General features: G+C 32.6%; 6 protein-coding genes and 1 pseudogene across 8 annotated transcripts; 2 read left to right on the forward strand and 5 right to left on the reverse strand.

Annotated features, from left to right (window-relative positions):
- Nucleotides 1–1,027: 1,027 nt before the first annotated feature.
- LOC122581718 (SEC23-interacting protein-like) lies at nt 1,028–6,113 on the reverse strand. 2 transcript variants are annotated; one of them, XM_043753983.1, is made up of 7 exons: nt 5,786–6,113; nt 3,949–4,013; nt 3,594–3,841; nt 2,714–2,785; nt 2,568–2,630; nt 1,968–2,046; nt 1,028–1,327 (listed from the first exon to the last, which is right to left on the reverse strand). In XM_043753983.1, exons 1-6 carry the CDS (start codon nt 5,878–5,880, stop codon nt 2,002–2,004), a joined length of 588 nt encoding a protein of 195 aa, XP_043609918.1. In that variant the 5' UTR covers nt 5,881–6,113; the 3' UTR covers nt 1,028–1,327; nt 1,968–2,001. The 2 variants fall into 2 exon arrangements, with proteins under 2 accessions (XP_043609918.1, XP_043609917.1); XM_043753982.1 differs by lacking the exon at nt 1,028–1,327 and having other exon boundaries at nt 1,809–2,046.
- A 2,623-nt stretch (nt 6,114–8,736) lies between these two features.
- On the forward strand, nt 8,737–11,631 carry LOC122583892. Its single transcript, XM_043756265.1, has 4 exons — nt 8,737–9,064; nt 10,605–10,694; nt 10,782–10,889; nt 11,323–11,631. Exons 1-4 carry the CDS (start codon nt 8,770–8,772, stop codon nt 11,457–11,459), a joined length of 630 nt encoding a protein of 209 aa, XP_043612200.1. The 5' UTR covers nt 8,737–8,769; the 3' UTR covers nt 11,460–11,631.
- A 12,171-nt stretch (nt 11,632–23,802) lies between these two features.
- On the forward strand, nt 23,803–27,378 carry LOC122581432 (protein XRI1-like). Of its 2 annotated transcripts, XM_043753661.1 has the most exons (10): nt 23,803–23,952; nt 24,312–24,353; nt 24,925–24,971; nt 25,074–25,193; nt 25,281–25,429; nt 25,771–25,834; nt 25,917–26,028; nt 26,109–26,149; nt 26,234–26,314; nt 26,811–27,378. In XM_043753661.1, exons 2-10 carry the CDS (start codon nt 24,328–24,330, stop codon nt 27,074–27,076), a joined length of 906 nt encoding a protein of 301 aa, XP_043609596.1. In that variant the 5' UTR covers nt 23,803–23,952; nt 24,312–24,327; the 3' UTR covers nt 27,077–27,378. The 2 variants fall into 2 exon arrangements, with proteins under 2 accessions (XP_043609596.1, XP_043609595.1); XM_043753660.1 differs by lacking the exons at nt 23,803–23,952; nt 24,312–24,353 and having other exon boundaries at nt 24,529–24,971.
- A 2,410-nt stretch (nt 27,379–29,788) lies between these two features.
- Nucleotides 29,789–30,505, reverse strand: LOC122583084 (zinc-binding protein A33-like). Its single transcript, XM_043755523.1, has one exon. The coding sequence runs from the start codon at nt 30,488–30,490 to the stop codon at nt 29,789–29,791; it is 702 nt and encodes a 233-aa protein (XP_043611458.1). The 5' UTR covers nt 30,491–30,505.
- A 993-nt stretch (nt 30,506–31,498) lies between these two features.
- On the reverse strand, nt 31,499–33,538 carry LOC122583085 (annotated as a pseudogene).
- Nucleotides 33,539–35,324: 1,786 nt separating this feature from the next.
- LOC122583086 (ent-copalyl diphosphate synthase 1-like) lies at nt 35,325–39,770 on the reverse strand. Its single transcript, XM_043755525.1, has 12 exons — nt 39,728–39,770; nt 39,295–39,684; nt 38,945–39,125; nt 38,640–38,854; nt 38,084–38,204; nt 37,226–37,338; nt 36,886–37,112; nt 36,632–36,747; nt 36,450–36,548; nt 36,038–36,383; nt 35,759–35,941; nt 35,325–35,674 (listed from the first exon to the last, which is right to left on the reverse strand). Exons 1-12 carry the CDS (start codon nt 39,768–39,770, stop codon nt 35,471–35,473), a joined length of 2,238 nt encoding a protein of 745 aa, XP_043611460.1. The 3' UTR covers nt 35,325–35,470.
- Nucleotides 39,771–47,213: 7,443 nt separating this feature from the next.
- LOC122582464 lies at nt 47,214–52,112 on the reverse strand. The gene is made up of 4 exons (XM_043754858.1): nt 51,482–52,112; nt 48,609–49,295; nt 48,295–48,496; nt 47,214–48,006 (listed from the first exon to the last, which is right to left on the reverse strand). Exons 1-4 carry the CDS (start codon nt 51,950–51,952, stop codon nt 47,354–47,356), a joined length of 2,013 nt encoding a protein of 670 aa, XP_043610793.1. The 5' UTR covers nt 51,953–52,112; the 3' UTR covers nt 47,214–47,353.
- Nucleotides 52,113–53,798: the final 1,686 nt, after the last annotated feature.

Raw genomic sequence — 53,798 nt, forward strand, 5'->3', positions numbered from 1 at the left:
TTTCCATAAGATTGACCAAAAATTATAATTAAAAAAAATAAATTATTATTTCAAAGGATATATGTCTAATCGCGGACCCTGTTAAGACAACGTATACTAGACATCTCATACACAAAGTTTCAAACGAAATTCACTTTAAAAAAAAAAAAACCCCAACCATGCATAATTAACCCCGCATAATTATGCGAACATCTTTAAACCACATTATTTTAGATATGTTTGATTTAAAAGTTGTCACAAACAACTATATTTAATCAAATCTTTGATATTTAACTAACTATGCATCAACGTATTTGCTATCTTAGGATAGGACAGTTAGGCCCTTCCCAATGAGCTCTTCCATAGCTCTTCGTGAGCTCTTCCTAGTTGGCAGCAAACTCATCAAGGTCTTCATCGTTGCACGCTATTGACCGGACGAAAAGTGTAGACGAGAAAAGAGAAGAGAGAGGTGGGATCAGTTAAGGTTTTTAGGTGTTTTTTTGAGAGAGAAAAATTGAGGAAAAGGTGAAAAAGAGGTGTTATTGATAGTGAGTAAAGAAGAAATGTTTTAAGAGAGAAAAACTGATGTAATAATGAGAAAAAGATGAGAATGGAACTAAGGTTGAGAAAGACCTTATAGAGTTATTGTCGTCTTTGTTGAAATTTAAGCATCTAAATCAGTCGTTAGAGACAACTTTTAAATTTGTTAATAGAAGAATTTAAATAGATAATGTGAACTCGAATAAATACATTGATGTACTTTGATGAATAATAGATAATGGTCCAGTCTAGTTGATTTTTTTTTTTCTTCTTTAAATATTTATGCCAACTTTTAGACTTGAACCCGGGATGAATCATTTCAGTGATAGCAGCACCAGCCAACTGCTCAGTTTGGAGTTGATCTCTTTGAGGAAAAAAAATGTTGCAATTTTCATATCACATTCCCAAAATACAACCTTTGATAATTGGACCAATTCATGTGGTTTATGGAATTGAATCATTGAAATTCCAAGTATTGATTTGACTCGAAGTCATTACTAATGATGAGTGACAAAAAACACTAGTTAGCGCATATCATCTCATAGGAAAACCTACTACATAGTAATATCAACACAATATTAATTTGAAAGACCCATACATAATAAGCTATCTGTTTAACTTTTCCAAACATTTGAAACAGGAAAAGTGGCAGATGGAAGAAAATTTTTAATCCAATATTCTCTAAGACAGGCTCGAGATCAGACACTTCAATTGGCTTAGTTGTAATTTGAGCGGGGGAAATTAAGGATAATCCACATTCAGGTACCTTTGATGGGTCGATGCTTGGATACAGCTGCTGGATTAACTCCTTCATAACATTGTTCAAGTATGTTAATACATACGAGTACTAACTGAAGTATAAAGTAAACACTACTAGATAAGATTCATCCCAGACAACATTTCATGCGGTAATCAATTGATGGTGCAAACATATATAAGCTTTTATTGATTATTCAAGTTTGTTCTAGTCGAGGCTTTATCTAGTTTGAGTTCAAATACCAAGTTAAACTTTTGAGTTATAAACAAATTATGTTTAAAGGTTTTGAGCTTACAAGGATTTGAAGTGTTCAGTCGAGCACTTCTTCCGTCTTAAATCTAACTTAAGTTCATTTGTTAAATCAAGCTTAACAACTGAATATGGTTTCTTAAGAATACTTTTATAGCTAATTGAAATCACTAAGGCCAAGCTCAAGCCTGTATGATGAACACTCATCAAACTATAGAATTGAGTTCAAGCTTGTAGCTTGTGACAGCAAGTTTGCAGCTCCATTCTTAACGAATAAACAAGATGAAGCCATAAAAGGATATAAACTTGAAGTAGTCAAACACAATAACCACTAGGAAAGCAGATTTCTAAACAAAGCCTACCGAGGTTGTGGATTAACATGAATAAAAAACTTTATAGCAGCAAATTCAGTATCGTTACACAGCTCAGAATAGACTTTTACCAGTTCAAAATGTGAACATGCTTGTTTATGCAGCTCACACCTTCGATTCCAATGCCAAAAGAATCTTCTTTCTCGGACCCTACAGAAAAGTCCTTTAAACAGTTAGAGAAAGAAACGACAGAGAGATACAATTGATGATTCAACACCTAAGAGCATCATATGGCTTCAATTCAGTAAAATGATCCATGAATATCCTATTCTCGAATAACTTGCACCTAAGAAAGCCTATTGTGCTCACTAGGTATTATAACAGTAAAAAATGCAACAAAATATCAAATTTAAACAAGCTTCAGATAGAACAATTCGCTCGGCCCTGAATACAAACTAGACACCTAAAAATGTCCCTTTCAACCCACACACAGATGACTTGTCACCCACCTGCCCAGTGCCCACCCATAAACCTCCTAGTTTCGTGAAACTTTGAGTGCTCTATGTGCTGATGTACTATGTTTTGTTCTCCATTTTGTTATTTTGTACCTTTACTAACATCATCTATTAATACTTATACAGTACTATAGCATGCAGAATGAATGAATAAGAAGTTTGAGGTAAATGCTGCAGTAGTGGAACCGCCAGGAGTCATGTAAAATGTAAACTAACCATTGGGATTCCTATAGCCTTCAGATCATCATCAGTCATGTGTAGAAGTGCAGTCATATCAACCTGAGAGAGAAAATGTGTAACAGCTCAATACAAGTTATAAACGCCAAAGTAGAGAGGAAATGATTATGCAAGGTGTCTCATACTTCCTCTGCTTGAAATGTAATCGAATACTTCTCAAGACCCAGTGCCTGTAAGAAACTGTCCACTGTTTCAGTCTGCATAGAAGACATAATGTTAAAAAAAGACCGACGTTGTAGCAAAAAAAAAAAAAAAACTATATACTAAAAAATGGGTAGATAATAGGAAGAATAGAATAATAGATAGTCCCGAGTCGGGTCTTGTTTCGGTTTCAAGAAGCTAAACTCTCAACAAGAAGTATAGATGAGGGCTAAAATCTAAGTGGCTATATTTAAACCATATATTATATTTTTAAACAGGTCAAAAATATAAAAATAGCTAAAAACGAAACAGGTCAAAATAGTAGCCAAACGGAAAACGGTTCAAAGGCTTCAGAGAGTATAACAGGCCAAAAGTCGCTTAAAACTTTTTTTAACACATAGAACATCATAAATACATGGGAAAAATCTATAGTTTGTGAAAACATATATTTGAAACTCTACTTTATAAATACAATTATACCATTTGGTAAAAAGTGTTTCATATCAACCCAGCCTGACATAACCCGTGCCAAAAGTTTTCAATTTGACATACCCATTCTTCACCTCTTAACTAAACGATTATCTCAACCCAAATGAAGGTTTGAGCCAACGGCAATCTGGTAAAAAAGCACCGCTATAATGTCATGAACTTTACCAAGTTGCACTATTACCATGTATAGAGCAAAGATAACATTTAAAAACAAATAACACTTAATTGTACATATCTATTAGTGTAAGTGTCAGAGAAACAAAAAGAGCTTTTATAGTACTAGAATCCACTCAATCAGAAACAGAGTTCAGCAATTTCAATGAAAATTGAAAAGTAGAGACTTTTTTATAAAATGAGAAGTAGCCGGTAGCTTACCTTTCTTTTCTTAGAAACAGTGCTATTAACTTTTTTAGTCTCTACTACATGAGGTTCAGCTACAGCACTTCTCCTAGCAGGTTTACTGTTCTCTGCTACTGGCTTTGGCTTTGCTGGAGCAGATACTTCTGGCTGCGAATGGGATATACCGGATAGCTTTTCACGGAGATCTCTTACACCTCCTGACAAAGATCCAATACTCTTCTTCTGGAGTTTCAAACGTAGATCACGGGCACCAACTCTGCGATCTAAGAAAGTGCAAAAGACATACCAAGTACATTTACCACGGAGGTGAGCATTCAATTATGCTTTACAAAAATGAATGTAAATTCAAGCATAATAATCTGACTCATACTTGATACTTGTGGATCAGGTTTTTCATAAAGATCGTGTTCCCATTTGTCATCACCTTGCCTTTGCCTGCAGCAAGAAAGTAACGGGTTCACATAAAATAAACTTTTAAGCACTAATCTCCACTTACAGTAACAAATAGTGAAGCTCACATAACAAGGGTGTAATCATTTGAACCACCAACTGACCAAAGTCATATGCATATATAAATGTGATGATAGCAAATTGTAAGAATTAGCTCTAACTTCTAAATCTATTAAACAGCTGAGACTCACGGAGATAACAGTGGCTGAGAAACTTATAAAGGTTACATATGTATACAAGTAAACATAGTTGTCAAAAGCGAGCGCTTCATGCGCCTAGGGACAAAAAGCAGTTGAGGCCCGACAATGTTGGTGGTTCAGTTGACGGGATTATGGGAAAGGAAACCAACTTCAAGAGAACAAAAGAAAGGAAACTGGTCTTAAGGGATATAGAAACCTATAAAAGAAAGAAAACCGGTTTTAAGAAATATAGAAACCTATTTTTTTTATCTGGTTTCGTATGGGGGAGGTTTCTACGTGAAAACCGGTCTCCATAGGGGATTTCTATTATATTTAGGGCTATAGAAACCTGTCTATATCCTCTATCTGAAAACCAGTTTCCGTAGGGGCTGCTTATCGTTTTTTCAGTAGTGTATGTATGTTTTCTTCTACTGTATTTTATATTTTTCTTCAACATAAACTACCTTCTTAAACTGAATTCTTTTCAATTTTGAATAATTTAATTTGAAGTTTTTTGTTTTCAAATTCTGAACAATTTGTTTGAACTTTTATATAACACCCAAAATCATGAAAGTACAAGTAGTGTAGCGGAGAACTATACTATATCATATATGAGACAGGCCCCATATATGTAAGCATTAGCACAATATCTATCTCAAACAAGTAAAAGATTGCAGCAACTCAAAGGATTCTAAGTCAATCTACACCAACATTTTAGTTACAGAAAATGAACTGTTTTAAAGTACAAAGATTATGCCAACCAAAACCCACAAGGCCTTCATCCACGTTGGGCGATGCTAGAAATAACATTCATAAGTTTGTCGTCTGCTAGTGTCAAACGGAAGCACGAGCAGCGGAGTAGCCTACTTAAATTATACAAATGTAGATGAAAGAAAATGTTTGTACTTTGTTACTCTATTATAATCATGTTTTCTAAACCAACCTAGTTTCTAACAACATACTATTAAGACCCACTTTCATCGAAAGAGCATTACGTCATGCACTTAGAAAGCCATACCTTTCTTTAAGGGCTCAAGTTCCACAAATCCAGCTCATTCTACATTTCTACAGCTCTCACTACAAACCTAGCTCAACAATAATTAACCATTCACGCTCACTCTTACTCTTTCCAAAGCCCACTATCCGCCTCTAAATCTAACCAAACACGTAGTCAGGTACATCCATGAAATGCTTCATCCACCCTACTAACACAATACCATTACAAAAAGTCGTCTCGTACTCTCGCCTAATCACCTCTATACACGGTTTATGTCAGACACGCTTATACAGGTCGGCATATATTAATCATCGCCCTGACGGAAAAAACGCCAAAATATCAATTGGGGGTGTTTGGAAATTAGCTAATTTTCCGGGCTTAACTTATCGACTTATTAAAGTTTCAAAAGGCGAATGCTTTTATTTCCCCAGCTTACGAACTTATCGACTTGAGCTTAAATAACTAATAAACCCTATAAAAAAAATTTCAAAAAAAAAAAAAAACGAAATACCTAATTATACTAGAAGGGAATAACACTCAGAAATGCAAATAAAGAATATATAGAAAATAAAAAGAAATACCTTTTTCCGGTGAGTTGTCGACGGCGGCCGGAAGAATCTACTCCGCCGTTAAGACGGTCTTTAATAGAATTCGTATCCACACGATCTGCATACATAATTATATATGTGTGTGTTTTTATGATAAAACCCTAACCCTAATTCCCCCTTTTTCTTCTTTTTTTTTAGTTTTTAATAATGTTATGAGAGTGAGTAAAATTAAGGTTGAAATTTGGGGGAAAAGAGTAAAGAGTTTGGGGATCCGAATAAATAAAGGGAGTTTTATTCGGGTAGAAGTGTTTGATGTGTTTCAGTTCGGGTTTCCTGCCCTCTTTGTTTATAGGTTTAGGGCGATTTTATTTTGTTAGTATTAAGTATCTCAATAAATAATGTCATCTCACCCAAGTCTCTATGTAAGACTTCAAGTCTCTCTATAGTTTTTCGTCAAACAAGGTATTGAAGGTGAGGTAGACTTTCTAATGCGAATTTAAATAATGTAAGTTTGATCTCTTGTTACAAACAATTCATTTACATCTTTCAAAAAAATATTAATTAACAGTTATTTTTATTTATTAAATTTAAAAAAAACATAAAATTTGACTAATGTATTAAATTCTTAAATATTAGATATATTAAGTAAAAAAGAACTAACCTTTACTTTAAGGGGAAGCAGCTTGGGTTGGGTCCGAATCAAATTAAACCAAGTTAAGTTATATGTTTGCCCGTTTGAGCTAAACTTGAGTTTAGTATCTTTGGCATACTAAAGTCAAAGCTTAAAATTTAACTACAATCTCTTTTGGGGAAAGGTTGGATGCAGCAAGCTGCATCATGCGGTTGATATTTTTACCATGAAAATCATGGGGCATTTTTGTAATAGATCAATCATTTAATTGTATGTGTGTGTGATTGCAGCCATGGAAGCTGTAGTCAACAACATATTCGATTTCCCCATCTCTTTTATTACTTAGTAACAAATAAATAGATAATTTTCACTTTACTCTCTCTCTCTTTCTCTCTCTCTCTCTATATATATAACACTTGATAATATTTATGAATTGTATTCTTTATGTTTTATTGAAACCAATGTAGAATTAAGGATTAGCAAAAACCAAACAAGAAAAACCAAAAATTAAAAAGGAGAAAATGAAATGTCAAAATTTGAAAACTTAACAAAACCAAAAATGAACATATAGGTTTGGGTTTCAGTTTCATATACCAATAAGCGAAACAAAATTATACCGAATCAAACCATATATAGCTCAACTTATTTTATATTTACATCCTTTTATATTTAAATCTATTAAATATTTATAAGTTATTAATTGAATAAAATCCAAATTTAATACATATGCCAAAGCCTATAAATAATCCGAGTGGTTGAGTCCCGTTACAATGGGTAAAGAGTCCCGTTACAATGGGTAAAAAGTTTAGTTATGTTCTTCAAAGAAAAAACAAATTCTTACAATATTAAAATTAAATAAATAACTAATGACTTTAATGTTTTTTAAACAGTAAATAACGAGTCAATGTAAGATGGTGTTTATTTAAAAACTTGAGTAAATTACACTTTTTGTCTCTGAAATTGGCATGTTTTGCACTTTTCATCCCTAAAGTGAAAAAATTACAATTTTGACCTTAAAGTTGACAGATTTTTGCAATTGACGTCCTTCGCCAAACGGCGTTAAGTTTTAGTCGTTAATGTTAGCACGTGAGGGACTGAAAGTGCAAAAAGTGACATATTCAGGAATGAAAAATAAATTTTACTTTTCTGTTGTCATGATCTTCATCTTCTCCGGCTAACTTTCACCGGACTACTCAACAACTCGCTAGAAAATCGCCGGAAAACTTAAAATGCCGATATCTCACTCGTTTCTTCGAATTAGACCACAAAACTACCACCAAACTTCTCAAAGTTAATTTTCGCACGAATCTTAACCAAATTTTTTTGAGAGGATTCATTTTTCATTGTGCATTAATGAATCAACTTTAGCTTGAGTATGGTCAGGTCAAGTTTTTTAGCTCGAGGTTTAGTTTGGTGCATCTCTCGGTCGAAGTGTTTGTCTTGTAGGTGGTTTTGTAACTTTGTGTTGATAACAACACAAACAGGGGTGGTATTGTATTTATCTCCATACTAAATACTACATGTTAAAGATAATTGAAGATGAGATGTGAATTTATGATCTATTTTATGTTTGTTTCAGTCAATAATTCTTATGTTTTGAACAGTTAGTATATAGTATTTAGCTTATATGAAACAGAGTGTCAACCATTTTTTTTTCAAACGGCAAAAGAGTGTCAACCATTTAATTGCTTCTTATAAAATTATATACAAAATCTAGCAATCAATGAAAATAAACCCTCTCAAAAAAATTTCGTTAAGATTCGTACGGAAATTAATTTTGAGAAGTTTGGTGGTGGTTTCGTGGTCTAATTCAAAGAAACGGGTGAGATATCGGCATTTTAATTTTTCATGTGAATTTTTCGGCGAGTTGTCGAGTTTTCCAACGAAAGTTAGCCGGAGAAGATGAAGATGATGACTACAGAAAAGTAAGTTTCATTTTTCGTCCCTGAACATGTCACTTTGTGCACTTTCAGTCTCTCACGTGTTTTGCATGTGAGGACATTAACGGCTAAAACTTAACACCGTTTTGCGAAGAATGTCAATTGCAAAAATCTGTCAACTTTAAGGTCAAAATTGTAATTTTTTCACTTTAGGGATGAAAGATGCAAAACGTGCCAACTTCAATAACGAAAAGTGTAATTTACTCTAAAAACTTAATAAATAAGACGTGAGTTAAATAAAAAAAACTTAATCCACTAAATAATTAAAAATATTTGTTTTTTTTAAGTTAATAAACAAAAAATAACTGCATATTAATAAATTCTAACGATTAAAAAAAAAAAAACAGGCCCAAGACTTATTACCCCTATATAAACAACCAACCTTCAATTCTTTTCAAGACCGTTCCAGAACACCTTCGAAGTCTCAAAAACAGAACCAAAAAACCATGTCCGGCACCAAAACACTAAAACTATACTGTCCATCCTTATCAAAGGCAGTTCAGCTGGTGGCGCGTGATGATCAGAAACTTGACCTGGGGGCCATAGCAAGAACTTTCGGGCTGGACCCAAATACATTGAAGCTAAACGGTCACTTTATAAGTAGAGGTGTTGATCTTATTGCGAATTCAGTAACATGGAAATCTTTGATCTCTTTCTTTTCATCACGTGGTCTTTCTACTGGAACTAGTGGCTCTGGTGCTCTTGTTGTTGATGGAAAGTTATCGAAACCCGGTTCGAAAAGTAAGCTTTCATTATTTAAATTTGAGTTTGTAGTTGATAGTTTTTATAAGTTAGAACTTAGAAGCTTTATATTACTCGTATTATTTTGTTTGCAAATTTATTTTATTTTAAAGCTTAGGAAAAAGTTGTACTTTCATATATCAAAAGCCCACCCATTTTATGACAAGTGTACAACTATTTAATGCACTTTAACGAAACTCTTACGGCTTTGTTTAGCAATAAATGTTTATTGCTCTAAAGTTTATTGTCTAGAAATAAATGTCTCTATTAAGACATTTAGTTTCCAAAACAATCTTATTTTCGTAAAAAACATAACATAACATACTATCAAGACGGATAAGAACGTGGTTTTGGTAACAATTGGCTCAACATGGACACAAATTGAAGTGTTAATTACACAGTCTAGAAAAGTACGATGGCCCGAAAAGAACAAAAAAAAAAGTCAATGATCCGAAAGGGACAAAAAAAACATACAACATTAACAACAATACCTAGTGTCACTAGGAGTGACAATTTCTAACATGACCTACAACACAATATGAATACAGCACGACATGGATATAATGGGGTTGGGCTAAACGGGTTGTGTCATAAATGGGTCAACACAACTAACACATTTTATATATGGGCTGGGTTTAGGTTGACTTTCGAAACCCATTTACATTTTACAACCCACCAATCCGTTTAAACGTTTCGAAAACGGTAACAATCTAAGGTTTTCTTATATTTCTCCTCCAACCTTTAATGTGTAGCTTCAAGATTTTTTTGTTTGTTTGTAGTCATGATATTTACCATGCGCATTCAAAATACTGAGACTTTCTAGTTAAATTTTATATCATGTAACTTACTTGATATGGGTTGTAACCTTTTTACGGGTGGTTAGGGTTTGACGGATTGTTAAATGGGTTGAGTTTGGGTTGAGATATATAAACACCCCCCCCCCCAAAATTTGTCTACGTGCAACCCGTCAACCCAAACTCGACATGACGACATAATTATCGCCCCTACTGGTGTGTAGGATATGAGGGGTGTGTGATGTAGACAATTGTATCCCTATTCAGAGTTTAGAGACTGCTTTTAGAAAGACATCCAACTATGAATATGCATAATATGAATAGTTTTATACCTTCATAGATCAAGTTTAACGTTCTTGTTTTGCTAACGTAGGAGTATATGATAAACTAAAGTAGGCAGGCAAAATCAGTGAGAGCTTAAGAAAGGTGTTACTGAGGTGCTTATATTATGTTCAAAACTAAAAGTAAGGGAGGTGATATACTTATAGATACACCAAGTTGTTAGTATATACACCAAAGAATCACTATGTTATTGGGTTATGCCATGGAAAAAAGTAATTATTAGGTCCTTGGGTTTGAGATACTAGACTCTCATCTAGCTTTCAAGTAATGATTGAGGTGCTGTATGATGTTTCTTATCCAATTCGAGAAATTAAGATTTACATGTCCACTAGACTTAACGAATTGATGAGTACAGTAATAAGGGTCACGATGCAGTTTTCTTAATTTATTTTGTGATTTTCCAGGAGCACACAATTCAGTAAATAGGATTCCAGAAGACAGACCTCAGCTTGAGGAGTCAAATTTGAGCAAGAAAACGAAATTTAAAGATTGTGGTAGCATACTTGATTCATACATCTCTTTCTCATTTTCTGTTGATATCTTAGATTAGTTTAACCGAGGCTATATGGTTATAATTGTAGATGCTGATAGGGGAAGTGGTGTGCGCTTCAAAAGTATTCCCTTTAGATTGAAGAGAAAGCAGGAAGATGAGATCTCTTCTATGAAAAGGTTGAAACTTGACGAACCAGGTATAGTCCTGATCCTGAAGCATTCCTAGATAATATTTATTTAACCCCTTTTACTTATGAAGTGGTTGATTTATGTCCAAAACCTTGGTAATAATGGAAACGGTGTAATTAACTTGTCAAACATGACCCAAGATGTATTTCTAATGTATGCGCCTCCTTAAACTACTTTATTTAGTATTAGAAATAATATAGTAATGGCATTCTGTAATCACACTTACCAAACTTATTACTTATATAACTTAAATATAAAACTAAGCTTGTAGTGGTTCTGATCGACCTGAATCTCATTTCCCCCTGTACCATAAGTTACTCGATTTGACCTGTTATTCAACCCTTCTGACCCGTATATCTGACCACCTCCAAGTGTTCAAAATTAGGTATCTTGCTGTTTGTTGGTTTGTTTCCTAAGGCCTTTGTTGATACTGATGTTCAGATATACAAGTAAGAGAACATGCCGGTTCTGAAACCCTCTCCAAAATACGATTCAGATGCAATTTTCTCGGTGTAAATATGAAGCGAATGAGAGAGGACGAGATTGATCTACCTGCTTCTTGCAAGAAATGCAGATAGCATCATGACATAAACTGTAAGTAGATGACATTGAAACTAGGGAACCTGCTATTTTCTGCCCACGTTGGCAATTTTTAGAACTTGTGCTATGTGTTGTTGTAGTTGTACCATATATACTGAATACTTGCACTCTGTTCTGATATATCCATTTCTCCTTGGGCAAGCCACTTTTTATCAACTCTTTCTGATTTTTCAGCCATAGCTTAATTTCACTTTTAGTGAGACGTTTATAATGTAATTAACAGTAAGCAATATACACAAATGTGTTAGTCCTGTATTAGAGTACTAGAGATAGAATAGTCCACTAGTCTTAATCATCGTTAACGTGAGATTAAACTGTTTCCAGTCCTCCTGGTGTAACACACTGATGGTTTTAAACCGACTTTGTAGAGATGTTTGGTAATTAGACCAGCTTGAGTTAAGGACACTTCTATGCCGTTTGTGGCAACGGAGAATCTCTACATCTCACCTCCACCATACCCTTTGGCAGGGATTGGTTAATGTTGTTGTTGTTGTTGTTCCGTTCTTTCCTATGATATAGACTGGATGGTAAATTGTTTTTTGTCCAATTCGTCTTGTGTTGCTTGAGACTTGGTTTAAAGACTGGATATCTAAAGATGGTTACTGAATTTTAACATATCTGAAGCATATATTATGAGCCTCTTTAGAATGCACTCATGATGTCCCGCACACCTGTGATGAGGTAATGAGTGAAAGAAAAGGATTCGACTAAAAAGGAAACAGTTAGTTTAATGGAATGGAAGTCATCTAAAGCGCATTGAAAGGTATAAAAGCCTCATAGACCGTTTCATCAGAATATTATTGTAACGATATCATATGAAGTTTAAACATCATGGTTAAAATTTGAATTTGGCAGATTACTAGTTAGCTCAATCTGTGTTGATCTGCACTTAGTTTGGCCTGTTACAGTATTACCTAACCCATGTCACAATTACATTTTGTGTTTCACATTTTTTTTTCACTACTTTGGCGTACGTAAGACTACAAGTCTATTTCTGATCATGTTTTCTAGCAAGTCAAAATCTGATTAGAATTGCTTCCATCCTCAACTGATCAGACCGAAAGAGCATCCTTTTCATGCTTAGCTTGCCATTCGCCGTCTTTGATTGGATGGAATTTATGATGTATTTATTGAAGCTTAACTGCTTATATGGATTGTGATTTACATCTAATAGAATATTGGCCTATGGTGTATGTCATTATTCAAAATTAACATAAGTTCAAGGGTATAAACAAATAAGTTGTGACCGTTACAGAACATAATTATGGAATTATTAAATGGGAATGATGAATATAAAATGCAGTAAATGTCATGTTGGACATGAGAATTTACACACATGTCATGTCATGGTTTGACATGTGTATCTACGGATTCGATTTTCATCTCATACAAAGGTCGGAAGGTAGGTAGGACCTGAAAGTAACTTTTCTACTTAAATATGGGTAAGGGTTTGTGTACATTTTAACATTCCTCATCTATCGTCGAAGGATGAAGACTCAAAGTCCGTAAAAGATAGCAGTGAGCAGTTCCTTTTAATTCATTTCCTTGTAATTTTATAAATATTCACTATGTAAGTCAAAAGTTGGGGAACTCATGACTCGGACTCGACTCGGCGAGAAGGGGTTTCAGGAGTTTTTGGAGAATCGGACTCAACTCGGTAAGAACTCGGATTGGAATTTTATATACAAACATAAGTATTTTTTAAATTATATGTAATAAAACTCTAAAAATATATTCTAAACTTCAAATTTAAACATAATTGTTCAAAAACATTAATATAATTATTCAAACTGGAAAATTACACGTTAGATTAGTTGACAGATTCACGCTTCATCATCATTATGTCCGTATCAAGTTTAGGAAAGTCGTGACTCGGATTCGACTCGGCGAAGTCGGGAGTCTGGAATTTATTTTGGATACTCGGCCGACTTGAAAGAGTTTTACACCTTGTATGTAAGACATACCCGGTTAGCTTAATTCAAGTGGAACTCCACATTGTATAATGAGCTAATATATCATTCGAAATACGTCTTCTTGAAAAGAAAAATACAAGTATAAATAAACGCCTGCATTCAATTGTCTTTGTTGTAAATTGTATACCCGGTTGTCTTTGTTGTAAATTGTATACCCGATTAATTTAAGCCTTACGACAAAGCTCTATTATTTGCCACATGAGAATTTCATGAATTCATTAAATACCTTTGTTTCCTTTGCTTTAAGTAATGCGTGTATTCAGCAACAACCAGAAGCCTTTTACACATTATTATAAGTGGATAAAGCTGATATATTTAAGATCGTGACTACTGACTGGTGCATCAATTTACAGAATGAATAAAGTAAATGTGTCATTTTTTTTAATCGTATTTGTTTAACTTTGAAGCCATTTTCATCTCATATCTATATTTTTATAATTTCCATTCATAAGAAATAGATTAGTTAAAACTTCCTATGTGTCTATTTACGAATCCTAGCTACAAGATATAAAGAAATGTAAATAAATATTACGATCGCAAATTAGTCCATCGTTTATTAAATTTTTAGTTGATATATATGTTACATTAATAAGTATTTCTGCCCAAGCACCAAGTTACTATCTTATTTGTTACATCATCAACATTTGTATCACGTCATCCATTTATAAGCTTAAAATATATCAGTTAATCAACTATTTGATTGTTTGATTTAATATTATGCCACCATTATATCTAGGGATAGATGCCTCGAAATGCAGTCAACTAATGCTCAAAAGTTATTGTGTGCACGAACTTTAGGTCAGCTTTATTGTAATCAGGAAACTTGTTCAATAGTCCTATAGCATGTAAAAGTGACCGGGCCAAAAGTTAGTCGGTCACCACTTTCACGTTGACCCGTTGACTGCTTACGTGACATGCACACAATAACTTTTTAGGATTAGTTTATGCACACAATAAAAAAACCGATTATTTTTTTTCAAACTCGCCGGAAACTGCAAATACTCGCCGGAAAATTTAAAAATCCGATTAAACCTTCGTTTCTTCGAATTAGACCATGAAATTCGCACCAAAATACTTAAAAATCAGACGCGAACAAACCCGCATCAAAAGATAAACCGATTGAGACTCGCCGGAAAATTCACCAACTCGCCGGAAAAATTAAATCATCATAACTTTGTTGTTTCTTCGAGTTTTGACTTGAAACCAACACCAAACTGCTCAAAATTGACGTCCGCACAAATCCTAACTCAAAACAATCTCGATCAGATCTCAACAACACATCTTCATGGCAGATGGTGTGGGCAGTGGGTGAGGTGCTCTGTTTGGTGGTGGTGATGGTGTTCTTGGCGGGTTGAGTAGGGCTGCAAAAGGCAAGGAGTGAAGGTGGAGGAGTTGGCCGGTGAAGGAAATGTAGTGGTGATGGCCGAAGGTGTTGTCCGATGGGGGTGGTGGTTTGTTCGATGGGGTGATTTTTGGTTGGACGGGAGGAGCTGTCATAAAGGGAAGTGAAAAAGCAAATATATATCAAATTAAAAATAAATAAGTTTAATGTGAATTAACCGGTCCCACATAGCCATAATCCCGTTTTATGTTTACAATAAACATAATTTCAAGTTTCTAGAACATAATAAAGTTGGACCTAAAGTTCGTGTACACAATAACTTTTGAGCATTAGTTAGCTGCATTCCGGGACACTTATCTCTTATATCTAAATATTACTCGTAATCTAGAACTTAATCTCTCATCAATAAGACACTTTGGTGAACGCATAACTCATTATATTGATTAGAAAAAGAACTACGACACCTGTTTTATTGCACACTTCAAATAAAATATTGAACAATTAGGTAAAGAATAGCTAAATCAGATTTGTGAAGATATTTAATAGTGATAATATAATTCTACCTAGCTTAAAGTATTCTCATTAACCAAATAAAGATATATGATTATCTACATTTTCCTTTCTTCATACTTCAACTTCAACGAGTCATGTATTATCGACATAAAGTTATAAGACCTTTTCTTTTTCATACCTAATTTGAAGCTTATATTATAGTTAGGGTTAAGTGCGCCGGAATTTAAGTAACTATGCCTGAAAAATTATAGTGTGTATGAACTCAAGTAAACCTCTATTGTATGCACAAAACTTAGTAAAAATGTTCAAATCATGTAACTTTTTGTGATCGACCAATCAAAACATTACACGTGACATGTTAAAAAAAATATATCTTGCACGTGGCAGCTCATATGGGCTGTCACGTATACAATGTTACATGATTTGAACATTTTTAATAAGTTTGCGCATACAATAAAGATTTATTAGAGTTCGTGCACACTATATTTTTCAGACATAGTTAATTATATTCTGGTGCACTAAACCCTTGTAGTTACTGGTTAATACTTTTGATCTAGCTAGTAAATATAAAAACGTGCCAAATGATTGAATAGCGAAGTAACGAATAAAAGAATTTTCTGGATGAGTGGATGACATCTACATTTTATATCTTGATAATGATTACTTGAATATATTCATTTTGACAATGTACAAGGTATTTTATGTTATTTTTTAGAAGGTATTCATGACAAACTTTTTAACAAAACTTCATCCAAATTAACAATTTATGTGTAACATCAATGCATTTTTAATAATAAAAATCGTCGACGTATCTTTCTTAAATAATATTAATAATTTTAATATCATACGGAGTATCAATGTATAATATGAAAGCAATCAAATATTCATGATAAATAAATGGAAATAGTTTATACAATTGTACTGCAAATTTCTGGATATGAAAAAGTTAGCACCCATACAAAGCATCCTTCTTTTTGCCTTCGTTTGAAAAATAAACGTCATTGAATATAGTTTTATCTTTGTTATACCAACCACACACATTTTCATCGGCATGAAGATATTGTATAAAGATTCACATTGGCTTTATTGAAATGTAGATTTTAAATATATATTTATATATTTTAGCATTCGGTTGAAACTTACCGATAAAGATTTTCATGTTGAGAGAACACTAGTTGCCGTCTATCATTGTCCGTTTAATATTCGGTTTTACTTATATATTTTGAAAAATGTTAAATGTAATCTTAAGGACTGTACTTAGCATGCAAAAAAGAATTATACTTTTCATATTAAAAGTTTACCCTTTAAATTTTATGATAAGTGTACAACTATTTAATGTATCAAAACTACAACCTTTAGGAATTCGTTTATTAAAACTCATCTACACTCCTTTATAATAATTATCAACCCCCTATTTTTAAAAAGTGTTAGAAAATGGTTAGATGCAAAAGTACTAAATTACCTATATGGTTAGATACAAAAGTACTAAATTACCCTTAATAAACACCACCTATGAAAAGGGTTATTAGAGATTACCAAATTTGCCTTTAATAAATTAAATAACACTTTAAACTCTTATCTTGCTAATTTACACTCTAAGTCCTTATCTTCTAAAATATTTTCACTATCACCATTACATCAACTTATACGATTACATCACTCGACACCAATTGTCGATGTCATTATCACCCGTCACCGACACCACTAAACCACCGTTGTCGTCACCGCCGCCGTATTGCGCGAGTACAATGCTAGTATATTTTTATATTTTTGACATTCAGTTCTAATCTCTAAAATGTTTACATCGCCACCTTTATATCAGTTACATTTACATCAATCACCATCACTAGACACCGCCACCACCAACACCAATAGACACCGCCATCACCACCCGTCGCCGACACCATATAACCGTTATTAAGGCCACCAGTGTCGAATTATGCAGTATCATGTTAGTTTAATCAAATTAAACTAAAAATGAGATAATGAGAATTTAAGAGGGCGTTTGGGATTGTGTTATAAAATAATTATCTGATTATTACGTTTATAAAACGCAAATAATTTAAAAACGTGTTTGTATGAAAAAGTGATTATTGGCTATGAAAACGTAGTTTTGAAGAAACATGTACCTGCATGCTTTTTCAAAACACAGTTTTAAAAACATATAATCTATTTAGAAAAAACAGATTTTGTTTTGTAAACGCAATACCAAACACTCCCTAAAATTTTCAAGTTAAAATTATAACCAAAATTGTACAAGAAGTAACCTACTTCTATATATACATTTAGTCAAGTTATTTTTCTGTTATAATTAAATGATAAATGGTAGCATCATCCTAATTTATTCTACTTTAGGTAAGTAAATTAGTAGATACATGTACGATTATTCATTCTTTGCAATAAAACAAGTAAACGTAAGGTGCTTTTAAAGTAATTATTTTGCTAAAAATACATCCTGGGTCAATTTTACTTGAATAGCATCTTACTACGTATTTATTATTACTGCAATGTTTTTTAGGTAAATTAGTTAAAGTCTCTATTTATTTATTTTCGTAAAGAAAATCAAAAGTAAGTCGCTACACAATGTAATTTTGTTTTATTTTTCCGTATGCACAAGATTTATTTGTAATTACTTAAGTAATTTTCCTTTTCATCTATGTGATTCTATCAACTTATCAGTCTAACTTTTTGCGATTTTAATTATTAAGTCAACATTTTACCCCTTTTTTTAATGAAAAAAAAAAAATCTACCAATATATATATATATTATGAAAAAACAAAGAGCGTTAGATAAGTCAAAATTTTAAATTACAACCTTAGATCAAAATAATTGTATCATTACCAAATTTACTTTTAAGTTTACACGACATTAGTCTTATTTTATTATTTAAACAGAATATAACCTTATGTAATTAAATATATTAATGTATAATAATTATATTAAGAAATCTATCAATACTCTATATTAAAAAAAATACCTCCATGTTGAAAGTTATATGGGGGGAAATGTCTAAAATGCCCTCCTATGTAATATTTTCACCTACAAGGCTACAACCCTTTAAAATATTTTCACATACACTATTGTCTTAACATTAATAATTAAATTACATTATCAATACTTTATTTTTCTAAAATATCTCCATTAACCTTTTAAATCAATTACTTTTATATGAATTATTTACGGCACTCGACGTCGCATCCACCACCACACCGTCGCCGTCACGACCACCGCCGCATCGCGGGTACAATGCTAGTGTATATATATATATATATCTACGTTATTTTTAGGTTAAAAATAAAAATAATTTTAAAATCTAAAAGGAAAGCAAATACGTTGGTTTCTTATTCAAGTTTTACAAAATTAATATTAATAATTAAATATACAAAAATAGGATATTAATATTGTGTCACTAAAATATTATAATGGGGAGGGAAATTCATTCGCTCCTTTCGTACGTAAGAATCGAGAAACTATAATTTTAAATTTGTTCGTTGGACGGTAATATTTTACTCCTACGTCCCAATTTAAAGTCAAATTTGGACATTTAAATTGGGATGGAAGGAGTAATATAAAATGAAGATATTATAATTAGTAGATAATATATGGTATTTTTAATACTTATATACCATTAAAAACTATAATGTAATAAATTTATTAGAAAATATTACAGAAACATGATTACTAAATATTTTCAAATTTTATATTACACATATAGTTACTTAAAGAAATTTGTTTTAACAATAAAATGCTACATAGTAAAAATCTTACTTGCAAAAGAAAATGAATGTCACATAAGTTATAAAGAAAGAAATGATAAATAAGTTGGCTTTACTTTAGCTACATAGACAATTTTACCAATCTAACAAATATTTTCTAAGGATTATGCTAAAACGATTGACAACTAAAAATGCCATGTATGATTTAGTGAGATGAGTATACATAAAAATAACATTTAATTTAAATTCAAATAAGAGTTGTTTAACTAACAATGGGCAAATAAACAACTTCTCACATTTATGAGTGTGAATTAATAGGGGTTTTTTGAGAGTCCTGATTTCCAGACTTATGTATAATTTATGAGTAAAAGTGGAAAATAAAAAAACAAAACAAAAATCCCAGATGTAATTCAATTTAGAATATACTATTCAAACTTTAAAGTATATAAACTAATGATAATAACTATTTTTAATGTATATTCACTAAGAGAAAAAACTAATTTTTTAACATATTATTATCATTATCATATATTATTTCTTTTCATTTATTATTATCATTTGTATTTTGTTTTTTTACATTTTATCTTTATACACATATTGTTCAAACGGTAAAGTTTTTCAAAATAATAATTAATAAAATGCTTCTTTTAATATAAATTCAAATAAACTATGTGTCGCAAACTATACTAAAATAATGATAATGAAAAGGTACTAAAATATCATAAAAATTCGAATGATAGTTAATAAGAGATGGTTTGAATAAAATAATTCATATAATTAATAGATATGAAAGGCTTAAAATTGACTTAACTTAAACTTAAGTAAAAGATGCCATCATCTATATACGAGCATAGTACCCGCGCAATGCGGCGGTGGTGGGGAAGACAATCTGGTGGTGGCGTTGATAGGGTTTTACTTTGCTAGAGACGAAATGGTTGAAGGGCATAGTTGGTATATCACGTGAGAGGGTGCTTAGCATGGAAGATTATTTAAGGGCATTTTTGTCTTATCAGGTTCTTAATTAAGTTAAGAGAGGAATCCAGTTTGCTTTATAAGGTATTATAGATAAGAGAGTCTTAAATTATACTCGTACAATGGAGAAACAATGACCATTATATGAGTTTCTATTTTTAAATCACGGTACATGCGAAATGCAGCAGTGATAATTGTGACAGCGATCTGGTGGTGTAAGCGACGAGTGGTGATGTCGCAACTATTGGTGATGGTAGCGGTGTTGGGTGGTGTAGGTTGATGTAAATGTAATTGATCTAAATGGGTATTAAGATATTCGATAAGAGATTAATGGTGTAAATTGACTTTATAATTGGTCAAACACAACATTAGTATTCTACTTTTTAATCTAGACAAAATATAAATTAAAACTTAAAAGATAAAATAATAATAACTATTTTTTAATGTATATTCATGCGCTAATTCTTATTTAATCCAAGGTTGCGGAAGTCGCTAATCGTTCCCAGGTCGGTTGACAAGCGAGTTGGGAGTACTCGGGTGTATGCGGTGAGTACTCGGGGTCAAAGTGGCCAAGTTGGGGAGTACTCGGAGTAATCGGCCTACTCGACACCCTACCCTGTAGCGAGTACTCGGAGAGTACTCGGCTCCACTCGGTGAGTTTTACAACAGTGATTTAATCTATAATAATCATAATCATGCATTATCTCTTTTAAATCTATTATTATCATTTGTATTTTATTTTATCTTTATACAATTATTGTTTAAATGGTAAAGTTTTTCAATATTATAACTAATAAACAAAATTTATTTGTATACAAATTTGCATAATTTATGTGCTGCAATTTATTACAAAATAATATAAAAAGACTAAATATACCAAAATTTTTTTGAAGGAAACAAACAAACCATGGCTTAGTAAGAAATCAAAAGGAATAAGCGATCATGGCTAGGAATCACAATGAATATTGTTTTGAAGTTCGGGTTAAGAAAATATAATCCTTATAAAATAAAGATTAAAAAAACTTGTAGATTAAGCTCATAAAAAATATTATAAAACTTAAGGTTTGAATTTTTTTTTATTAAATCACAATAATCTTTTGACACAAATTTCGAATGATAGGTGAAAAGAAAGGGTTTGAATAAATAGTTCATACAATCCATAATATAATGAGGTTAAAATCGACTTAACTCAAATTTAAGTGAAAGATGACATCATTTATATATAAGAGAGTATTAAATTATTTATTAGAACAATAGTTACAACGTTTAGATCAAAATGAAGATTCATATTGACTTTAAAATTGATCAAACACAACATCAGTTTTTCTACTTTGGACTTTAAACAGAATATAACTTTGCTTATTTAAATATATTAATGTATGATAATCAAAATAAAAATATCTATATAATTTTAGAAAAGGTTTCGAAAGAGTAAAATTTATCTATAAAATTAATTTGTAAATTTTGACTTTATGTCATACATATATCAACTGAAACATATAATTTAAGGCTAATAAAAGTTTAAGCAAGTTAATTTCAATTTCACCAACTCAAATAACTCTAATATTTTTATGTACATGATAAAAATATATACCATGAAATTATAAATGTTTGATTTTGTATTTTAATTTTAAGTTTGAAACTTAACCCTTAAATTTGATTACATGAAAACAATATTTTCTATCTATATGAAATAGAAAAATAAATAATATGCTAAAAACATATATATTTATATGATTTTTCTTATTTAACATAAAATAGCTCATATTATGTAAAAACCAAATATTTGTATATATAATCAAATATTTATTAACATTTTTATTTATATCAAATAATATGTTGTAATGAAATAATAATATGTTATTAATTATATATGCGATACATTTTATTTTAAATTTAATTAGTCGTTCAATTTTCATGTGAACAAACTAGTTTTATTCTGTTATATTCGACTTTTATGCTACAATTTAGCAAAACCATCAATATTTTAGGAAGATTGGCATGCTATTCCCAATAGCAATTAATATTTTAACAGTTTTTATATTAGTCTCCGATGAATTATAAGAGTATTCAATATCAATATGTCGATGTTCAATGTCACGACCTCACAAGAATTATTTCCATCATAACATTAGACCTTACAATGATTCTTTCGGGGTGGACGTAAATTGCAAACAAATTAAATATCAAAATGTTTTAAAAACCGTTGCCTAATGAACATGGAAATTTCTACGTCCGGTTAAATTGTGACTGGTTTAATCGTATGTTTTATTTTTTTTTAATTACTGTTTTATGAAATGCTACTAAAATTGTTACACTTTGGTACGAGTATTTTGACTTACTTCCTCAATCCGGGTCTTATTTGGAGTTGCATAAAAAATATCGTGACGTGAAAACAGGTGGTTCGACCTTCATTGACGGGTTTTTTTCTCGTGGCTTGGATATAACTGTAACTGACACGAGTTTCTTTTAACCCTTTTGCAACCTTACCAGTCAAAGATCTGAGTCGAATCTAGATTGTGTTCTTTATGTTAAAATTTTAATCGTACTTTCCTTTTGATCCCTAGCACCTTGCTAGTGGTCGTTATTAATCAAATTTCATTATGCCGTTAAAAAAAAAGAATTGTTACACTTTTAGAAAATAATCAGAAATAATACCAAATCATATTTAAACATGAAAAACAGAAAAAATCAACCAGTTTGAATCTCATAAAATACCATGCCTAAAAAACCCGACACTCATCCAAAAACCGGTTAAACTAGTCAGAATTTTTAAACATTGTTAATTATAGTCTATACTCCCTTAATAAGCAAACTACCCCACCCCCCTTTAACACCTCTACCTTTAAAAATGTCTTTTATGCCCTCCTAATTTACACTACCCTATTTTTTCTCCATCACGCTCATTACACACACATACGTTCATCCGATTTTCGATTTTCTCTCCCCCCCTTCTCTGATTTTCTCCCCCCCATAAACACCATCCACCACCGCCCCAAATACCACCATCCACCGCCGCAATCCACCTTCTATGTACGTTATCCCTCCATAAACACCATCCACCACCGCCCCAAAAACCACCATCAAACCACCATCCACCGCCGCCGGCTTGTTTTTTTTTTTCTTTTTCATCGTCGCCGCCCCACAAACCACCGGCATTTTTTTCTTATTTCCCGCTGCATCGCGCGGGTACAACGTTAGTTAAATAAAGGCAAACAATATTGTTATCGCAACATTTAACACACGTACGTATATAAACAATATTATTTATAACTTACTCTCTTAAACAAGTATCATGGATATAAACAACCGTCAGTCCAAACTTTTTAGCCGTATATATATATATATATTCTAAACAAATAAGTTGAAAGCAATTATTAAAATCGTGCATTGCATGAGCTAGTTAATCAAACATTGTAGTAAGTTTACCACATCCTTCAAATAAATCGTGTCTTTCGTCAATCGATATGAATCATATGATAACACAGTTAAAGTAATGCGATGGAAAAACGGCCGGTTTCATTTCATTTCTAAATTGCTGAAAAACGTGTTATATTTTATAAAAAAGAGTAAATTAATTTAATTAAAGTAAGAATAAGAATATGTTATCCGTTAAAGTAAAAAAAAAAAAAAGAAAAAAAAGAAGAAGATAAAATGGTAAAAAAAAAAAAAAGTTTTAAAAGCCCTGTCGAAAGTCGATTCACATCACTCTCAACATATTTATTTTCTACTCCTCCTACGAGAAAAGTGATAATATAAATAGTTAAATACACCCTCCCAAAAAATCCAAAATCCACACACACAAAACACACACTAACCAAAAAAAAAAAAAAACCAAAAAACACACACACAGAAAAAAGCAAAGAGAGTGTGTGTAATAAGGTGCGGCAGTTTACACATTTCTCAACACCATTTCTATTCCTCGTCGTCTTCCTATTCTTCACATTTCCATTTGTACGTCACTTTTTTTCCCCCTCAACGGCTACTTCTTTTCCTTCATTTTATTATAGATACAAAAACCTGTATGTATATTGTTAATACTAATTGTATGTTATTATTATTATAGATACAAAAAAAACACCCCAAAAATGTATGTATGTATATATATTTATACTGATTTATCTATGTTATGTTTTATTTGATTCGATTTACTTGTCTACAGATTTAATTAATCAATTATTTTTTTATTTTTTTAATTTAGTTTCAGTTGTAAATCATTATAGATACAAAAAACTATATGTATAATAATAATATTGATTTAGTTATTTATTTTGTTTTTTTTATATAAATAAAATAATTTCAGTTGCTTTCAGGTTTAATAATTATTGAATGGACCACAACAAAAATCAAAACAAGTAAGTCCTAATCCACCAAATATTATTTTTTTTTTGTATTTTTATTTTTATTTCTATATATATATATTTTTTTTATGTTGATATTGAGGTGAATATACAATGTATATAGAGAAAAATAGAGATAGATTTGTGTATTTATTTAATAATTAAAGGCGGCATTAATTATGTTAAAAATTAATAATGATGAAATTTTGGTCAACCTTTTTAGGTTTGGAGTAAATTGAGTAATTGATTATGAGATCTATTGATTTTTTATAATTGGTGATTTAGCCGTTAATCAAGTGATTAGTGAATAATGACAGATCATCAATTAAGGGGTTGTGTTAATGTTAATGATGGTGTTTTTTTGTAGCTTTAAATTTGGATTTTTATGTGATAGATCCAGTACTAATTGTATGCATTATATTCACTGCATGTGTTCATATATATATATATTTTGATTAATAATTAGTGAAGATATTTTGGAATTAATTGCTAATTTATGTATTTGTTTAAACCAAGATTTAATGAATTTTCACCCTGTAATTATGTTGAATGTTATGTTAAATGTGTTTTTGGGTGTGAATTGTAGTGACGAAATGTGGGATTGGAAAGGCGAAGATTATGGTTTGCAACTAGGTAAGCCTTTGTAATGTGTTTTTGTTTACGAATTTTCGTTAGATTTTGAATTGCATTTGGGCCTATATTGATTTGGATTTTGTTAAAATGGAATGCACACAGATGAATCTAATAGTCTTTGGAGTGGTGTAACTGAGAATGACGATGATCTTTCGTATATGTTTAATGAATCAACCCCGGCAAAGTCTTGTGGGGATGTGGCTTATCAAGTTACCGATAACGGTAATTGTGTACATTGTTTTTGTGTTATGCAATTTTTGTTTTTAAACAAAGATACGATTTTTAATTCTGACACGTTCGCTTAAACAGAAAATGTTAGCAAGGGAATGGAGCTTTCTAGGGAGCCCACTTCCCAAGCAAAAAGACGCCGAATGCTGCAGTTTGATGATGAAGTTTTGGATGCCAATGTTCTTCCATTTTGTGATGAGCATTTTTCGTCCAACTTTTTGAAGTCTAAGGTTGGTAGTCTGTTATAGAGTTATAAAAGATCCAAGATGAGTTCTAGATTGACACGCCCATCTTAGGCCTAAATTAAACTCGAGTACTTGACCTGATAGCTCGATAGCAATTAGAATTAGAAACTATGCACAATAAATGCTAGACTTGTTGCAGACTGGCAGCCCTACTTACGTGTATATTACACTAGCACTTGCATTTTACACAGTTCCCAAAAAAACCCAATTAAAATTTGACTTGCCATGTATATTATCTTTTGTTTTCGCTGAGAATATTCATATTGGTAGTCATTATAAGTTGCATTGAATAGTGCATAACCATATGTGTTATTTGATAATTTTAGGAGAGGGAAGACTCATTGGATGGGACATTTTCTGATATGGCTCAATGGGTGTCTGGATTTGCAGGTTTGGCTCCTGAAAACTTTTCTGGCAATGAAATAAGAATTTTTATTGGTTTTGATGTATAACTAATATATTTGATCGGCAGATGATATGTCAGCTTCCGCATCTGGCTATGACAGTTTGGAACAGTCTTCAGATGCCTGGTTGGCGGATTGCCTTGTAAATGACTCGGGGATGCATTTCAGCCCTGATGATATGTATGTTCCTTTTGATTTTGTCATTATTTGATATCTATATCCACAAAAGAGATTGGCTCAATTGCGAATTTTGAATGTAGGAGTTTATCTGGGACCCCAGATAGCCAGATGAATCTTACAGGTACTGTGTGTTTCATCGTTTAAACTTCTCGTACTTTTTGTTTGATTTCATCTGAATGTCTTTCTTTTCTATTTGTTATTATAGATTCAGATAACTTGCAACCTGAGAATGGAGGTAATATGGTTCAAGAACGTCAGACTCCCCGTCAAAAGATAATTTTCAAAGGTTTGACTCTTCATTTCTGAACGAATTTGTTTTCCTTTTTTCTACTCAATTATCTGAAAAGGTTCCATCTTGTGCAATTTCAATAGCATTGATAGGCTAAATGATTATCATTATACATTCATGCCATACACATTGTTTCTGTCAAGTTTTTACATTTATTTCACCACAATGTTTTCTTTTAAGTTTTTGGCTACAAGATTTTTTTGAGCCTAATGAATCATAAAGTCATAACAGTTTTTGCTGAACGTTCTAAACTTATTATTCCTACAACAGTTGTCTCAGAAACTAGCTATGTTATCAATCCTACTATTTTGACCCTACATAATCAGAAATCTTAACCTAACTAAAAAATTCGGACTATATGAATGCCTATATGAAATGCATCCACATCACTGGAAAGTAAGAAATTAGGACTAAATGAATGCCTATATGAATGCCTGTGAATCTGAAACTGCATCTACTCAATCCTGCAATCGGGCTACTTTTTGATACTCAGGAAAAAAGTCTTTCATCAAGACACCCGCAAAGATGACTTCATCAGTTGTTCTTCCATTCGCGTTTGTAAAACCGTGTGGTGTGCAAGGAGCAGTTACTCTTAAAGACATTAACCAGAAGATCCTTACTCCATCAAAACCAAAGAAAACTCAAGAACCTATAATTTATCCTACATCTGCTTTCTCTGGAAAGCCCATTGTTGGTAAAACTAAAATCCGCACGGAAGGAGGCAAAGGGAGCATCACAATAATGAGAACAAAAGGATGATGATCAGATAAGTGTTTAATTTATTCGCATAATTGCTTCAGTTTTTATTGGAGCTAGAGTTTTTCATGTCACTAAGCGGGGTCGTATAGAATTTAATTTATAAAAAGAAGAAGAAAGATAGTTGTGTAAAAATATGCAAGTGTCTGTAGCATCTCCAAGGAGATCCTTTAGGCTGTTGATTTCATGTTTCTATCCCTGAGCTGTCTGGTATTTTGTTAGGATCTTTTTTGTGTATAAGATCCTTCTGCCATTCGTTTCTACCCGGAACAACTAATTCAATTAATTTATCTCATCTTAGTTAATTATGTGTTTCTTGTTGTTTTGGTTCTTTTGATGCTTTCATATTCATCTATATTTCTATTTAGGTACTTGTTAACTTCTGCTTGTAAGTTAGAACTTAGAAGATTATACATTAAAAACTTATAAAGCTTAGAACTTTATCCCTTTCATTGTGCTGTTCCCATAAGGAAAATGGTAATTAGTTTGTAAATCCTGCACCCAGTAGAGAACTTTCGGACACCAAAGTCGTTCTTAATATATGATTATATGAACCTGCTCATTCACTTATAGAAGTTATGATACATACTGGTATCTGAGCTTAATTACACCCATATTAACATTGTGCTTTATTGCTATTGGCACTCGTTCTGTAGCTCAAAAGAGTCCTTACTCCTTATCCAAATAAATTTTGGAATCTTTTTGAGATGGGAATTGTATGATTTTGAGATTTTGTATAGAATGGTATAAAGTTAGATGGATATTTTTTTTGTTGACTGGTGATGAGCTTTAGTAAATTAAGAAGAAAGTGAAAGATGGGGTTGATTTAATCCCATGTGAAATTCCCATGCCTCTTACTTTATTTGGTGCCATGTGAAAGTTTGTATACATATTTTTAAAGCTTCGGGTTAAAAACCAAAAAGTATATGGATATGAGATAAAGCCTGCACCAAGTGACTAAACCCATTATAAAAAGGATGTTTCCTTCTTTTATAATTTGTAAATATTTTTTATATGCAATTCAGACAGTTATAGATTGTTTTGGAGACACTTGTTAGCATATTGTGTTGTTGAATATTGAGTGTTGAATTCATGTTTAATTTATTGACACTGCCTTAAATCAAAATTATTTTTCTTTTCGACTATATACATTCACTTAAAATGCAAGTTTTCTTATTTACAGTTTATTGTCATTGTTACCAATTATTAATTAATAGATAGATTGGTACTTGGAGGAACTTGAAACTTAAAGGTGTTGGGTATAAATTTTGGTGCTGAACAATCGGACTAGAGTCTAAATTTACTGTTGAAAAAGGAGAGCTTATTGTCATTGTTAAAGTAATTTATGGTAGTTAAAGAAACATCTTGTATATTAGTAACTTGACCAAGTATACCAGTAAGTTTTATGAGTCATGAGTGGAAGTGTGGAACGATAATAGATATATGGACAATTTAAGGCTTCGTCAAAGGCCTACACATAAATGGTTCCAAAAGCTTAGTTAAGAACCTAGTCAGGCTTGACCCTCAACTGGTCCCCCAAATGGCCTAAGCTAACATTTTGGGTTTGCTGTCCTTAATTAATCCACATTCAGTGACTGGTTAGAAACCGTTTAATATACTAATTTGTAAAAGTAATTTACAGGCCCACACGGTCCTAAGCTTTAACCCAATAATTAGCTGAGGCAAGGCCCAAACGTTATACGATTCACAGTTTGATTTAATCCATTTTAAATTTATATTATGATATTTGTAGTTTTTTTTTTTTTTCCGAGTTAATAGTTATTAGTTAGCATTCGAAACGCTACAATAACATTTAATTGAGCAGTAGAACTTGAACCACACATGCATGTGAAAGCTAAGACCTTATCTATGGGCCAGCAACCCATTGACGTTTTGTTATATATGTTACTCCTTAATAGAGTAAGGATTGTTGATTCAATTTTAATTATTATATTCATAATTTTACACTCATTTCTGTTAATAATTTTTTTGCTTTTTGTGTAAATTTATATTATAATGACGATTAAACATTATTATATGAAAAAAAGTGTGTATCATGTTGTGTCACATCCATAAATACGGAATATATAGAATTAATAATAAATAATTACCAAACATTAATTAAATATGGAATATACAATAGAATTAGATACATACCGTATCAGATCTAACAGATGAGGAATTATATTGCAAATCTATCCTACAAGGGATATGTGGCTATCCAAGCCTCAGAGGTTGTATTGTATCTGGTTAAAGAAGCTTTTAATCCTCTTTTAATAATTGATAGAAAATTAACAGATACAAATAATACTCTGAGACTCTGAGAGTAAGTGAAGTCCCAAATAATACGGTGTGAAACCCACCACTATAGTTCAGTTTGCATTTAGTATTTGAGTTAAGTGCACAAAATAACAACCTACCATATTTTGTAAAATTGTACATACTACATAATTCTTATGACTACATATTATTTTCTTGCACAAAATAACAACCTACAGTTTTTTTGTAAAATTGTACATACTACTTATGACTGCATATAATTTTCTTGCACAAAATTACCACACGTTTTCATTTGATTGCTTATAAAAGAGGCACTAAAAAGTAAAAACCAATGTAAACAATCTGAATAAAATCACAAGCCTTGTAGTCCCATTTATAGCTATAAATTGATCAATCAAAATTTCGATAAATGAAAACAAAATGTGAGTTTTATTATTAATAGATATCAAGAATTTCCAAAATAAAATCATTGCAAGTAGGACAATTACCTCTAGAGACATGAAGCTCCTTTGTACAATGCTTGCAAAATGTATGTCCACAAGGGCCTATTGCTGCACCCTTATGTTTTCCTTTGCACCCACAGCATATGTTACAATCTCCAATATCCTCCTCTTCTTCCTCTTCTTCATGATCATCGTTCTCGTCGTGATGTTGTTCTTCTTCTGGATCATCAATGTAGTTTGATCCAGTATCGCTAAGCAATGTCATTAACGATATGGGCTGATCTCCTTTTCCTTCGTCCTGCTTTGGGCCGTCTTCAGATGGTGTATCCCCTTCTTCTTCTTCTTCTGGGTCGGTTTCTACTGGAAGTAGCCTAATGCTGCGTTGACGTTCTGGCATATGTCCTAGTTGACGAGTGGCTTCACCGTCTAGCTGCTCTTCTGCGTCACTGTCATCACTTGGATATCGTGCTGACCCACGTCTTATCATCATACGATTGGTTTTGTTTTCCATTGGGATATCCGAGGCTGGGACTGGAAGAGACGATTTCCATGCCTTTCCTGCTCTTTTGAGACGTATTTTGTCACGAAAGACTTTCCAATTCTTTTTTGATCCTGAGCCTTGATCGTCTTTAAGCATGTCCAAAATGTTACGATTTTTTTTCACATCGGAATCTGTTTGTTTTTCTTGATCCATGGTTATATGAGTTAATCACAATGACACGATAATCAGAAAGTCTTTTTTATCAAATTTTGATCATAATGAATTTGAAGAAATGTATGAGAATAATGTTGCAATGGATATAAAAATGTACGAAATTATTATAGTGAAAAGAGATCTGAAAATTTGTTTTGATAAAATGAAGGAAAAATGAGATGATGAAATGTGAAGTGGAAAAGGTGAAAATCAAAACAGAAATGAAGAAGAGGCCATGAGAGATGGAGTGGAGCGAGTCTTATGGTATAAATCCGTCCGTTTTTACGTTTTTGAATTGGTATTAATTCAGATACTAGTAATTATTTGAGTTAATTACTTTGAAGCCCTTTCATTTTCCTCCAAATAAATTACGAGTAATTAAACTTTTAGTTGTTTCAAAATATAAGGCGAAGTTAAGTTATTAGAGAAAACGTTCAAAAATGGTCACAGAAGTACCCCGATTAGCCCACTTTCTTCGGAGTCAAGAACTTGTTTTTCCAAATGACACTAATATGCAAAACCTCATCTATTCACTGTTTAGTGTTTACCGTTTAACTTATTAAAGTTCTTTTTGTATAGAATCGGAATTCCCTTGTTTACACGACCGAACTAAACACAAAAAAAAGGTAACTCCCAATGCCGTTTTTCACGGGTTGTGGGTCCCAATACCTCGACGGTGTATGAGGGAAGTTAAGATGTAGACAGCCTTACCCCTACCACGATGGTGTAGAGATGCTGCTTCCGGTTCTATCTAAAGATAGAATAGGACCTCCGGCCTTGCAAGGGATGACGATAGAAACCATGACCTCTGTTTCCAGAGGCAAGGGTGTTAACCACTTGATCCAACCGAACTAAACACAAGATTGACAATAATTTGATTCTATTACAAACAAACAATAATGTTTGATCATTATTTAAAAGCAGCATTCAAAAGAGACCAATTTTACCAACAATTTAATCATTATTCAAACTATTACAAGATTTTTGAGACCTGAATGATGTGATGAATCACTTGTTTTGGTTCTTTACAGCCTCTTTAACAAAGGCATCAAGATTTTGGATAGTCGATCCATCTTCAGCTACACTTTCTTGACAGATTTTTTGAAGCTCCTCTCCATCATCTCAACATTCTTCAAATCCATAAACCGCCTTACTAACTCTGCAATCTTGTCTCTCTTAAAAACTTCTACTTCTTTGTTCATTTTTAATCCAATCTTCAACGATTACTTTAATGTTGAGTGGTTGATCAAGTGTGATCGGGAATGTTAACATTGGCATGCCCGAAAATAAGCTTTCTTTCACCGAGTTCCATCCACAGTGCGTCCAAAACCCTCCTACAGCAGAATGTGACAAAATCCGTAATTGATCACACCATTCCACCACCATTCCTTGTTCACCACACATTTTTTCTAAACGGGCCGTGTCTTCTCTAGCAACCCACAAAAAGCTAACACCACTTTGTGATAAACCCGCTGCTATTTCATCCATTTCATCACTTGTCGCCGATAGGTAACTACCTAAGGAAACATACAAGACGGTTCTTGGAGGCTTGGCGTCTAACCATTTTAAGTACATTGGTTGATCACTTGAGGAGAGGTCGTTGGGCTTGATTTGGGAATAAGGTATTTCTGGTCCACATGTGTAAATTGGTATACGTATTATGGCTTTTAAGGCATCAACGGCTTTAGATTCTAACTCGTACATGATAGACAACAAGAGATAGTCTGTTTTCTTGATTATCTCTTTATAGACGGGTAATAAGCCCTTGAACTTTTGACCGATTCCATCGTGCAAGATAGATGGAATATCTGCGACTGTCAGTGAAGATAGTCCGGGAATATAATCTATGCACTCCTTTCCTTTTTCTGTATCATCAGAATGTATCAATGTCATTTAGTGGTAGTGACATTAGTTCGAGTTTTGGATCCCTATGATCATATATATATTATGAGTCTAGTATGTGTCCTCATAATTATGATACAGTTAGTACTCATAAGCTGAGTTGTGTCCTTATGATTATAATCTTGATTGATCATAATGTTGTATCAATCATAAGGTGAGTTACATCCTTAAACATGTATATAGTCGTTTTGAAATAGTGGCAGAAATCATCTTGTGGTTTCCATAGCTTTTTATGTCAATGTGAAACCATTCGGCCCGTTTGGCCGTTTTGGTGTAGACTTGGAAAAGAGTTGAATTGTAAGTGTCCATATGTTATATTTTTTATTTCTGCAAGTTTTGGTGCAGTGGAAGTGATATTAGCATTCAGAAACAGGTCGGGTCACAAAAGTAGCAGAAAACAGGTCAGCTAGTGGGGCAAAAATCTGAAAACCACTTTTTAAGGAGCTGTAACTTTTTTGTGTATATTGTTTTTGCAAAAATGGAAAATAGGTAATGAAATTCTGGTCAAAGGCCTTTCAAATGTCTAATAGATTTGAAAAAATCAGATCTGTCTAGGTGGTTTAAATATGGGTCATAACTGATAATACAGCCCTTTGGAGCTGTTTGCCGATAAGCTACAACTTGATCGAGATTAAGAAACTGCAATTCAAATATCAAACCTGAAACATCGACATATAGGTGTTGGTGCGATTGAAGTAGATCAACATGATACAACAAGGAAAACATGGAAGCAGACATTGGCCAAAATGCTGCTATTGGAATACTCCTCTTGTTAGCCACATCAAACGGCCAACTCATATATGAAACGGCTATGATGAGTTCCACAGGAAGGTCAACCTGATCAAGAACCTCCTCAACAGGACCTTGCATTTTGGTTGTAACTGCAGTGAGAAATTAAGGCGAATATGTTGGAGCCACGGTTGAGCTCAGAAGGTAGCACATTAGGAATGGTTACAAACTGAATGTTAGTATATTTTAGGTAGCACATTAGGAATGTTAGCACCATTCTTCCGTGACGACGAATGTAAAGATGGTAGTGTGACATTCGTGCTTGTTCAATATTTGAGAAGAGAGTAAGTGACAAAGGTTTAACAAAGGGTTTATGTGACCTCTACCTGGATATGATACCACCAGTACTTGACTCATTTTCCTTGTTTTAGATGATATGGAAATCTTTGTTTAGTTAAGCCTTGAGAATATGCACACAAAAGAAACTGCCCGCAATATATTCTGAAGTTAGGCCCTTATATATATAGGAGATCGAAAGTTAGTTTGACAAGACCTCTTCCAAAAAGACAGCAATAATAACTTCCAGTAACACATTTCCTCTCCCTCTCTCCCTCTCTTTTTCTTCCCCGTCACCACCACCACCACCACCACGACTATCGTTCTACTGCCTTTGCCACCACTACCACCATGGCGGAGCTCGTACCTTATCCAACCACCACCATCTCTAGTTCGTCGCCAATCAAATCCAAATTATTCCCAAATGCATTCAGCTTTTAACCCTTTTATATATATTCTCTTGAGGGATATGGCTACGCCCGCGCATCCCTCCGTTATCAGCACATAACCATATAAATTTTAGTTTTGATTTTTTTTTAATGTGTTTTTATTAAAAAATATATATATAACCAAAAAAAATATAAATAAAAATAATGAAATAAATAAATTCTATTAAAAAGGGGTAAGAGAGGGAAAATATGTGACTGCAAATTGTGTTGGAATAAACTTGATTCGATTTAAATGATAATACATCCCCGATTATCCTATGGAACATGTAAGAGCATTAAGCATGATTGCCATTGATTTCAGGTTTCCAAAACAAGATTATTGTAAATAACGGGATGAAGATTTTGGCGGGAGAGAGGAGAGACACACGAATTTAATTCGAGAGATTAGAGTGTGATTAACCTCTAATTAGGGTTAATGGCTCTCTATTTATAATGAGAGTATTTACACCTTTAACACTTTGGTGTTTAGTGTGCGCATTGTTAATTCTCCTAGTTCCAATCACCTAATTGGAAACCCTATAGTATGTCTATAAGAGTAAATACGTCTATCATATATTTACTAGACATATGGATTTCAGTTATTATCAATTATCATATCAGGAAGAATAGATGTTCACTGGCAGTCACATTAACGTGATCACAGACCTTACCCCTACATAAAGTAGAGAGACTGCTTCCAAATCCACCGAAGTGGAAGGGACCTCCAGCCCAAAGAGTGTAAAAAATAGGGTTAGATCCACCGGAGTGAAAGCTTTAACCGGATGGGAATAATCTCGAAATCATAGGCTCAATCTCCGATCCAAAATCCAGGAGAAAGAGCCGTTAGAGGTGAGAGAGAGCCATTAGCCGTTAGAACTACAACCATCTACACATCTTAATTCTACTCGGAACTTTGACTATTAAGACTGTAAAATGAGTGAAAAACTCATGTCCATTACAGATATTCCAACATGCGGTACCAATCCATAATCAAATAGAGTGGTACCCGTTATCAATGAAGCTTAAACCTACATGTGAAGTTGAGAAAAACAGGTTCAATCCTTATGGATGCCTACATCATGTGGAGATTAGGTGAAAGTATTTCACCGACATCATATGCCCATACGGGTGAGTTGATGAGTATCAATGTTGTTGTACCGGGCAAAGGTTCCTTCCATTCCTTTTTTTTTTATGCCAATACATGAGAAAAAACCCCACCAATGAAGACCAAAACATTTAGTGGAGAAGATTAGTAAAACTAGAGGGGTTCCGGTCAAGAATTTTGGGCTATAATTAGCAATTATTTAATATTAACGGGTATAAATAGTTTTATATGTATTTACTCCCCTTCAAAATTTGAAAAACAAAATAGCAGATACAAAAACCAAAACTAAAAAAAACATTTTGAACCCTCCTGTAATGATGTTCAATTTTTGCTCTTGGAGCCATCTACAACAACCGTACATATTATGCTGCACAGTGTACAACTATATGAAACATGTATTGTTGTAGATGTCTAAATAATGTTGTAGATTTATCATTCCTCAAATAACAAGTATATTTAAGTTCATTGAGATCATGATTATTAAATTACAGTTTCAAATAGTACTTTGTTGATGTGGTGGTTTATGGTTTCAGGATCAAAGTAGGTCTTGTAATAGTATGCTTTGGCTACCATCAGAAACACCTGCTTCAAATCAGGGTGAAGATCGCCAGATGAGTGATTAAACACAAGCTGCACAAGTTGTTGCATTTTGGCGTCGATCTCAAAGCCTGTGGTGCAGCTCTCCTAATTAAACGCACGGGTAATAATACTCCTTTCATTAATAGTGTCGTTGATCGATTAGATAGCACATAAAGCTGTTTAGTGTACCTTATGAGATATTTGATGACAAAGGTCATTTGTGACAGAAGATATATGCAGGTATTGAGGATCGGATAATGTCTCCTCTGATACCCATCGGCTGTTGCTCATACATATCGTTCTAACTATGAGTTCCGCTTCTCCTTTGACTGCATCCATTCCTTTTTGCCATTCCAACAACCACACCGTCCACTAATGTTCATCAAGGGATTACATAACAAGTAAACAAAAAAATGATCGGAATAATGGTATTTCATACCCGATATTAGTGGAAGAGGGAAAACTTACGGCATGATGGAGGTTTGGGCGGATGTCTACACCATGAGTGATCCATGCTTCGGAGGAGATCTCGTTGAGGGTTTCATTGAGCACTTTCAACACCATATGCCATCGATTTCCATCTCTATGATGATGTTGAACATTTATGAATCCATCTACAAACGCTTCCATGTCCTCTTCCGTGAATTTGGAACTAATAAAGTAAGAGGTGACGATGTTGAGTAGAATACTGGTTTTGGTCCATGCGAGTCGCTCATTGCATCTTTCTGGCTCGAATATGCTTGCAGCTGCCGCATAGTATGACCATAGAGGACTTGCATTTAGGTTCTCTTCGATGCTTAGCTGTGCGTACCATCTGAGTATAAAAATTATGTTACTTCAGGTCATATAATGATCAATACAAAAAATATATTCAAAATACTTTTGGATATAGCTCCATTCTGTGTGATGAATCATTTGGCAGTGATTGTAGTCCAATTTGGCCATCTCAAGATATTGATGGTTGCTCACATTTCCCATCCTGCATTTCCATTGGGAAAAAAAAAGGTTCACATTTTGATACTGCAGTTATCAAATAAGTAAACCAAATAATACGGATTATACCTATAAAGGGTTTTTCCTATCCAAACGTCATCATCACCCCCATATTGCTCCAAGTAATATCTTGCCTCTAGTCGAGGTAAACTTGCATACCAGGGCACATCAAGCGCGTATCCAATCTGTTTACCAACTTAATAAGTCCCTTCAAAGTGTGGGATCAAGCATTGCTTAAAACAATTTAAACGAGCATACAACATGGTCCTTTAATTTTTTTTTATTTTTTTTTTTAGGTTTACTAGATTAGTGATTCTACATACCTCGCCAGGCAAGTCCTTGGTGATGATCCATTTGTCAAAAAGTTCATTGGTTGATTGTTTTGCAGTCAAGAATTTATGAGAGAATTTGCGGGCATCAACGAGGATTTTCTCACCGGGAAAACTCATCTGCGAAGCTCTATAAAGATTGAACATCCCTGTCACAGCTTGTGTAACTTGCTCGGGAAAACACAAAAAATGCCCGTCTTTCTCAAAGGGAAGAAACACATCTAAAATGAGACATAACTTTTAACTGTGTTTTTTGGAATAATACCAATGACATCTGGAACTTAGATGAAGTTATACATAACTTATCAAAATCAATTGTTTATATAAAATTAACCTGGAGAAATTTGATAACCGTTAGCTCTTAAAACTCGAAAACCCATAGCAGTGTCGTCGATGTCTGGTACATTCGTGTTTCTTCCAAACCCAATACCTTGCTCATCCCAGTATCTTCAAACATTTATCATGAGAACTACTTATCACTTTTAGTTTAAAGTAAGACTTGAAACCCCAAACTTTTGGTCAGAGGAGGCCTTGGGCAACCCTGACCCAGTTCTAGGCCCATTATTTATGGGTACCAAAGAAAAAAATTATTTATAACATTAGTCGTCATCTATAAAAAGTTTTGTTTATATATTTGAATTCACTAGGGCCTGCTTGGGGCACTTGAATCCTCAGGACCGGCCCTGGTTTTGGTGGACATTAGCACTGCCGGCTTAACTATAGTAATGGGTTAGGCATGGGTCAAAAGCCCCCAAAATACAAAGGCCCCCAATTTTTATATTTTAGAATTAGTATTTTAATTAGACCTTAAATTTGTAAGGTAGATATTAGTGTTCAATAGACTACAATTCACAACAAACTACGAACTAGCGGCGACACCACCACATCGGCATGTCTACCACCACCAGGTCCAGTGGCGTCCGTGCCACTAGGTTCACTGCTCGCCTTTTGTAATTCCTTTTTATGTTTATTGTTATTAATGCTAATTTATTTGTAGATCTGATTTTAATGATTAAATATTTTTTTGTATTCTAGTGAGTTAGGGCTGTTAGGCCCCCAAAATTGATCTTGTTTAAGGCCTCGAAAAAAAGCTTGAGCCGACGGACATTAGGCTAATGGCATGCAAGACAAATTTCCAGCATGCCCAATTTATATTGTTATTTTAAGTTTTAGTTAATAAGAGCTTTTGTACCTGTATATGTAGTCAGCACAGGCCTTGATCTCAGAACCAAAATAACGAGAAATTCCTAGGCGTTGCAGACGATCAATGATCCAGATATGTTCAAACATGTCGACAGGGTACGTATGTGGGACTGTATCAAAAAATGTTAATTTCTTTTTATTATCTTGTGATATGCTAATACTTTAAAACTAGCTGAGGAAATTACTTGTAAGTTACATGAAAATGGGTTTCCTATATTTAATTGCTAAATGATCAACCCGGTAAAACTACATATTTTGATATAAAGAAAAGGTAGCAAAGAGGTGGATCGGTTGAAAATTCATCCACATAATAAGTGTTAATCATGTTTTAAAGATTTTATTTAACAAAATTGGACACTTTATAGCAGTTATATTTAACTGAATTCCATATTTATTAATATTTCGAAAGACAAGAATGTTAGCAGGTCAACCCAACCTGACCCAAATGTCAACTTAATCTGAGCCATATGGGTTTGACCCACGATCTTTGCAGCTCAAGTTGCCCTTTCTTGTCAGTCGTAACCAAGATTCACAAATTTTGTTACCTTCTCCATTGAATTTAGTAACAAGATTGGTCAAATATGCGAGACATTTCTGATCTTTAGTCTGCATGAATGCATAAGCAGTTGCTGCTGGAGAGAAGAAGAACGATCCGTTTTCACATCTAAGTTTTAGAAGCTTTTCCCATTCCAAATCTTTCATCCCTTCCAAGCTATAAAGCAAGCTTGTTGGAGTGTTGTGTAATTTGTCCTTTGGTATCCTTTGAAAAACAAACATAAAACATCATTGTTAGCTTAAGTTTGTCCTACATTCCGGCATTGTGTTTAGAAAATGAACAATGGTTAACAACTTTGCAAGCTTTAGGTCACGTATAGCGTAGAATTTTTTCAGGATGGGGGAATCCGGTATTTCAATCTCTAGTTTTCTTGCAAGTTCAATAAGCAGAGGGAAGACTATTTCAAAACCAATCATCATGTGTTCATCCTTCTCATCTTCAAGCTTGTTCATGTTCTCGTTAACAAATTTAATCCCTGTATAATAACATGCCAAAATTTAATGAAATAGAAGAAGGAAGAATAAAGTTTGTGTTTTAGTTTTTTTGACAGATCGTATATCACAACTGAGGGTCTAGATTATGTTGACTAATTAACTGGGTCCACGCTAGAGAGACCCTTACCCGCCATTAGTTGATTTACGTACCTTTTTGGCATTTATCCGGGTGAATCTTCCAAGTAGTTAGTGCGACCACGCATGCCAATGTATTGATGAGTCTGTCATAAGCCGAAAACATCAAAGGGTCACCCCACGAGCCATCCGAAAGTTGATGGTTTACGACCCATTCTAGACATGATGGGAACTGAGGACCACCATCGACACTTTCAATACGTGCGATCCAAGCTGCATCATAAGCCGATGGAGTTATCACTCCATCTTCCATCGAGCTGAAAATTGACTTAATGGCTTCAACATACTGCTTGATGTCTTCATTAAGTACGTTAATGGAAGCAACATGACTTGTCTTCGAGTAATCCTCCACAATGTCATATGGGTGGATCATAATAATTGGCAACTCACTTTGCCTTGGCCTATCTGTATCACACTATCACATATATTAATTGTTTTTCATCTTTACGATGATGTTGACCATTTATAAATCCATCTACAAATGCCTCCATGTCCTCGTTTGTAAATTCGGGACTACTAAAGAAAGAGGTGATGATGTTGAGTAGTGGTTTTGGTCCAAGCGAGGGCTGTATGAAGCTATCTTAAGAATTCAATTCAATTCTTTTATAAAGCATAATATCCGTGTGTTGCGACAGAATTTTATAACCACCTTTTTGAATGAATACATTAGATCAGAGTGTTAAAATATAGATTATAAGATTCTATCGATTGTTTTAAAACTATATGGTACTTTAGTATTGTAGTGTAAAGAGACATTTTGAGAATCATAAATATGATGAAAGGGGCATTTTGAGAGGAAAAAAAAATATGTTTAATCCCTTAATTCAATTCTATTTTTAAGGGGTTAAAGATAAAGAAGATTGTAAGACATTGTTTGTATAGACTAATATATCCTACAATTTAGATTCTAATTTTTTTTAATTTTTTTTATAAGGTTTTGTGCTTAACATGTTTAAAATAGTTGTATATTTATCATAAAATATATAGGTGGAGTTTTCGTATAAAACCGCTGAAGAATGAGTTTTTTTTTATAAGGCATGCCACTAAACTCAGGTCGTTAAAAAATGAGTTTATTTGATTGTTCAAATACCTTTTCTTTCGGGTTCGTAGACAGATTTGCATCTTATATTGGCAAATTTATTATTACCTACATCATTACAAGGTAAACAAATTAAAATACGAGTGTTATTTCATAAAATAGTATTATTTCCGTGCTTATATTCAGGGTTGTAAGGTGTACACTAATAAAATGAACACGAAGAAGAGTGTTAAAAGATGGAAAACACGTGAGGAAAAAAACGGAGATCATTTGACGGCCGTTAAAATAAAGGACCGAGATAGAACTTTATCCTCCCACAAAGCATCACCCGTGTCGTTTTTAAACCATAAGAACGAAACATGATTTTTTTGGTAAATTAGAGAGACGATTCGTGAAATGAACTCAAACAAAATTTATATTTAAATATAAATGAATGAATATGATATAAATATAAATAAATTTTATATTTACATATAAACAGACATGGACTAACGAATATTCACGGACACAAATCAACAAATGTTTATGGAAATAAATCAACGACGTTTAAAAACATAAATGAATGAACATGTGCTATGTTCATGTTCCTTTAATAAAACAAACGGAATTTTTATTCATATTTATTCGTGTAACTAACAATCTAACGTTCGGTTCATTTATAATGCAACATGTAGTCATTCTTGGTATATTCCACAATAATACGAGTACAGTAATAGTTGGTATTATTACAAATGGTTAATTTTAAAGAGAAGACTTCTACGGTTCTACCAATCAAACATTTGACTTTTTGATATGCTCCAAAGATACCTTCACAAGATACTCTTTACTCATTTTTCTATGTTACCTTTTTAATTAATTAGCCAAAAAGATTCTCTTGATCTATGAAATTTTCATATGTAAGAAACATTAGGTTTTAAAGATTCAAAATAATGACATCAGAGTGAACAATATGTTGGAAGTTAAAATCCATGTATTAATAATGATATAAACGATAACACGTATACCTACACACTCAAAAGGTAAATGTCTGAAATAACAGAGAATTAAGATTCGATCTCAAGTCTCTAAGTCAACATTCCCTCCGTCAATTCCCATAAAAAGGCCACAACTGGCCCCTTGATCTAAAACCAAGTGGTTACCACTTGATAGACTTATATATAATAGTAGGATTAAAACATATACGATTTACAAATTTATTATATATTTGATTTTTAAAAATAATATTTAAATATGTTCCATCAACATGCATTTAATTGCACCTAATTAGTAACTAAAGAGCAATCACTAGGTAAAAAAAAATAATCAATTATTGAGCTTGATTTAAAAATTTCCTAAGGTTCTTGTAATTTTTGGATTACTAATAATTTTTTGATATATATATATATATACACGAAAACTCAGCGGCGAACTCATGATTTTAGTTTGGGTAGCTAAACAGGTTAATTACAAGTACCAACAAATGTTTAAAATAGACTAGTAACTTTAAATTAAGTTGGGATAGCCTATGTGTATGCATATGAGATTCTAAATATTTGTTTTGTTGAATGACGAATTAATATTTGACTAAACTAAAACATAAAAACAATACTAAAATATAGAGTTGTATAAATATTGTAAGGTAGAAATTCTTGACCTTCATATCTATATATATATAGAGTAGTGATATTCGTACAATAAGTTTTGATAAATCTGTCACATTGTATAGTTTATACAGCTGACTGTACGTATAGATTATTAATGCATAACTGTGATAGATTCATCAAAAGTAATGGTACAAATATCACCTCCTTTATAGTACTAGTACTAGGATATATATCCATATATAAACCAACAAATTATAAACGAGCGTTAACGAACAACTTAACAAATGTTCACAAAAATAAACAAATGAACAAGACACATTGTTCATTAAACTAGACGTCTAGACCAACATACACCAACTTCCCATTAAACAATAATTTCACTAAGTGTTCGTGGAAATTTTGTTCGTTCACAATCCTACGTACTCATAAACCTAATTACACACAAAAAAAGAAATAAAAGGATAGAAAAATGCCTGTAAAGAGATGAAAGTGTTGCGTACGATGACTAGGAGGGGAAAGAAATGTAGCGGTATGAGAAAAATGGCCGTTGAGAGTGGTGGCAATGGTGGTTGGAGAAAATAGGGAGATGATTCCCTTCATATCTATCTGGACAAGTGATTTTATGTTTGGTAAGGAGGAAGCCATTTAACCAACATTTTATATAGGGATCCAAAATTTATTCCATAGATAATTTATTTCAGAATTTTAAGTCACAATTAAAAAATGTTTGGTTACTACAAGTCTACAAATAGCTTAGCTAGATTTCACTCCACGACTCCACATTACATCATTCAATAATAATTAAACTATCTCATCACTATTGTTTTGTTATTAGTGGTACGTACGTATCTTGAAAATGACGAGGAGTCCCAAATTAAGCTTGGAGACTTTATAAAATATATTGTGTCTTCACCATCTTAATTGATGTTTAATTTGTAGCTGTGTTACCAATCACTATAGATATACCTCATATTGTGTATCACATCACATATATTATATGTGAGGCCTGCTAGGTGACTATGGACATAAATATGATTAAACTGGTATAAATGGCCGGTACATTTTCTAAACCAACTTGTAAAACCCATAAGTCAACCATTTGATTTGTAGAATAAGTATAACCGGGTTAAAATATAACCGGGATGGGAAACCCATACCAAAACGAAAGGGCGGGATTGAAAAACTCGGGCTTCACAGTCTCACAACAACACACACTCACGGCCCGGCCACCACGCATTTTGCACATATAAAAGGTTAAGTTAGGTCGTTTGTAATACTGGTAGCTTGCAATTTTATATTCACTAAATGGATGCCCGCACGATGCAGCGGCGGTATACTACGGCAGTGGGCGGAAGTAACAGCGGTTGATGGTAGTAATTTCCATATCAGCGTCAACAAAATTGCGGGTTACAAAAGAGAGACAATAGTGTGACTGATTTTAGGGTGGAGAGAGTATTATGGGAATAAAAAATATCCAAGGGCAAATAAGGTATTTCAAAGACAGAAAATAATTAATAGGGGGATTTGTTTAAATAGGGATATAGATTATATTATTACTAGTAATACGTAATCAAAATGATAATGAAGACTAACTAAAAAGTAAAAAGTAAAGTGTAAAACAATATATATTCTAAATATTTTGTACGTAGGCGTAGGAATTGAAGGAATGAATTTAATGGCCAATTTGTTGTGGCATGTGAGGATGTTGACCATTAGTAATGTCTTTCTTAAAAATAATGAAAAATTCAAAAAAGGAAAAAAAACAAAAAAGGTAAATCCAAGGGTAAATAAGTAATTTTAAAGACAGAAAAAATTTATTAAGGGAAGGGGTGATTTCTTTAATTAAGTAGTAGAGGTAATAATTGTGATGAATCCTACCCTCATACTTCTTGCACGTGCAACTCTTAATCGCCAAAAACTCACCCCGTGTGAGGAGTGGATCATGATTCTAAATTTTTGTCAATTTAAAGGTAAAAAATAATTACTCTTATTTAAAATGTCAGTTTTCATATTTAAAATGTAGATTTTCATAATTAGGGCATGTTTGACAAAAGCTTTTAAAGAGCTTTAGCTTTTAATTTTAAATTAAAAGTTTCTATTATATTAAAAGCTTTGTTTGGATGTAAAAAATATGATATTTTATTTTGTAAAAAAAAACTTGAAAATAAACGATACTTTCATTAGCGTTCTTGCATTAATTTACAAAATTACCCTTATGATATTTACATTATAATTTTTCCTCCTGTTATTTAGTACGAGTATAGAACTCCCTCTTCTCTTCAATACATAGTTACATACGATACCTTCAACAAATCAATTGCAAGCAACACTCGATATTTTGTCTATTTTGTGACTTTGATTAATTATGATGATGATGATTATAATGGATTTGTGAAAGTGTCCTTTTTTTTTTGTATTATAGAATTGAATTGAACTTGAGTTTTCTTTATAGTCAGATGCATATATGTTGAAATCAAATTTTATATACATTACAATAATGAATCAATTCAAGAACTGATACAGTAATAGTTTGTATTACGTTAACTCATTAAGTATCTACTGCTCTTGTAAGTATTTTAGTTTAAATTTTGTTGTTACTCACGTTACCGAAATTTATAAATATAAAACTTATACATATATATGGTATCATTAATTTTTATTTGTTACACTTTTTTCTCCTTTTTTGTCATTTTATACGTTTAAGTTACAACTACAATTATCATTCCAAACACCTTTATAAAATAAAAGCTTCTACTAACGGTTTAAGAAAAAAAGCTACAACTTACAGTTATCAGTTATTCAAAACTGAAATTTTTCTATCTAAAAAATATATCCACAATATATTACATATATCACGTAATATTGAACTTTCTATCCAAAAAAAACATCCAAATGCAATTTACTGAACTTAGTTCATACAAATTAAGTTAAAAATAAATAATATGAATATAAACCATTTATATTTTACTGAAAGACAATTTCTTTTATATAAAAAACAAGGACAGTACCTCTAAATTTTATTACTCATCAGCATTTGGATTTAAGGAGACTCGGGTTCAAATCTTAAAGCGTAAGATTTTCTCCTAATATATGAGCGGACTATTAAGAGTTTCTCCTTCTACTAACTATATATTGGGCGAAGAGGCTTCTAGCATGAACCTGGCTAAAACAAGATAATGTAGACCCTTCGTTTTAATATTCGATCTGCAACTATTAAAACAAAATGTTACAATTTATCAAATTTGATAAAACTTAGACATTTTCCAAGTTGATAAAACTTGGACATTTTAGTTACTGTAGACAAATGAGGTGTTACGAAATAATTATGAAAGTCCACACTAAAAAATGTAAACTTTTAGTTATACATACTTTTTAGTATGGAGAAATTTCTACACACTTTTATTTCTATATGTTTTTACACACTAAAAAACGTGACAAAATTTTAAATTTTTTCACACTCATACATTGTTTGTAGTGACAGGAGGACCCCAACTTCATGACGCACGCCTAGGACTCCCCCCGTCCATAGCGTCGAGTGTCCAAGGGGAGGAGGATGCACGTTATGGACTCCTATAAACACCGGTCTTATTAAACATTTTTATATACTCACTCTTTTTTTGTATCATGGGGATGGAGATGCATTAGAAAAAAATATATAAAAGTATAAAACTAACTTTGCAAAAGAACCGTGGAAACGTGTCTATTTTATTCACTAAACAATAAGCCCTTAAATAGACGTTTTTAGTACATAACTAGTTATCATATCCGTGCGTTGCCACGGGGTACGCTTTTTTCACGATAAAATTTTGGACTCAAATTTATGTCAAATATTCGAACTAAAAAATAAAAAATAACAATAACTATAAAAAATGTTATTATTAAAAACATAAACAATAACTATATTATTATTTTAAATATAATATAAACTTTTAAACAATAAAATTGTAACCATGTGAAAGTTATTTGATGAAAACACGAGAACCCAAGAATTAGTCAAGAAAATAAAAACGAAAACTTTGATGTGGGACAAATTTAAAAACTTTATATATTTAAAGAAAATGATAATGACAGCCCAAAGAGTTGTCATTAAGGGCTTATTACATGCATAAAAAGTAGTATTTTATATATCAATAACCGCCCTCCTGAATTTTTACAAGACAAAGTATAAATTTTAATGCATCAATTTAATTAATACCGACAGCCATAAGGGCTTTCATTAACAAAACTCTTTATGTAAAAAGTAAAATCGTAATCATGTGAAAGTTATTTGATGAAAACGTTAGAACCCGGAAATTCAGTGTCAAGAAAATAAAAACGAAAACTTTGATGTGAGACAAATTTAAAAACGTTATTTATATAAAAGACGAATAAAAATAGTCAAACCAAATGTTTAAAAACAAAATCGTGACCAGGTTTCAGTGTCAAGAAAATAAAAACGAAAACTTGATGTGGGACAAGTTAAAAAACGTTATGTATATAAAAAGACGAATGAAAATAGTCATACCAAATGTTTAAAAAAAATCGTGACCAGGTGAAACTTATTTGATGAAAACATGAGAACCCACAAATTTAAAAGATAGAAAGTTTAAAACATGAGAACCCAAAAATTTAGTGTCAAACTTATTTGATGAAAACATGAAAACTTTAATGTGAGACAAAAGTTAAAAGATAGAAAGTTTAAGAGGTTAAAAATAAAATATGGTAAAAGTTTATTATGTTTTATACGAACTTGTATATTCTGTGTATAATTTACTTGTACATTCCTGTAAGCTTTTATATTATAGTATATACCCCATCACTCCATGACTTGATAAACCGCCCACGTACCACCAGTCCACTACCTGATAATCTGATATAGTTTTGACTAATTAAACTACTACATGACCCAAAAACAACTTACCAACATACTGACTTTATACTAGATACTCATTACTTATTAGACATTTTTAAAGCATAACTTTGTAACATAAACGACTAAAAACGACCCATTGACTTGACCCGTCAAGATTATTCCAACAGTTGTTTTGTGTCTTTTCGAGGGCAAGGAATTTTGAAACTTCGATTGGAGTGGTAACTGGGTATACAAGGTACTTTAAGTATTAGAGTAGATTTTATAAAATTGTGATTTGCAATAGTAGAAGGCATGCAAGTTTTTCCTGTTCAAATATTATGAATTTGTTCAAATTCGTTACTTGATTTTCTTTATACTAAAACATTGTAATTTTTGACACTATCAAAATCACTAGACCAAGAATGTCATCCGACTAATCTCTATCAACACGATTTAGTGATCTATTAATTACTATAGCAAAGATTAAAGCCGAGACTCATATTATATCAGTACGTAGAAACTACAACAAAGATCAAGATGCGGTATTCCACATTAGCACTACTTTAGCATAGTTGGATGATAATTACAAGGCAGAAACCACAACATTAAAGAAAACCATACTTATAGAGAGGTGGCTGTAAGTTTTTTGAAAGAATGCTCACAATCTAAAATCTGTTTAGAAAGAAGATGCGAGTTCGATTGCAACTTCATAACTTTTTCATTCTTCATCACCTTCTCCTTTTGCAACTTCTTAACTTCCTCATTCTTCATCTCCATCTCCTTTTGCAACTTCTTAACGCTCACTTCAAGGTGGTTCATCTCCACTTGCTCACACTTTTTGGATTCTTCAACCTTTCTCTCCAAATCTCTGAGCTGGCCCACTTTGTCTTTTAAAGACAGCATTTCATTTAAACAAGCTCGAACAGCACCCACATCAAACCCATGAGTCTCCAAGTCGACTAAAGTTTCCAAACTGTCATTAATTATGTCAACGGGATCAGTCAGTTGTATCTTTGAAATCTTGTCAACCAGATTCTTAAATGTCACCACACAAGAGATAGCTAAACCCTCACGGTGATCCACTTTGACTTTCTTCAACGGAGAAAAGTGTGGCTTTTGAGATGGCTGTCTGAAAAATTCAAGAGATTCAATGGTAGCCCAGAATGCAGACTGCTTGACAAAAGGCCATACTTGTTGATATTGGTTCATAATGTCGTTATTTAGAGCTCCACTTGCTTCATCATGTTGGTCAGGAGGTCTAAAACATGAACTTCCTAAGTAACCCAATAAGAACAAAAATTATATTAGTTTCTCTGTTGGAACCAAAGGTCGTCCCACTTACTTCAGAACCCATCAATTTGGGTCATGTCTTATCTCAAAACACGTAAATATGAAAAATCGTCAAAAGGTTAATTAATGAAACAATACTCTTAGAGTACTATAGGTTCTATAATTGCCTTTCAAAATAGAAATGTCCTCAAAATTGGTTTCATTGTTAAAATCAGGAACCGATTCTCCTATAATCAATTTTAACTTAATAATGAAAGGTTGTATGAATATACCTGGAAAACCCACATGATCTGACTGATCTACGCTTAATGGAATTAATTCATGAGTTTCTTCACCATCCTTTCTTTCTTGATTACTTACAAAGTTAACTTCAGAACATTCCATTTGTTCAATAGCTTTTAGTTCTTCAAATGTCCAATGTAAAATTGCAGGAGTCTCCTTTTGTTGTTTTGAAATTTTTTGTGCATACCATACCTGAATTAACAAATCAATTGTTGTTTTTGAAAAGATATAAAAACGAATTTGAATCTTTTGCAAATAAGTTAAAAAAGATGTTAACATGTTATAATAAAAAAGTAATGCATACCACTAAGAATGCCAAAAGACCAGCATTCCAGCTTCCATTTTCCTTGCTTCTCCTTAAACATTCAATCACATACCCGCACCAGTCCATATTTTTTATATCGTTTTCATTATTCACTGATCCAAGAAACCACTGATTAATTACACCGTTTGACTTTCCTTCGCCCATTATGGTCATAATTGCAACCAAAATATCAATTTTGAAATTTGATCCTCCTTCTGGTTGACTCGTGATCATTTGCATTACATCGCTCAGATGTATTCTCTGCACACCATTCCGAAAACGTGGGTATCTTGTTTTCCACATTGACACTAGAATTGTATCCCCTAGTCCAGCTTTTTTCACTGCTTTAACTTGTATAATTCCCATTGGGAAACCTAAGATGTCATGGACATCTTGTTTTGTTATTTTCATCAATGTTCCATGAACCATCATCTCACAATTCACTGCATCCAATCTATCTACAGCCAAAGATTGCAATTTTCTAGGTAAATGCTCGATATAAAATCCAATCAAACATCCAAAACCTATCTCATGCAAATGAGCTTGTTGTCTAGTAGTTAAACTCTTTAGAATGGATGCAAGCTCATATATATTTTCGTTTAGAGAAGGTTCTTTCTTCTTATGAACATTTTCTTTATTTTCCCTTTGATAAACATTCTTCCTTTTATTCTTTGCCACACAAGTGTCCTGGTTGAAACAACAAATAGATCAATCATCAAGTGTCCCTTTAATTTAAAACTATATATTTGAATTTCTCCATAATTGGGTAAAATGATTTTTGCCCCTTATTATCACCAACCTAATCACTATGAAACTATGGGTTTAGTATTTGGGGATGTAAGTAACTTTTACATTTTTTCTATTGTGTGAATGTAACTTTCATTTGGTTCATTGTATGTAATCAACCCGCCAAATTGAACGATTAATGTAAAAGTGTATACGTGGCACACCATATGAGCCGCCACTTAGAAGTTTTTGATTGGTCAACCTTAAAATTTTACATTAATTGTTCAAATTTAGCGGGTTAATTGCATACAATGAACCAAATGAAAGTTACATTCACACAATAGAAAAAATGTAAAAGTTACCAACACTTCCAGATACTTAACCCATGAAACTATTTCATCAAGCAAGTGGTTTACATCTTAAAAAGCTAAAGATATTTACACTAAAAGTATTCGAACTATCAATTAGTTATTAGTGTACACTTCACAGATCATAAACACAAACCTGATAGTATAATTGTAGGAACATCATTGTATCTAATGTAGTGATGTTTGATCACCCTAAGGGATTAGAGTAATGAAAGACACCTAACATGTAGCAAGGGAGCAAAGTGTGCACTAAAACGCCACATTACGCCTCATCGCCCACGACCCGATCTCGGGCATGTTAGGTGCTCCGCACCCTCCTTGCCAACTTAGGTGTGACCCCTTATAAAGAATTATTATTCCACCAACACTACTCATAAACAAACCTAATGTTTATTCAACTACCATTTTGGGACAAACCCATATGGTTTCATACCAATGTGCGACAAACCCATATTGTTAAACATGAAACAAAACACACTTTTAAGCTTCCGATAAGAGATGTGTATATATATATATATATAGTGAAAAGTTATCTAGAGAACCCTTTTTTGGTGAGAACCTTTGAGAACTTTTCAAATCAAGCACAACCGATGATTATTCTTTACATGAAAAATGTTTTTTGATTGTTTATAGAATAACTTATGTGTAATTTTGAAGTTTATAATTGTGTGGAGGCATGGATTATCATCCGTTATACAATTATGTGGAGATTTGGATTCTTGATCACATGTGCACGAATATTGCTATGATTACATGTGATTGACCTGCATACATGTGATCATAGCAATATTCGTGCACTTGTGATCAAGAATCCAAATCTCCACATAATTGTATAACGGATGATAATCCATGCTCCACACAATTATAAATTTCAAAATTACACATAAGTTATTCAGAAAACATTAAAAAACAATTTTCATGAAAAGAACAATCATCGGTTAGGCTTGATTTGAAAAGTTCTCGAAGGTTCTCGTAAAAAAAAGATTCTCAAAATAACTTTACCATATATATATATATACATTGATCAATTTATGTTTAATATAACTAGCATGGTACCCGCGCAAATGCGGCGGCGGTGTCCACAATGCGATGGTGATGGGCGGCGGTGACGACTGATGGTGGTGACGACGAATAGTGTGGACTATTATGTAAATCTAATTAATATAATGGTTAGTATAGTTATTGTAAAGGTTGAGGGACTAATGGTGTCTAATTAATATAATGGTTAGTATAGTTATTTTAAAGGTTGAGGGACTAATGGTGTTTTTGTTTCATTTAGAGCGAGGTTGTATTGTATTTAGGAGGTATTGTTTTAATGAAGGACAATTCTGACATTTTCCGCTATGTAACTTTCAACAAGGGGTCTATTTAATAAAGAGTATAGATTATTTCATTTCAACACATGAAATAAATTATCATGAATTTTCCAACAATAGCATTACAACACAACACATGATGTTTATCTTTTAATCTATTTATTACTCTTATAATTTTCATCCGTTTATGAATGTATTAGTAATACATGCTACAAAAGTAATCAATGTTTCAGAATATTATAATTATTAAAAAAAAAAAAAAGGTAATATATAAGATGGTCAAAAATATTCCTTTAAAGAGAATTCGAATCTTTGACTGAGATGTGTATAGGATATCCGTTGACCATTAATTATAGGAGAAGGTGTCAAGTTCTTTTAAACCCTTTAGGAGGCTGGTTCCTTTGTTAGGACATTAGGATTTCGATATATAGACGAAATAATTAATTAAAACAAAAAACAATACCTCGTTATTCTTCTTGTTTGGTGGGAGCCCCAACCTCCAACAAGAGTCGACCCACTCACGATGAAACCTGAGTCCACTTTTTTCTGACTCGACTTCATCTTGAAAAGAAGCCACCACATATTTCCTACTCTTTTGATCACCATTATCAATGATAATCACTTTCTTTACAACACCAATCCACCACCCATCTCTTAGGTAAACATCAACGACATCATTCACCTCAAAGTCCCTATAATTCCCAACAGGAGGCACAGGTCGAACAAAACTAGGGTCAACCACCTCGGTCAACGGTTCATTCGTGTCCACTTCTTTATTCAAAGTATCATAATTTACTTCATACATGGTTTTTTTGGACTTTTTTTTTTTAATAATGTTGATCACTGTGGCGACGTACCATGAACCATCAAAACCTTCTTCGTCGCTTGATACTTCTACTTTGCACCCTATGGGGAATAAACTAATTGCAGCCATTAGTTAGTTCTTGTTGATGATGAGTAGTGTCACTTTTTGGTAAAAAGATTTTTTGAAACGTTTTTTGGATGTATTAGATTTTAGATATACTCGTATATGTAGATAGTGGCATACAGATGGACAACTACTGTGGGTGGGCGGCATAGACTGTATGCATCATTTGGGGTTTCCTGTTTTGGTAGTCGTGTCCTTCATCATTATGGGAGATTAAATACGCAAGAAATATTCTAACAATTTGATACCAGCCGCCTTTTGTTGGAGGAGTAATTTCCTTTGTACTCGTAATCTATATTTATATCTATACTATTATATAAAGCAAATTGTCCTTCCCTTTTAAGTAATTAAGAACATGAAATCATCATATTATCCTTCTTATTTATTCACTAATTTAAACATCGTTACCTATATATCTATAATATCATTAATAAAATAAACTACAACATAGATTTTTTAATCCTTAAATAACCATATTAACCCTTACCGTCACCGCTGCATCGCGCGGGCACATCATCGCCACAATTGCCGCAACCACACCTTTGTCGTTACCACCATCACCGCTGCATCGCGCAGGCACCCCGTCTCGTATAAATCTATACAAAGTTACATAAAATTTAGTCTGTCCCATGATCACAAAAAAATTACATGTACGTGTCACTTTATCATGTACTAGCATGTTAGCAACTCCAACTCCCACATTTTTATTAGTAACATTTTTAATAGAGTTTTTTATAACAACTTTTTATTATTAAAAAAGCTTTTATTCAAGTTTTTTTATATATTTCTTTTAAAGGCAGAGTGGATGAATAAATAACACCCCAACTTTAATGCGTCCACATTTTTATTGTAAGTAACTTATTTTTATTATTATTAAAGCTTTTTGTTATTAAAGTAAATAACTTTTTATCAATAATTTGAAGAGTTTTAAGATTTTTTAAGTATTTAACACCTTCTTTTATCTTAATTTTGTTATTAAATAATTTGTAACAATTTTTATGAGCGTTTATCATTTGAATGATAGCTTTATCAAATAAAAAATTTAAAAAGTTTTTAACAAATAACTTGACCATCAAAGATGTTTTAATATTTATACTATGGGATTGGGTATTGTAAAACAAGTTTTATGATAAAACAAAAAGATAAAATCTTAACCCTTAGATCATGGTTAAATTGATTCACATGAAGAATCACAAAACAATTGATGTGCGATGATTTTTATGATGCACAGTGGTTATCGCTGTAGAAAAACCTATTGTTTTATTTGTTTTACATTAATACTTGTTTTATTTTACCTAAAACCTTTATACTATACTATATATGAGCTCTTTTAACGAAGTTACAATATGGAAGCATTCACGTGCTAATGCTATACATGATGAAAGTAAGAGGAATGACATTAATAAGCATACATGCGAATGCGATCAACCTTATCATTTTCACCTTTAAGCAAGGGAACTCTAAGTATCGATTTACCTGTCTTAACTCTTCAGGTCTAAATCAAATAAACTATAGATTTTGTTTGAATCCGACGTTATAGTATACGTTATAATAGCTTATGAGTAATGATAAAAGTGATGTTAGTTTAACTAAAATTTACTATTTAATATGTAATCTTTTAACCAATATGTTATGTTAATATAAAATAAAGAAAGAGGATATGTAATTCATTGACAAATAAAATAAATATGAACAATGGTTACAAATAAAGAAAACGATAACTTATTTGTTATTACCGTCGATAATCGTCGTTATCACCCCATCATCGTATCACCCGTTATAGTTTTGATCGATTAAAATTGGAAATTCAAGGTTAGCTTATAGCCCTTATTTATATTAAATGATGATTATT

This window comes from Erigeron canadensis, chromosome 9 (assembly GCF_010389155.1).
Source record: "Erigeron canadensis isolate Cc75 chromosome 9, C_canadensis_v1, whole genome shotgun sequence".
In the NCBI taxonomy this organism is placed as follows: Eukaryota; Viridiplantae; Streptophyta; class Magnoliopsida; order Asterales; family Asteraceae; genus Erigeron; species Erigeron canadensis.

Excerpts from the sequence above, each read along its gene's own strand:
- LOC122583084 (XM_043755523.1), bottom strand. The coding sequence starts at position 30,490 with ATGGATCAAGAAAAACAAACAGATTCCGATGTGAAAAAAAATCGTAAC.
- LOC122583086 (XM_043755525.1), bottom strand. The coding sequence starts at position 39,770 with ATGGAGGCATTTGTAGATGGATTTATAAATGGTCAACATCATC. Across the intron at positions 37,339-38,083 it reads TGTGCTGACTACATATACAG|ATACTGGGATGAGCAAGGTA; the intron begins GTACAAAAGCTC and ends AAATGTTTGAAG. Across the intron at positions 36,549-36,631 it reads ATAGGAAAAACCCTTTATAG|GATGGGAAATGTGAGCAACC; the intron begins GTATAATCCGTA and ends ATGGAAATGCAG.
- LOC122582464 (XM_043754858.1), bottom strand. The coding sequence starts at position 51,952 with ATGGCTGCAATTAGTTTATTCCCCATAGGGTGCAAAGTAGAAGTATCA. Across the intron at positions 49,296-51,481 it reads CAAACAAGAAGAATAACGAG|GACACTTGTGTGGCAAAGAA; the intron begins GTATTGTTTTTT and ends TGTTTCAACCAG. Across the intron at positions 48,497-48,608 it reads GTCTTTTGGCATTCTTAGTG|GTATGGTATGCACAAAAAAT; the intron begins GTATGCATTACT and ends TTGTTAATTCAG.
- LOC122581432 (XM_043753660.1), top strand. The coding sequence starts at position 24,860 with ATGAATTTTCACCCTGTAATTATGTTGAATGTTATGTTAAATGTGTTT. Across the intron at positions 25,835-25,916 it reads ATGGGTGTCTGGATTTGCAG|ATGATATGTCAGCTTCCGCA; the intron begins GTTTGGCTCCTG and ends TTTGATCGGCAG. Across the intron at positions 26,150-26,233 it reads TAGCCAGATGAATCTTACAG|ATTCAGATAACTTGCAACCT; the intron begins GTACTGTGTGTT and ends TTGTTATTATAG.
- LOC122581718 (XM_043753983.1), bottom strand. The coding sequence starts at position 5,880 with ATGTATGCAGATCGTGTGGATACGAATTCTATTAAAGACCGTCTTAAC. Across the intron at positions 3,842-3,948 it reads ACCTGATCCACAAGTATCAA|ATCGCAGAGTTGGTGCCCGT; the intron begins GTATGAGTCAGA and ends GCACTTTCTTAG. Across the intron at positions 2,047-2,567 it reads AGGCTATAGGAATCCCAATG|GGTCCGAGAAAGAAGATTCT; the intron begins GTTAGTTTACAT and ends ACTTTTCTGTAG.
- LOC122583892 (XM_043756265.1), top strand. The coding sequence starts at position 8,770 with ATGTCCGGCACCAAAACACTAAAACTATACTGTCCATCCTTATCAAAG. Across the intron at positions 10,695-10,781 it reads AACGAAATTTAAAGATTGTG|ATGCTGATAGGGGAAGTGGT; the intron begins GTAGCATACTTG and ends TTATAATTGTAG. Across the intron at positions 10,890-11,322 it reads GTTGAAACTTGACGAACCAG|ATATACAAGTAAGAGAACAT; the intron begins GTATAGTCCTGA and ends ACTGATGTTCAG.